At 39.9% G+C, this 72,089-nt stretch overlaps 1 protein-coding gene across 1 annotated transcript; it reads left to right on the forward strand.

The window, feature by feature from the left end:
- The first annotated feature begins 1,193 nt into the window (after nucleotides 1-1,193).
- Nucleotides 1,194-47,102, forward strand: LOC131725027 (izumo sperm-egg fusion protein 1). Its single transcript, XM_059018359.1, has 6 exons — nucleotides 1,194-1,211; nucleotides 1,475-1,564; nucleotides 31,534-31,646; nucleotides 31,815-31,971; nucleotides 46,139-46,328; nucleotides 47,021-47,102. The coding sequence occupies exons 2-6, from the start codon at nucleotides 1,480-1,482 to the stop codon at nucleotides 47,100-47,102; spliced, it is 627 nt and encodes a 208-aa protein (XP_058874342.1). The 5' UTR covers nucleotides 1,194-1,211; nucleotides 1,475-1,479.
- The last annotated feature ends 24,987 nt before the right edge of the window (nucleotides 47,103-72,089 follow it).

Here is a 72,089-nt window from a genome sequence, read left to right on the forward strand (position 1 = left end):
CTGTCGTTATACATCAGAATGTAATATAAAGAGTGTATGTAGATATGGTTTAAATGTTTAAACGCTGACACCTGCATAGCATTTAAATAATCATAAAAATGTACTGAAAGCATATCCCTGCAATCCAGCACACAGAGCAATGATTACATATCTCTTCTGTATAAAGCAGTGTGATCCAGCACACAGAGCAATGATTACAGCTCTCTTCTGTATAAAGCAGTGTGATCCAGCACACAGAGCAATGATTACAGCTCTCTTCTGTATAAAGCAGTGTGATCCAGCACACAGAGCAATGATTACAGCTCTCTTCTGTATAAAGCAGTGTGATCCAGCACACAGAGCAATGATTACAGCTCTCTTCTGTATAAAGCAGTGTGATCCAGCACACAGAGCAATGATTACAGCTCTCTTCTGTATAAAGCAGTGTGATCCAGCACACAGAGCAATGATTACAGCTCTCATGTATAAAGCAGTGTGATCCAGCACACAGAGCAATGATTACAGCTCTCTTCTGTATAAAGCAGTGTGATCCAGCACACAGAGCAATGATTACAGCTCTCTTCTGTATAAAGCAGTGTGATCCAGCACACAGAGCAATGATTACAGCTCTCATGTATAAAGCAGTGTGATCCAGCACACAGAGCAATGATTACAGCTCTCTTCTGTATAAAGCAGTGTGATCCAGCACACAGAGCAATGATTACAGCTCTCTTCTGTATAAAGCAGTGTGATCCAGCACACAGAGCAATGATTACAGCTCTCTTCTGTATAAAGCAGTGTGATCCAGCACACAGAGCAATGATTACAGCTCTCTTCTGTATAAAGCAGTGTGATCCAGCACACAGAGCAATGATTACAGCTCTCTTCTGTATAAAGCAGTGTGATCCAGCACACAGAGCAATGATTACAGCTCTCTTCTGTATAAAGCAGTGTGATCCAGCACACAGAGCAATGATTACAGCTCTCTTCTGTATAAAGCAGTGTGATCCAGCACACAGAGCAATGATTACAGCTCTCTTCTGTATAAAGCAGTGTGATCCAGCACACAGAGCAATGATTACAGCTCTCTTCTGTATAAAGCAGTGTGATCCAGCACACAGAGCAATGATTACAGCTCTCATGATTTTTTTTATTACTAGAAAAGATTAATCTGATTTCTGTTTTTTTTTTTTTTTTTTTTTTTTTTTTAGGAATATGTCCCAATAAGTGTGGTGAGTATTAAAAAAACAAAATTGTAAAACTCATTGTCTCGCTCTCTCACACATCCTCTCACTCTGTCCTCCTCTTAATTTCAAACAGTCTTGCATTGTTGCCAATGCAGCAAACGTACAGAAATATCGAACATTCCCATCTGTACTAGAACTCCCAGTCTAAACGGAGCAGATGTATTGAAGGCATCTACTCTGCTCTCTCTCTGTCTCTCTCTCTCTTGCTCAGTACAGAGCTGTATTCTATGATTCTCTCTGTCTCTCAGGTACGATGCATCAGCAGGTATTGAGCTGTGACTCGTGTGAGCTGGTGGTTTATCCGTGTCAAACTAAACACCCATTCGAACCCTGCAAAGGTAAGAGATACTTTTTAACTTAACCCTTTGCGGTCCTATGTCAGACCAGGTCCGACATTACAATTTTCCCTTTCCGGTCCATCAAAAAGACGTAACGCACAAGTCTCTAGTCGTTTTTTCTCCGGAAAAAGCAGAGAAAAGCTTTCAATGGCCGAATGAGACCGATAGGAGCCAAGAGAAGCTGGGTGGGGGGGGGGAAGGGGGTTGGATCTGAGCAATACGCATAGTCCCTTCACCACAGACATAATATGGACATAAACAAACAATATAGCTGCTTCCGCATCCAGCACTCAAAGAATATCACAGACATTTGCCAAGCTTTTTGAGAAGTTATACTAATAAAACTAGAGTTGCTAGCAACTTTACGACTTCCAAGCAGTTATCGTGAAATTGAAGCGCATTGGTTAGCGCATGTGACAGGATAGCGTGTGTGATGACGTCAGGCCAGAAGCAGGAACTGAAACAGATACTGCTGGTAGGGTGCAGTGGCTTTTGCGCAGTCTTTATTTTAAATACAAAAATAAAGTAAAAGATTTAAACAACAAAACACTGTGCTCGCAGAGTAAAATAAATACTTAAACAAAACACAAATCACAAACACAAAAATCAAACAGCCAATACAGGTCAGGCTGGGCAAATGCCTTCACTGATCCTATATGTCTGTTTAGTTTCGTTTTGTTTATTTTCCGCTTTCGCTCTCGCTCCTCCTCTGAACATCCAACCCCCCCTCTGAGCCGAGAGTGGGTCTTTTGTATTCGTGGCTGGAGCCTTAATTACCTATTAATAAATTACCTTATTAAGGCTCCAAACACATTCCCACGAGAGTTATAGGTGTGGTGTTTTAACCCCATCCCCACAACTACACATTACAAGACCGGCTCTCTCGCTGGTCTCAGACAGTAAATAATAAGACGGACGGTGCTCGACTGCCCGCACATAAACACAATAATGAATAGGATGGACGGCTTTGTTCGCCTGCCTACAAATACAATAATAATAATAAATAATAATAATAATACAAACATATATATATATATATACAAATAATAATTCAGGGCGGGGTGTACTCCGTCACAGCGCACTATGAACAAAATTTCTCACAGCTGTGCTATTTACCGTTCATGAGAAGACTTTTGAAAATTGCTCAAAATTTTCATTAAATCCAAGATGGCTGCCACACCATGTGACCAAAGGCCGCCATATTGACCACGACACAACATCCCATAGTCCTCTACATCCATGTCAAATTTTGTGCGTTTTGGTGCAGCCGATAAGAAGTCATAGGCAGTTTTATAGCCAGTTGCGTATGTTGATGATGTCATGCAGCGTGGACGCCATGATTTTCACAGCAGCAACTTCCCTTGAACAAGCGTAACAGATGACCATACTGAGATGTTTTATTCCAATTTTTGCTTCAATCGGATAAGCGGTTTCAGAGAAGATGATGTTTGAATTTTGATGATTTTATATTTTTATGGTAATTTTGTCATTAATCAATGTGGTTGCCAAACCACAGAACCAATCAGCTTCATATTAACAACAGTTAATCATGGACTATCTCTCAACATGTATAGCAATCTTCAGAGCTCTGCAGTAAGCGGTTTCCAATTACATAGGCGTTTTAACAAATTCCGCAAAATCCAATATGGCTGCCAAACCATGTGACTTGCGCAAGTTTGGACACCTGACCTGTTATCTGCACATAGCCACCAACCTACACACCCGATTTCATTAGCTTGCGATGAGGTCTCGGAAGAAAGAAATGATAATAAGAATAAGAATAATAATCCTAACAGAAACAATAGCCTTCCCCCTAGAGCTGCGAGCAACTTTACGGATTCCAAGCAGTTATCTTGAAATTTAAGCGCATTGGTTAGCGCACTATGTACAAAATTTTTCACAGCTGTGCTATTTATAATTCATCAGAAGAAGACTTTTGAAAATTGCTCAATTTTCATTAAATCCAAGATGGCTGGCACACCATGTGACCAAAGGCCGCCATATTGACCATGACACAGCATCCCATAGTCCTCTACATCCATGTCAAATTTCATACATTATAGTGCAGCCGATCAGAAGTTATAGGCAGTTTTATAGTCAGGTGCGTATGTTGATGTCATACATCACCGTTTGACCTTAAGGAGAGGTCAGAGGTCACCTGGCAATGACAGTTTTTCATAGAGCACATATGACTTCCTATACATGTTCCATTATAACTTTGACCCTGTCGGCACACCCTAGGAGTTAAAATTTCAACGTAAATTCCAATATGGCCGCCGCGCCGTGTGAGCAATTGGTTTCAATCTTCAGCAGTTATTACTTTCCAACGGTCTGTACAATTGTGTTGACACTGAAGAGCATAAGTGCAACAGTGTTCTTGTTATGGGTTGCAAAAGTTTTTTTTACAATTATCAATATGGCCGCCAAACCATGTGACCAAAATGTGTCATTTTCATATCACCAGTACTTCACGTGAGTCTCTATGGTCATATAAAGTTTCATGACTGTAGTGTATTGCACCTTGGATTTATGCAGGAATGTATGAAAATAGAGCCGTCGTGAAACGGTTATTTGCGCGCTGCGGCCATGTTTTTTAGTGAAAAACCATGGATTTTACTAACGGTAGAAAGGACCTGGTCATGAACATGCGTGCCAATTTAGGTGTCGATTGACGTTGCGGTTTAAGACAAGAAGATTGTTGAATATTTGGCGCCAATCCAGCGTAGCGGGCAAAGTAATTCTTCAATCGACCTCGATTGAACATATGTTTTTTATAGGCCATTGCTGCACTATCTGCTGCCATTGTCATAGTTCCTTCTTAAGTTGTTTTTAACTGCAAGAGTTTTGAAAAATTCCCAAAATTTCCACGAGATCCAATATGGCAGTCGAACCATGTGACTTTTTCATTTGGGGATGCCAGTCTGGTTGTCCAGCCATAGGCATCTACTTACGTATACGTTTTCATAACTCTGCGATGATGTTTGAGAAGAAAAATAATAATAACTAGAGTTGCGAGCAACTGTACGGCTTCCAAGCAGTTATCGTGAAATTTAAGCGCATTGGTTATTATAGATGAAGCGTTATTATCACAACTGTGCTAACTGTGTCGATTTTGGCACAGATATTGGAATTATTGGTTAGTAGGCAATTTAAATTTTATTTGGATGCACACAAAATCCTAAATAGTATGCAGTCATATATACTTTTAAAATAATGCATATAAGAGGCTAACATTGTTCTCAATTCTAAATCGCTCTCTGGTGGAGTTTGCGTGTGTGTGTGTGAGCGTGTGGTGCCCTATTCTTCATTTTGCAATATAAAATAGTCTACAGCATGTATTGGTTCTTGTATATTTTAATGTCACTATCATTTAATGTGCATTTTGTAAAGTAATAGAAAGTGATAATAGTGTAACGATTGGATATCAGGGGTGCAATTGGCTCAAATCCAAGACAAATTATTTCATAATAAATCACATCCAAAGTTATATTATAGCACTCAATAGTTAACCATCTGGCCCAAACATCATATCCAGCTGAATCAAAAACATCATATTGCACACTTGATAAACTCATTATAGTTTGCGCATAAATAGTAATTATTGCACATCAATAGTAGCCCAGTTATATTGCACATCTTAATCATGTATATTACACATAAGCTAGTTATATTGCACACCTTGGTTAATGGTTATATTGTGATCAGTGAAAAAAAAACCTCCATACGTCTTTTAAATAATGCACTGGGAGATTCGTTGCCATATATTCAGGATTGGCGACTGTCGTTTTGTTAGTTTGGTCTTAATTATAACTATCACTTGCTTTTGTAAATAGCTGCTACTCAAACAACAGTACGACAGAAAAGCTGCTGACGCAGCTCCATTTACTTAAATACTATAATACCCAACAATGATATACTTTTTATTATTAAAGCCAGCATAGTTATCTAAAGGGCTGTGTATAACTTTCTGTCCCTTTGCAGTTTCTGTATTAGTGTTCGTGTTATGAAACGTGCAAAATGTGGCGAAAACATCTCATAGTCCTCTACTATTATACAAAGCTTCATAAGTCTACTGCATTGTAACACTGACATATACTGCAATTTAAAAGTAGTATTACTAAACTGCTTTTATGTAACATTTACCAGGGGCAGTATATAACACCACATTAGTCGTGGCTTTTAAGAAATTACTACAGTTAAATGCTTTAGCTAGAAAGTATTCACAAATCAGTCACCATACATATAACACTCTACATACACTGACAATGCTTGTATGTTGAGTTTTGAAAATGCACGTTTTTCTAAAAGACCGTAGACATCATACAAAAGCGTGCAATTGAAAAAAGTCAAAATATTTAGTGGGGCTATAGCCCGACTTAGCCAATATGTTCCTACGCCTATGGTAAAAATAATTATATGACGATTTTTAAGCAAACTGTATTCGTGTGACTTGTAAAGTTCATGTATTAAACATTTGTTTTGATTGTGTTGTGGTTTAAAAATAATAGTGCAGTTATTTTATTTTATTTTATTTGGCTTCTGTTCACTTACAACAGCGTTCGTTTAAAAAAAAAAAAAAAATTACATAACATCTATGTACAGCCCGAGATCATGGATCAGCTGCTCAGCTACAAATATACTAAAATGTCCGCTTTTGGGGGTGATTCTCCATTAATATCTATGCGAACAGTTACAATGGTATTTTATAAAGCAAGCGATTCTGAAAAGTTCTGTCTATCCTATTCTTTATCTAAAATGAATAGTTAATGAAAGATACGCTTGCAAAGTTGCCCCCCCCCCCCCCCCCCCCCCCCCCATGCCTCTTTTTAAATGAGTTTCGTGTGCGGCGGATGCAGGATTTGTGACTGTTTGACCAGTTCAGTCGTAAAAATAATTATATGACGATTTTTAAGCAAACTGTATTCGTGTGACTTGTAAAGCTGATGTATTACACGTGTAATTGTTTCGATTGTGTTCTGCTTTAAGATGTTTTTTTCGAGTACCTTCTGTGCAGTCGTGTTCTAAAGAAAAAAAATCGGTTAACAACACTGTGACAGGGTGACTGAGTGGTCTGACGTCATGGCAGAAGCAGGAACAAAAACTGACACCAGGGACGTACTGCAGGTAAAGGCGCTCGCACCGTTTTTATTTACAAAAACAAAAATAAATAAAATATTTAAACAAAAACACACTTGCTCGTAGAGCAAAATAAAACAGGTAAACAAAACAAATCACGAACACAAATAAGGCGATCAGGCTGGGCTATAGCCGTCACTGATCACTTAGGTTTTCTTTTAGTTTCGTTTTCTTTTTTCCACTCGCCGTCTCTCTACTCGCTCTCTCCTCTCTAACACCCACCTGGAACATGGAGAGCTGCAGGCTTTTATAACAGGTGACCATCTCCCGATTAGCAACAAATTAAATCACCTAATTCGGGAGATGGCCACCTTCTGCACGAGTTTTAAAATACCATGTGGATGGGGCTTCCCATCCACGTTACTAAACAAAACAAATACAACAAAACAACCGGCACTTCGCCGTCATATAAGTACAACTAAATCATAATACTAATACAGCAGCGGACCCTCGGGAGGGGAGCCCCTGGCCATGGAGGCGGCAGCGGGAGCTCCACTTCTCCCTCGTATCCTGTACCCTGTGCGGAGCAACAGGCAGCCCCGGGCGATGCGGAGCAACAGGCAGCCCCGGGCGATGCAGAGCAACAGGCAGCCCCGGGCGATGCAGAGCAACAGGCAGCCCCGGGCGGTGGCGCACTGGCATCCCCAGGCAATGCATGACAGGGCGGCAGCGGACCCTCGGGAGGCGACGGCAGGAGGGGAGCCAGGACCAGCGGCGGTGCTTGGGTTGGCCCTCTTCTAAGCCGCTGCGCCCCAGCGGTTTTCCCCCTTGCTCGTCTTAGCAGCCTGTGCAAGGGCAGCTGCGGACCGCCAGCCTCCTGTCCCGGTCCATCCTGTCGTGAAGGGAGAGGTAGCTCCTGCTCCTCTCCCTCAGGTGGTGATGGTGGAGGCAGAGGCAGCTCCTGCTCCTCTCCCCCAGGTGGTGATGGTGGAGGCAGAGGCAGCTCCTGCTCCTCTGCTCCTGGCGAAGGCGGCAGGGGCTCCTCCCCTTCTGGCGGCGAAGGCGGCAGGGGCTCCTCCCCTTCTGGCGGCGAAGGCGGCAGGGGCTCCTCCCCTTCTGGCGGCGAAGGCGGCAGGGGCTCCTCCCCTTCTGGCGGCAGGGGCTCCTCCCCTTCTGGCTGCAGCCGTGAAACCAGCAGGCATGCTCCCTCTGCTGGTGGCGGGATGGAGGCGGAACCAGCAGGCATGCTCTCTCTGCTGGTGGCGGCGGGAGCGACACGTCATCCTCCCATGGAGGTGGAGGTGGCACCAGCAGGAACTCACCCTCTGCTGGCAGGTACCTGGGCTGTGGATGTTCGACCTTCCCCCTTTTGGGCTGTGGACGCTCAGTCTCCTCCCTCTTGGGCTGTTGACGCACCGACTCCCTCTCCAGGTCAGTGTCCCCTCTCTGCTTCCTTCTCACCTTTTCTCCCTTGGCCTGTGGAGGTGATGGGGTCTGCTGCTCCAGCAGCCAAAACCACCCTAATGCACAGGACACCCTCCCCATGGTGTAGGCTTCCCAGAAGCAGGGGTCTTCATAGGGGCAGTCCCCCTGGTCATGCCCAAACTCCCTGCAGATGACACACAGGGGGGCCCCTTCAGCTCTCCACTGCTCCTGTTCCGTGTCCCAGTAAGGGGGTCCCAGTTGGGTGGGGTCCCGTGACCACCATCTCCTCTCACCTCTCTCCTGCTGCTGCTTCTGGCAGCCCTTCCTCCTTCCTCTTCTTCCTCCCATCTTCACACTCCTTTTCTTCCTCCAAACACAATTAGAAAAAAAAAAAAAAAAAAAAAAAAAGCTGCAGTACCCTCTTCTGCCTGCGTCTAGGAGGCGCTGGTGATCCCACGCTGGACACCACATGTGACAGGGTGACTGAGTGGTCTGACGTCACGTACTGCAGGTAAAGGCGCTCGCGTCGTTTTTATTTACAAAAACAAAGATAAATAAAATATTTAAACAAAAACACACTTGCTCGTAGAGCAAAATAAAACAGGTAAACAAAACAAATCACGAACACAAATAAGGCGATCAGGCTGGGCTATAGCCGTCACTGATCACTTAAGTTTTCTTTTAGTTTCGTTTTCTTTTTTCCACTCGCCGTCTCTCTACTCGCTCTCTCCTCTCTAACACCCACCTGGAACATGGAGAGCTGCAGGCTTTTATAACAGGTGACCATCTCCCGATTAGAAACAAATTAAATCACCTAATTAATTCGGGAGATGGCCACCTTCTGCACGAGTTTTAAAATACCATGTGGATGGGGCTTTCCATCCACGTTACTAAACAAAACAAATACAACAAAACAACCGGCGCTTCGCCGTCATATAAATACAACTAAATCATAATACTAATACAAAATAACACAGGGGCGGAGGGGTACCCCGTTCTAAAAATAAATAAACAAATCAAATGTACAGGGCACCTCGCCCTGTTACAAACACATTCTTGTACTACCCGAGCTCAGTCATTTTTTGTAATACTTGGTGTGTGTGTGAGAGAGAATGTGTAGTTTTGTAACGCCAGCCTTTCCAGTGTAATTACTGTGTTTTAAGTTACATGAGTTAGTGAAACGGTTCTTGACAGACACCGCCAAAAAAAATGGCTGCTTTTAAGATTTTTTTTTGCTCAATTTCCATGGTAAGCTGTCCCCAGTGGTGGGTATGTGTCATTTCAGGGTATAATTTGGCATGTCACCCATATTGGCAGCCATGTTTGTTTATGTTGGAACTTTTCCTGACTAACTTTTTTAGAGGACAGTACAAAGATAACGTATACCCAAGATTCACGTAAATCAGCCAAAGGGCTCATGAGGAGTTGTTGTTTAAGTGTTTTACGGAAAATCCAACATCTGACCGATCCATTTTTCCTTAAGTATAATCAATCGTGGACATGAGCGCACTATGTACAAAATTTTTCACAGCTGTTCTATTTTACCGTTCATGAGAACAAGACTTTTGAAAATTGCACAAAAAATGTCATTAAATCTAAGATGGCTGCCACACCATGTGACCTAAGGCCGCCATATTGACCATGGCACAACATCTCATAGTCCTCTACATCTGTGTCAAATTTCGTGCATTTTGGTGCAGCATAGGCAGTTTTATAGCCAGTTGCGTATGTTGATGATGTCATGCAGCGTGGACGCCATGATTCTCACAGTAGCAACTTCCCTTGAACAAGCGTAACAGATGGCCATACTGAGATGTTTTATTCCAATTTTTGTTTCAATCGGATAAGCGGTTTCACAGAAGATGATGTTTGAATTTTGATAATTTCATATTTGTCATTAATCGACGTGGTTGCCAAACCACATAACCAATCAGCTTCATATTAACAGCAGTTAATCATGGACTATCCCTCAACATGTATAGCAATTTTCAGAGCTCTGCAGTAAGCGGTTTCCGATTACATAGGCGTTTTAACAAATTCTGCAAAATCCAATATGGCTGCCAAACCATGTGACTTGCGCAAGTTTGGACACCTGACCTCCTATCTGCACATAGCCACCTACCTACACACCCGATTTCATAAGCCTGCGATGAGGTTTCGGAAGAAAGAAAAATAATAATAATAATAACTAGAGTTGCGAACAACTTTACGGTTTCCAAGCAGTTATTGTGAAATCCATGTGATCAATCATCTTCATTCAACTGTGAGCATTACTTCACGTAGGGTTGTACAACTCTATGTAATTTGAAGTGTTTACGTGCAACAGTGTTCCTGTTATGAAACGCGAAAATGTGGCCAAAACATCAACTTTTCATAGTTCTGTACTATTATACAAAGCTTCATACTACTACGTTGTACCACTGACATATACTGCAATATGTGCAAAAAGATTAATGCTGAAATTTCATTGGTCCACAGCAGCCATGTTTTTTGCTGTAGCAACCTCCCTTGAACAAGAGTAAAAGATAATCATACTTAGATCATCTATGCTCATTTTGGCTTCAGTCAGAACTCTGCATGTTATATAACAACTATCTGCAGTCAATAAGAAATTATGGGAAGTTTTACAGCCAGCTTTAAATTTGACCTTTAGCAGAGCTTAACCATACTATATAAAACAAGCGATTTAAAAAATTAACATTAATCTTACAACATTAATCTTAGTTAATCTCGGTTTTAATCGCATATTAAATTGTTACAATTACTATGTCCATCTAGTTTAAATTTGTTTTATTACTGATGCTATTGTTTTTATTATCCTTAACTGTAAATAAAATTGTTTCAAATGTATTTATTTATGTATTTATTTAACCACCACCCAAATTTACAAGGGGCAATAATTCAGAAATTACAAGTACAACCAACACAATAAAGTGTGCGGTTCAAGCTTGATCAGCAGCATACAGAGATCAGAAAATATAATACATAAGATATACTGTATATTTTTAAATGTGATTGTGAACTGAAATAAAATAAAGTATTATACTTAGCTTGATAAGGGCTTGCAGCGATCCTGCATTTCTGTCGAGACTGGTGGGTTTAATTTGTTATTGTTAAAGAGCTGCTAGTGTATTTTGAGACATGAAGACGTTTTCAGCACGCAGCAGACTTGATGTACTCATGTTTGATACTGGAACTCACTTTGACAGTATCCAAGTAAGCGTCTTTCTGTCCAGTGAGCCGTCAAAAAAAAAAAAAAAAAAAAAAAAAAATCCTATTCATTTTTAGTGCTTTGCTCCATGAAGAGGTTCAGTGACTAACTTTCTATTTAAACAATAACTGCACTCAGACACTCAATACAATGTTGCTGCAGCCTGGATTGAAGTACAGTGTGCTGAAAGGCTCAATACACAGCAATGCGATTAACGCGTGTTAAAATAATTAATCTCTAAATACATTTACGCGTTAATCGCAGAAGTTAATTGTGATTAATTGACAGCCCTAATTATTATTATTATTAGTGTGTGTATTATGTTTTTTAGATTTATTATATTTATAAATGTGTACTTTGTTTTGTTGTGCAGCACATTTAATTATTATTATAATTTGTAGATTTTTTAAGTAGCTGCTACTCAAACAACATTGACAGAAAAGCTGCTGATGCAGCTTCATTTACTTTCCACCTCAGCATAATTATATGTGCCATTTAAAACGTTTGCAGCATCAAAATCTATAATACCCAACAATGGGAAACTTTATTATTATTATTAAAGCCAGCACAGTCATCCAAAAGGGCAGTATATAACTTTCTGTCCCTTTGCAGTTTGTATTTTCTCCTTCGTTTTTGTTATGCAAGAAATACAAAAAACATGTCTGCTTTTAGAAATATTTTTTCAAAGACTGCTCAGTTTAATGGCCACAGCTGACCCCAGTGATGGGAATGTGTTATTTCAGGCTGAGAAAAGAGCAAAACTGCCATTTCACCCATATTGATTGGCTCATGGCGGTCATGTTTGTTCAGTAGGAACTGTTCCTGACTAGCTTTTTTTAGAGGACAGTACAAAGATAACATATACCCAAGATTCACGTCAATCAGCCAAAGGGCTCATGAGGAGTTGTTATTTAAGTGTTTTATGCAAAATCCAACATAGCTGCCGCACCATGTGACCGATCCATTTTTCCTTAAGTAGAATCAACCGTGGACATGAGCGCACTATGTACAGAATTTTTCACAGCTGTACTAATTTCCGTTCATGAGAAGAAGACTTTTGAATATTGTCCAAACTTTTCATTAAATCCAAGATGGCTGCCACATCATGTGACCAAAGGCCGCCATATTGACCACGACACAACATCATAGTCCTCAACATCCGTGTCAAATATTGTGCGTTTTGGTGCAGCCGATAAGTTATAGGCAGTTTTATAGCCAGTTGCGTATGTTGATGATGTCATGCAGCGTGGACGCCATGATTTTCACAGTAGCAACTTCCCTTGAACAAGCGTAACAGATGACCATGCTGAGATGTTTTATTCCAATTTTTGTTTCAATCGGATAAGCGGTTTCAGAGAAGAAGATGTTTGAAGTTTGATTTTATATTTTAATGGTAATTTTATGACATTAATCAATTTTGTTGCCAAACCACAGAACCAATCAATCAGCTTCATATTAACAGCAGTTAATCATGGACTATTCCTCAACATGTATAGCAATTTTCAGAACTCTGCAATAAGCGGTTTCAGATGCATAGGCATTTCAACAAATTCCGCAAAATCCAATATGGCTACCAAACCATGTGACTTGCGCAAATTTGCTGAATATCACCGACTATCATCCATAGGCATCTACCAGTGTACAGAATTTTGTGAGTTTTTGAGCATGTTTTGGCAGAAAAGAAATAATAATAATAATCCTAACAAAAACAATAGGCTTCCCCAGCCTATGGCTTGGAAGCCCAATAAAAAGGGACTAGGAGCTCTTAAAATAAACAAATCCCTGGGCCGAATGAGATCCTCCCAATAGTACTCAAAGAAATGAAAAGTTATTTACAAACCGCTAACCAAGATCATGCAACAAGATTTCCATTACACGAGAGTAGATGTTAAAACTTCATGCTGATTTGAACTCGGCTCTCGCCAAGATAAGCACCAACTAAGACGTAGCTTTACAGTAAACTAATGTGATCCATATGTGTCTCCATCCATTTACGTTTCCTTCCGTATGATGATGTAGATATCCTTCTGTCTGGTGTTGATGGCTGAAGTGTAATGCTGGCTCCAGGGATCAGCTTATTTTGCCTCCCTGGCGCATCAGCACACACAACGGCTGCGATGCTAGCTCCGGGGATCAACCACAGTGCGGCCTCCCCAGCGCATCAGCATGACAACCGTCTGGATTGAGCTAAGTAGGGTACATCTCTGGGGTCTTCAAGTGGGCACCTTCCATCCTCAGTGTTTCGTCGACTAGCCCACGACACCTCAAGAGGGCTCGACGGTAATTCTGGCATCCCAGCATCACCCCCCTCCGGCCCCACACTCAACTCAGCCCAGCTTACTTACTTGTACATCGGCATTTCTTTCTTTCTATTGTGCTTGAGATCCAGCCAGAATCTTTCCGTCTCAACCACAGCCAGTTGCTGCTCCTTTCTGCTGCTTCAGATAAGTTCTTCACTGTGCGACGCAACTCTTGGCCACTGAATCCAACGTCTCTAAGAAACCAGGTTGTAGAGTGTGCCACAAATCCTCGACAACCCACTTCCACTGGGTAAACCCGGACTCTCCATCCTCGCTGTTCCGCTTCAGTGGCTAGTTGAGCATACCGCAGTTTCTTCCTCTCATACGCCTCATCTACAGCATCCTCCCATGGCACTGTTAACTCTACCAGGTGAATAAGGCGTGCTGATCCAGACCACAAGACAATATCTGGTCGAAGGTTAGTGGTGGCAATCTCAGGTGGAAAAATAAGCCGTTGACCAACATCTGCCAGCATTTTCCAGTCTCTATCAGCTTCCTTTTCTTGGTGGTTGCTCTCCTGGGCGGAGGAATGTTGTCTTTTGTGTGTAATGTTTTGATGGAACAGGTGGCAACTTATTGGTCATGTTACGCTTGTCTTCCAATGCTAAGGCCAAACATCGCAGCACCTGGTCATGGCGCCAAGTAAACCGTCCTTGGCTAAGAGCCACCTTGCATCCTGTCAAAATGTGCCTTAATGGGGGATCCTCTCCTACCCAGAGGTTTAGGTTCTGTGGTGATTGGAGAACATCATATGTTGACCTGATGAGGAAACTGATCCTGCTCTGTTCCATTGACCATAGGTCTTGCCAGCCAATCTTGCGTTGTTCCACACTCTCCCATCTCATCCATTCTCCCTGCTTGGCCTGGGAAATGGCCTTTATACACCTCATCCTCTCCTCCTGCTTTTGCATCTCATTGACTACCAGCTTCCTCCTTTGAGCTGGGGCTGCCTTGTGCCATGTAGGAGGAGCTGAACTGAGACCAAGACCCCCTCTTCCATGCTGAACTTGCCCCATGATATCACCAATTCGAAGGGCAGCCTTTGCATCTTCCACAGCTTTCTTTGCTGCCCACTTTCTTCCAGTTTTCAACACAGGTGCTGCCTCCCTTACGCATTTGTCGCGTGACTCTACAAATGTCATTTCCAGTCTGACCTTGGCGCACTTAAACTCCTCGGTTAGAGCGGAGACTGGTAGCTGCAGTATTCCTTTACCATAAAGTCCCACTCTGCTGAGGCAGCGTGGAACTCCCAACCATTTCCTGATGTATGACAACAGTCTCTTGACACAGGGGTTGTACCGACAGACTGGAAAATAGCAAACGTAATACCGATCCACAAAAAGGGAGACAAAACCGAACCACGTAACTACAGACCAATAAGCCTGACTTCTATTATATGTAATCTTATGGAAACTATAATAAGATCCAAAATGGAAAATTATCTATATGGTAACAATATCCTGGGAGACAGTCAGCATGGTTTTAGGAAAGGGAGATTGTGTCTAACTAACCTAAATTCTCAAACTGAACGCAGTAGGGATTCAAGGAAATGCATGCACATGGATTAGGGAGTGGTTAACATAAAGAAAACATTAAGTACTGATTAGAGGAGAAACCTCAAAATGGAGCGAGGTAACCAGTGGTGTACCACAGGGATCAGTAGTAGGTCTTCTGCTATTCCTAATCTACATTAATGATTTAGATTATGGTATATTAAGCAAACTTGTTAAATTTGCAGACAACACTGCAAAAACAGGAGGAGTGGCAAACACTGTTGCAGCAGCAAAGGTCATTCAAAATGATCTAGACAGCATTCAAAACTTTGCAGACACATGGCAAATGAAATTTAATAGAGAAAAATGTAAAGTATTGCATGCAGGCAATAAAAATGTGCATTATAAATATCATATGGGAGACACTGAAATTGAAGAAGGGAACTATAAAAAAGACTTAGGAGTTTATGTTGACTCAGAAATGTCTTCATCTAGACAATGTGGGGAAGCTATAAAAAAAAGGCCAACAAGATGCTCAGATATATTGTGAGAAGTGTTGAATTTAAATCAAGGGAAGTAATGTTAAAACTTTACAATGCATTAGTAAGACCTCACCTAGGATATTGTGTTCAGTTCTGGTCACCTTGTTACAAAAAAAAGAGATATTGCTGCTCTAGAAAGAGTGCAAAGAAGAGCAACCAGAATTATCCTGGGCTTAAAAGGCATGTCGTATGCAGACAGGCTAAAAGAATTGAATCTATTCAGTCTTGAACAAAGAAGACTACGCGGCGATCTGATTCAAACATTCAAAATCCTAATAGGTATAGACAATGTCGACCCAGGGGATTTCTTTTGACCTGAAAAAAGAAACAAGGACCAGGGGTCACAAATGGAGATTAGATAACGGGGCATTCAGAACAGAAAATAGGAGGCACTTTTTTACACAGAGAATTGTGAGGGTCTGGAACCAACTCCCCAGTAATGTTGTTGAAGCTGACACCCTGGGATCCTTCAAGAAGCTGCTTGATGAGATTCTGGGATCAATAAGCTACTAACAACCAAACGAGCAAGATGGGCTGAATGGCCTCCTCTCGTTTTGTAAACTTTCTTATGTTCTAATAACTAGAGTTGTTAGCAACTATAAAGGCTTCCAAGCAGTTATCGTGAAATTTATGCGCATTGGTTATTATAGATGAAACGTTATCATCACAACTGTGCTAACTGTGTCAATTTTGGCACAAATATGAAAAGACTTTTGAAAATTGCTCAATTTTCATTAAATCTAAGATGGCTGCCACACCATGTGACCAAAGGCCGCCATATTGACCACGGCACAACATCCCATAGTCCTCTTCATCCTTGTCAAATTTCGTGCATTTTGGTGCAGCCGATAAGAAGTTAGGCAGTTTTATAGCTAGTTGCATATGTTGATGATGTCATGCATCACGTTTGACCTTTAGGAGAGGTCAGAGGTCGTGGACGATGACATTTTTTCATAGAGCACATATGACTTCCTATACGTGTTCCATTATAACTATGACCCTGTCGGCACGCCCTATTTCAACGTAAATTCCAATATGGCCGCCGCGCCGTGTGAGCAATCGGTTTCAATCTTCAGCAGTTATTACTTTCCAACGGTCTGTACAATTGTGTTGCAACTGAAGAGTATAAGTGCAACGGTGTTCTTGTTATGGGTTGCAAAAGTTTTTTTACAATTATCAATATGGCCGCCAAACCATGTGACCAAAATGTGTAATTTTCATATCACCAGTACTTCACGTGAGTCTCTATGGTCATATAAAGTTTCACGACTGTAGTGTATTGCACCTTTGATTTATGCACGAATGTATGAAAATAGAGCCATCGTGAAACGGTTATTTGCACGCTGCGGCCATGTTTTTTAGCGATAAAGCGTGGATTTTACTAATGGTAGAAAGGACCTGGTCATGAACATGCGGGCCAATTTAGGTGTGGATTGACTTTGCGGTTTAAGACAAGAAGATTGTTGAATATTTGGCGCCAATCCAGCGTAGCGGGCAAAGTAAATGTTCAATCGACCTTGATTGAACATATGTTTTTTATAGGCCATTGCTGCACTATCTGCTGCCATTGTCACAGTTCCACCTTAAGTTGTTTTTAACTGCAAGAGTTTTGAAAAATTCCCCAAATTTCCACGCGATCCAGTATGGCGGTCGAACCATGTGACTTTTTCATTTGGGGATGCCAGTCTGGTTGTCCAGCCATAGGCATCTACTTACGTATACGTTTTCATAACTCTACGATGATGTTTGGGAAGAAAAATAATAATAACTAGAGTTGCGAGCAACTTTACGGCTTCCAAGCAGTTATCATGACATTTAAGCGCATTGGTTATTATAGATGAAGCGTTATCATCACAACTGTGCTAACTGTGTCGATTTTGGCACAGATATTGGAATTATTGGTTAGTAGGCAATTTAAATTTTATTTGGATGCACACAAAATCCTAAATAGTATGCAGTCATATATACTTTGAAAATAATGCATATAAGAGGCTAACATTGTTCTCAATTCTAGATCACTCTTTGTTTGAGTTTGTGTGCGTGTGTGTGAGCGTGTGGTGCCCTATTCTTAATTTTGCAATATAAAATAAAGTCTACAGCATGTATTGGTTCTTGTATATTTTAATGCCTCTATCATTTAATGTGCATTTTTTAAAGTAATAGAAAGTGATAATAGTGTAACGATTGGCTATCAGGGGTGCAATTGGCTCAAATCCAAGACAAATTATTTCATAATAAATCACATCCAAAGTTATATTATGGCACTCAATAGTTAACCATCTGGCCCAAACATCATATCCAGCTGAATCAAAAACATCATATTGCACACTTGATAAACTCATTATAGTTTGCGCATAAATAGTAATTATTGCACATCAATAGTTGCCCAGTTATATTGCACACCTTAATCATGTATATTACACATAAGCTAGTTATATTGCACACCTTGGTTAATGATTATATTGTGATCAGTGAAAAAAAAAACCTCCAGACGTCTTTTAAATAATGCACTGGGAGATTCGTTGCCATATATTCAGGATTGGCGACTGTTTTGTTAGTTTAGTCTTAATTATAACTATCACTTGCTTTTGTAAATAGCTGCTACTCAAACAGCAGTACGACAGAAAAGCTGCTGACGCAGCTCCATTTACTTAAATACTATAATACCCAACAATGATATACTTTTTATTATTAAAGCCAGCATAGTTATCTAAAGGGCTGTGTAACTTTCTGTCCCTTTTGCAGTTTCTGTATTAGTGTTCGTGTTATGAAACGCGCAAAATGTGGCAAACATCAACTTCTCATAGTCCTCTACTATTATACAAAGCTTCATAAGTCTACTGCATTGTAACACTGATATATACTGCAATTTAAAAGTAGTATTACTAAACTGCTTTTATGTAACGTTTACCAGGGACAGTATATAACACCACATTAGTCGTGGCTTTTAAGAAATTACTACAGTTAAATGCTTTAGCTAGAAAGCATTCACAAGTCAGTCACCATACATATAACACTCTACATACACTGACAATGCTTGTATGTTGAATTTTGAAAATGCACGTTTTTCTAAAAGACTGTAGACATCATAAAAAAAGCATGCAATTGAAAAAAGTCAAAATATTTAGTGGGGCTATAGCCTGACTTAGCCAATATGCTCAGCTACAAATTTACTAAAATGTCCGCTTTTGGGGGTGATTCTACGTTAATATCTATGCGATCTTCACAGTTACAATGGTATTTTATAAAGCAAGTGATTCTGAAAAGTTCTGTCTATCCTATTCTTTATCTAAAATGAATAGTTAATGAAAGATTCGCTTGCAAAGTCGCCCCCCCCCCCCCCATGCCTCTTTTTAAATGAGTTTCGTGCGCGGCAGATGCAGGATTTGTGACTGTTTGACCACAGTTCAGTCGTAAAAATAATTATATGACGATTTTTAAGCAAACTGTATTCGTGTGACTTGTAAAGCTCATGTATTAAACATGTAAGTGTTTCGATTGTGTTGTGGTTTAAAAAGAATAGTGCCGTTTTTATTTTTTTATTTTATTTGGCTTCTGTATACTTACAACAGGGTTTAAAAAAATGATTACCTAACATCTATGTACAGCCCGAGATCATGGTATTTTTTTTTTTAAATACTTACAATGTGTACAGGTCTGCCTGCATGTCCATGAGTTTACTTTTAGAAAACAAACATTACAGCAGAGAATTTGGTCAGCTACAGATATACTAAAATGTCAGTTTTTGGGGTGATTCTCCGTGAATAACTATGCGATCTTCACAGTTACAATGGTATTTTATAGAGCAAGGGAATCTGAATAGTTCTGTCTGTACTATTCTTTATCTAAAATGAATAGTTAATGAAAGATACGCTTTTAAATGTTATGTGCGCTGCGGTTGCAGGATTTGTGACTGTTTGACCACAGTTCAGTCGTAAAAATAATTGTATGATGATTTTTAAACAAACTTAAAAATCGACTTGTGACTTGTAAAGCTGATGTATTAAACATGTAATTGTTTCGATTGTGTTCTGCTTTAAGATGTTTTTTTCGAGTACCTTCTGTGCAGTCGTGTTCTAAAGAAAAAAAATCGGTTAACAACACATTCTTGTACTACCCGAGCTCAGTCATTTTTTGTAATACTTGGTGTGTGTGTGAGTGTGTAGTTTTGTAACGCCAGCCTTTCCAGTGTAATTACTGTGTTTTAAGTTACATGAGTTAGTGAAACAGTTCTTGACAGACACCACCAAAAGAATGGCTGCTTTTAAGATTTTTTTTGCTCAATTTCCATGGTAAGCTGTCCCCAATGGTGGGAATGTGTCATTTCAGGGTATAATTTGGCATGTCACCCATATTGATTGGCTCATGGCAGCCATGTTTGTTGATGTAGGAACTTTTCCTGACTAACTTTTTTAGAGGACAGTACAAAGATAACTTATACCCAAGATTAATGTCAATCAGCCAAAGGGCTCATGAGGAGTTGTTGTTTAAGCATTTTACACAAAATCGAACATAGCTGCCACACCATGTGACCGATCCATTTTTCCTTAAGTAGAATCATTCGTGGACATGAGCGCACTATGTACAACATTTTTCACAGCTGTTCTATTTTACCGTTCATGAGAACAAGACTTTTGAAAATTGCACAAAAAATGTAATTAAATCTAAGATGGCTGCCACACCATGTGACCAAAGGCCGCCATATTGACCATGACACAACATCACATAATCCTCAACATCCGTGTCAAATTTTGTGCATTTTGGTGAAGCATAGGCAGTTTTATAGCCAATTGCGTATGTTGATGATGTCATGCAGCGTGGACGCCATGATTTTCACAGTAGCAACTTCCCTTGAACAAGCGTAACAGATGACCATGCTGAGATGTTTTATTCCAATTTTTGTTTCAATCGGATAAGCGGTTTCAGAGAAGAAGATGTTTGAATTTTGATGATTTTATATTTTTATGGTAATTTTATGTCATTAATCAATGTGGTTGCCAAACCACAGAACCAATCAGCTTCATATTAACAACAGTTAATCATGGACTATCCCTCAACATGTATAGCAATTTTCAGAACTCTGCAGTAAGTGGTTTCCGATACATAGGCGTTTTAACAAATTCCACAAAATCCAATATGGCTGCCGATATGACTTGCGCCTTAACCCTTTGCGGTCCATTGTCGGACCTGGTCCAACATTGCAATTATTCCTATCCGGTCCATTGTCAGACCCTGTCCGACATCATCAAAAAAAGCACAAAAAACGGGTTTCTAGTCGTTTTTTCTCCGGAGAAAGCCGAGAAAACCATTCAATGGTCGAGTGGGAGCGACAGGAGCCGAGACAAGCTGATAAAAAAAAAACAAAAAAAACAAAAAAAGGCGTATCTCATGAATACTCATACTTGCCCCGGGGTTCAGATGGGGTGGCCATAAGGAAACAAGCTGGCTGTTACTGAATCAGCGCACAGAGAATATCACGGACATTTGCAGAGCTTTTTTGAGATGTTATATTAATAAAATAATGACTTGGATCGCATTATTGAGGAGTTTGGTGATTAAAACGAGTGATCAGGAGATGATTGATCGGTATGTACGACTATTATTATTATTATTATTATTATTATTATTATTATTATTATTTATTTATTAGCATATGTGAAAGCGATAGCGAACGAAAGGGTGGGGCGGGGCTGGAGATGCCTAGTGAGTGCTTCGTTGATATGCCGGGCCTTTTAAACCCGTTTGACTGTGGGGAAAAAAAATACTTTTAAACAGCGCGTCTAAAATTAACTGCGCATGTGAAAATAAATTGGACCCGACGCGCCTGACACGCACTTAATGAATGGACTGCAAAGGGTTAATCGATGTGGTTGCCAAACCACATAACCAATCAGCTTCGTATTAACAACAGTTAATCATGGACTATCCCTCAACATGTATAGCAATTTTCAGAGCTCTGCAGTAAGCGGTTTCCGATACATAGGCGTTTTAACAAATTCCACAAAATCCAATATGGCTGCCGAACCATGTCACTTGCGCAAGTTTGGACACCTGACCTGTTATCTGCACATAGCCACCAACCTACACACTCGATTTCATAAGCCTGCGATGAGGTCTCGGAAGAAAGAAGAAAAATAATAATAATAACTAGAGTTGCTAGCAACTATAAAGGCTTCCAAGCAGTTATCGTGAAATTTAAGCGCATTGGTTATTATAGATGAAACGTTATCATCACAACTGTACTAACTGTGTAAATTTTGGCACAAATATGAGACTTTTGAAAATTCCCCGAAATTGTCATTAAATCTAAGATGGCTGCCACACCATGTGACCAAAGGCTGCCATATTGACCACTATACGTGTTCCATTATAACTTTGACCCTGTCGGCACACCCTAGGAGTTAAAATTTCAACGTAAATTCCAATATGGCCGCCGCGCCGTGTGAGCAATTGGTTTCAATCTTCAGCAGTTATTACTTTCCAACGGTCTGTACAATTGTGTTGACACTGAAGAGCATAAGTGCAACAGTGTTCTTGTTATGGGTTGCAAAAGTTTTTTTACAATTATCAATATGGCCGCCAAACCATGTGACCAAAATGTGTCATTTTCATATCACCAGTACTTCACGTGAGTCTCTATGGTCATATAAAGTTTCATGACTGTAGTGTATTGCACCTTGGATTTATGCACAAATGTATGAAAATAGAGCTGTCGTGAAACGGTTATTTGTGTGCCGCGGCCATGTTTTGTAACGAAAAAGCGTGTATTTTACAAACAGTACAAAGGACCTAGTCATGAACATGCGTGCCAATTTACGTGTCAATTGACATTGCGGTTTAAGACAAGAAGATTGTTGAATATTTGGCGCCAATCCAGCGTAGCGGGCAAAGTAATTGTTCAATCGATCTCGATTGAACATATGTTTTTTATAGGCCATTGCTGCACTATCTGCTGCCATTGTCACAGTTCCACCGTAAGTTGTTTTTAAAGGCAAGAGTTTTGAAAAATTCCCAAAATTTCCACAAGATCCAATATGGCGGTCGAACCATGTGACTTTTTCTTTCGGAGACGCCAGTCTTGTTGTCCACCCATAGGCATCTACATACGTATGCGTTTTCATAACTCTGCGATGATGTTTGGGAATAATAATAATAATAATAACAATATTAATAATAATAATAATAATAATAATAAACACAGCAATAACAATAGGCTTCCCCAGCCTACGGCTTGGAAGCCTAATAATCACTTGGATCGCATTATTGAGGAGTTTGGTGATTTAAAACGAGTGATCAGGAGATGATTTATCAGTATGCATGACTATGAAGAGGTATGTGATAAATATAGTGAACAAGGGGTGGGGCGGGGCTGGAGATGCAGTACTGAGTGTCCTGTTGATATGCAGTGCCTTTTAAACCTGTTTTACTGTGAAAAAAAAATACTTTTAAACAGCGCGTCTAAAATAAACTGCGCATGTGAAAATAAATTGGACCTGATGCGCACTTAATAAATGGACCGCAAAGGGTTAACAGTTCTTTATTGCAATGGTAAAGGCACTTGGGATCCCAGTGACTCTGGGATCAACTGAAGCCTACCCAGCAACCACAGTAAAATAACTAAAAACAGTACTTTTACTAAACAATACAAAACCAAAGCAAAAAAAAAAATTAAAAATTTCTAGAAATTAAAAAGCAGACAATAAAATTGATTTAATAATTCAGGGTGAGGATTTTTAAAAGAGCCCGGTAAGCTCTCCCTCCGCACTCACAGAGCACAGTATGTCTCCCACACACACCAGCTCTCCTGAAAGCCTTCTGCATTATTAACCAAGTTAAAGTAGGCCAAGTTCACCTTTAACCTACTCGCCACGAGCACTCTGAACACCCTGCGTTCTCGAGGTTTCGAGTTGGTACGGGGAGTGGTGGCACTTTGTGGTCAACTGCCCCCTTGAGGAGGAGGAATCCTAGCCGGAGGGCAGCTAGGATGCCTACTCGAGTGGGTTCCCCGTCTGCAGGAAGGGGGGGGGGGGCACTTCCCGGTCAACTGTCCCCTCCTCCAGGAGAAGGAACAACTGTGGGAGGGCCCAGCGCTAAGGCCAGCATTGCCACTGACCGCGCCACCACAGCCAGAGTATGCTACGCGACCACCACTGCTGTAGGGCACCGCACTGAAGCCAGCATTGCTGCTGCCAGCGCTAAGGGAGAAGCTCCACTATCAGCATCAGCTCCTCTACTGGCTGCACGTCCGGAGCTGCCAGCATTTCCGCTGTCAGCATTGCCACTGACAGCATAGCCAGGGCTGCAGTGCGCCGCACTGCTGTCAGCATTGCCGCTTGTAGTGTTGCCGTTGCTGGCTGGGGGTCTGGAGGAGGCAGTATTTAGAACATAAGAGAGGTTACAAACAAGAGGAGGCCATTCAGCCCATCTTGCTTGTTTGGTTGTTAGTAGCTTATTGATCCCAGAATCTCATCAAGCAGCTTCAAGGATCCCAGGGTGTCGGCTTCAACATTTACTGGGGAGTTGGTTCCAGACTCCCACAATTCTTTGTGTAAAAAAAGTACCTCCTATTTTCTGTTCTGAATGCCCCTTTATCTAATCTCCATTTGTGACCCCTGGTCCTTGTTTCTTTTTTCAGGTCGAAAATGTCCCCTGGGTCGACATTATCTATACCTTTTTAGGATTTTGAATGCTTGAATCAGATCGACGCGTAGTCTTCTTTTTTTCAAGATTGAATAGATTCATTTCTTTTAGCCTGTCTGCATACGACATGCCTTTTAAACTCGGAATAATTCTGGTTGCTCTTCTTTGAACTCTCTCTAGAGCAGCAATATCCTTTATGTAGCGAGTTGACCAGAACTGAACATAATATTCTAGATGAGGTGTTACTAATGCATTGTAAAGTTTTAACGTTACTTCCCTTGATTTAAATTCAACACCTTTGACAATATATCCAAGCATTTTGTTGGCTTTTTTTTTTATAGCTTCCCCACATTGTCTAGATGAAGAAATCTGAGTCAACATAAACTCCTAGGTCTTTTTCATAGATTCCTTCTTCAATGTCCGTATCTCCCATATGGTATTTATAATGCACATTATTGCCTGCGTGCAGTACCTTTTCTCTATTAAATGTAATTTGCTATGTGTCTGCCCAGTTCTGAATGCTGTCTAGATCATTTTGAATGACCTTTGCTGCTGCAACAGTGTTTGCCACGCTGCCTATTTTTGTGTCGTCTGCAAATTTAACAAGTTTGCTTACTATACCAGAATCTAAATCATTAATAAAGAATCTAAATCTTTAATCAGTACTTTCTGTTTTCTACATGTTCACTCCTTAATCCATGTGTATGCATATCCTTGAATCCCTACTGCGTTCAGTTTGAGAATTAATCTTTTATGTGGGACTTTGTCAAAAGATTTCTGGAAATCTAAATAAACCATGTCGTATGCTTTGCAATTATCCATTGTCGGTGTCGCATCCTCAAAGCCGTCAGGCTTATTGGTCTGTAGTTACCTCGTTCGTTTTTGTCTCCCTTTTTGTGGATCGGTATTATGTTTGCAATTCTCCAGTCTGTCGGTACAACCCCTGTGTCAACCCCTTTCGGGTGAGACAGTGTTATAAGTGACTCTGCAACTGATGCATAGTTCACACACCCTAGTCTCTGGAAGTCACCTTGGATAAAGGCATGTGCTAAATAAACAAATACATAATTTAAATAACAGACTTAAATAACAGTATACACATAATAATAATAATAATAATAATAATAATAATAATAATAATATAAAAGCAGAAATTTTAGTTACATTAAAATCCACTAAGAAAGCCATTTTATAAAAGTGTGTTTTTAGTCTTGACTTGAAAACGGTCCCAGCTTCCCTGACAAACAAAGGCAGAGCATTCCATAATTTCGGAGCACTACAAGAAAAAGCCCTTCCTCCCGTGTTGCTTTTGTTGACCCTCGGAATAACCAGCAGCCCCGCATCCTGTGATCTCAGAGTTTGGTTTGGAAGATATGGGGTCAGTAACACCTGCAAATAACTAGGTGCTAGTCCATTCAGGGCCTTTGTAAGTTAACAGCAACATCTTAATCAGTTCTGTACTGGACAGGGAACCAGTGTAAAGAGGCCAAAAACAGGGGTAATATGTTCACTTTTCCTGGTTTTAGTCAGAATTCTTGCAACGATTTATTCTGAACAAATGCAAGCGGGATACCACACGTTTTGGGACACCAGAGAGACGTGCATCACAATAATTAATAGATGAAACAAAGGCATGCATTAGTCTCTCTGCATCAGAAACGGAAATAATTGGTCTAGATTTGGCTATTTTTCTCAAATGGTAAAAATATACTTTATTAACTTCCCTAATATGAGTCTCAAATGATAGATCAGGATCAAAGATGATCCCCAAAGGGTCGAGCTCATGTAATCCCACATTTCCTTTTAGTTGGTTCTGTGGGCCCACTAGCATAACCTTTGTTTTATCTGAATTCAACATTAGAAAGTTCTGGAACATCCCATGCTTGATCTCTGTAAGGCGCAAAATAATTGTATCCCAAAAGTAGATAAATCAAAATCTAAACAAAATGGTTTAATTGATTAATTAAAAAAAATCAGTTAAAACAAATATTCAGGAGAAAAAGGGCACTTTACAGAGCTTTTAAAAGGGACCAAGAACAAAGTACACAGAAAGAGTACTTGGAACTGCAAACACAAGTCAAAAAGGAAGTTAGAAAGGCCAAAAGAGAGATAGAAATGAGCATTGCTAAGGGGGCTAAAAACAATTACAAGTTTTTTTTCCAATATTATAACATCAAGAAAATGTTCAAAGAGGAGGTAAAATGTTTAAGAGATACAAATGGCAAAATCATAGACAAAGAAAAAAAAAATAGCAAATATATTAAATGATTACTTTTAACAAGTTTTTACAAAGGAGGACACGGACAACATGCCCCACATGTCGACCTGTTCCTATCCAGTTTAAAATAACTTTAGCATAACAAAGGCAGAAGTGTTAAAGGGACTAGGAGCTCTTAAAATAAACAAATCCCCTGGGCCGGATGAGATCCTCCCAATAGTACTCAAAGAAATGAAAGAAGTTATTTACAAGCCGCTAACCAAGATCATGCAACAGTCCCTTGACACGGGTTGTACCGACAGACTGGAAAATTGCACACATAATACCGATCCACAAAAAGGGAGACAAAACCGAACCAGGTAACTACAGACCAATAAGCCTGACTTCTATTATATGTAAACTTATGGAAACTATAATAAGATCCAAAATGGAAAATTACCGATATGGTAACAATATCCTGGGAGACAGCCAGCATGGTTTTAGGAAAGGGAGATCGTGTCTAACTAACCTACTTGACTTTTTTGAGGATGCAACTTTGAAAATGGATAACTGCAAAGCATACGACATGGTTTATTTAGATTTCCAGAAAGCTTTCGACAAAGTCCCGCATAAAAGATTAATTCTCAAACTGAACGCAGTAGGGATTCAAGGAAATGCATGCATATGGATTCTCTTCTAATCAAAGTACTGATTAGAGGGGAAACCTCAAAATGGAACGAGGTAACCAGTGGTGTACCACAGGGATCAGTATTAGGTCCTCTGCTATTCCTAATCTACATGGAAACATTGTTGCAGCAGCAAAGGTTATTCAAAATTATCTAGACAGCATTCAGAACTGGGCAGACACATGGCAAATTACATTTAATAGAGAAGAGTGTAAAGTATTGCATGCAGGCAATAAAAATGTGCATTATAAATATCATATGGGAGATTAATGAAATTGAAGAAGGAATCTATGAAAAAGACCTAGGCGTTTATGTGGACTCAGAAATGTCTTCATCTAGACAATGTGGGGAAGCTATAAAAAAGGCCAACAAGATGCTTGGATATATTGTGAGAAGTGTTGAATTGAAATCAAGGGAAGTAATGTTAAAACTTTACAATGCATTAGTAAGACCTCCCCTAGAATATTGTGTTCAGTTCTGGTCACTTTGTTACAAATAGGATATTGTTGCTCTAGAAAGAGTGCAAAGAAGAGCGACCAGAATTATCCTAATTATCCCGGGTTTAAAAGGCATGTCGTATGCAGACAGGCTAAAAGAATTGAATCTATTCAGTCTTGAACAAAGAAGACTAAGCAGCGATCTGATTCAGACATTCAAAATCCTAAAAGGTATCGACAATGTTGACCCAGGGGACTTTTTTGACCTCAAAAATGAAACAAGGACCAGGGGTCACAAATGGAGATTAGATAAAGGGGCATTCAGAACAGAAAATAGGAGGCACTTTTTTACACAGAGAATTGTGGGAGTCTGGAACCAACTCCCCAGTAATGTTGTTGAAGCTGACACCCTGGGGGGCTCCCGAGTGGCGCATCTAGTAAAGGCGCTCCCCGCGGAGTGCAGGATGTGCCTTATAGCCTGGAGATCGCAGGTTCGAATCCAGGCTATGTCACAGCCGACCGTGACCGGGAGTTCCTAGGGGGCAGCGCACAATTGGCTGAGCGCTGCCCGGGTACGGAGGGCTTAGGTCGACAGAGGAATCCACGGCTCACCGCGCATCAGCGACCCCTGTGGCCGATAGGGCGCCTGTGGTTCTGCAGTGGAGCCGCCAGATCTGTGTTGTCCTCCGGCACTATAGGTCTGGCGGCATTGCTGTGGATCTGCAGTGCGAAAAATGACGGCTTGGCAGGAGCACGTTTCGGAGGACGCGTGTTTCCCGAGTCGGCGGGGGGGTTGCGAGTGGTGAGTCGAGGATACAGATAATAATTGGGCATACTAAATTGGGGAGAAAACCGGGGTAAAAAAAAATTGGCGACGACTACATTTAAAAAAAAAATGAAGCTGACACCCTGGGATCCTTCAAGAAGCTGCTTGATGAGATTCTGGGATCAATAAGCTACTAACAACCAAACAAGCAAGATGGGCTGAATGGCCTCCTCTCGTTTTGCAAACTTTATGTTCTTCTGATGTTCTTAAATGCAGAAGCAGTTAATACATTCAGGACGGGGTAAAATTTGTGCCATGGCACTAAACTCAGCAGAGACGAAGACGAGCACTCCCGTCCTCAGTGCAAGCCCACCGTGAAGCCATCACAGAACTGCAGTGTTGGAGGACCACGCAGGTCTGAATTGCAGGCTCTGCCAGCCACAGGGGTCGCTGGTGCGTGGTGAGCCAAGGATTCCCCAGCCGACCTAACCCTCCCTGCCCGGGCAGCGCTTGGCCAATGGTGCGCCGCCCCCTGGGAACTCCCGGCCACAGTCAGCAGTGGCATAGCCTGTACTCGAACTGACACGCTTCAAGCTATAGCCCGCATCCTGCACTCCGGACAGAGTGCCTTTACTGGATGCATCACTCAGGAGCCCTAAAGGTTCATTTAACAATAAAAACCAGGAACCTAAAAAAAACGTAAATCAATAAAAGATGAACATGATCAAGCTCTTCAGCAACGTCACCTACTGTACAACATTAATGCAAAATGACTACAGGAAAGCAAAAGCGAGTTACAATTGAAAAAAAGTTGGACATACTTTCACTTCTGGAAAAGGTAATTACCAGGGATAAAATAGCACAAGATTTTGGAATTGGAAAGAGCACTGTGACTGATATTAAAGTCTGCCTCAGAGATTAAAAAGTTTGCGGTCTGATAGTAGGGGTGGGATTTTCAAGAAATATATTGCTTGAGTTCTTGAGCTACAATTTCCTGAGTACTCAAATATAACGCCCCTCTCCTCTATATACTAATGTACGTAAACCTCCTAAACATTGAACACGTCAGAAAAACCGCTTGTCAATAACCCTCACCATGTGGACTGGATCCCAGACCACGCCTACTACAGCATGAACACAGAGTGCACCAATGAAGCTCCAGATCGACTGAGAATAAAACCTGCCCCAGTGTCAATCTTTCTGTTGCACCAATTAGAAAAACTACTTGGAGGCAATTGCCAAACCCCTTCCTTTTTAGAATATCCGCCCTTACTGTGACAGCACAGCAGCCGGATACGCGACGGACTGCTGTATATGATGAGAAGTTACTAAAATGAATACATGAAGAAATATGCGTTTGGTGAAATTTGTCACATGACCGGTTACATGTCTAGCATATTCAACGTTTAACCATTTCTTTACAAACCATAATAATGGCTGCTGACTTTGTGTTTGAGAATCAGGGACAGTTCTGCTCCTGTCACAATGCTCCTTGTTCAGTACATAATGAATGGGTTTGTGTTTGAGAATCAGGGACAGTTCGTTTCACTGTAGCCTTCAGGATGAAATTGTTAGGTGGCTATTTTATTTAATATTATTATTATTATTATTATTATTGAATTTATTTTTTTAATTAGCAGTGGGAGAAAACCGCTTCAGCAAGTACAGTAGAATCTGCCAGAACTGACGGACGCTGTATCTACTAGATTTAGCTACAAATGAGAGCATAACAAATACAAAAGAAAAACGAGGAAAACGCAGATCATTTCAAGAAAACTGGGAGACTTTGTATTAATGGATTTTATATTTTTAAACGCTGCAATAACAGTTCTGTTGTGAAGCATCCACACTGTAATTTGACAGAACAGGTGATTTATTTGTACTGTGCGGGACCTTATTTTCCCCCATTGGTGCTTGAGCCCCGGAGCGCTGACGGAGCACCGCCTGTGCACCTGTTATCAGTGATTAAAGCCTGATTTTCAAACGAACGGATTATCGCTCACCAGTACTGCATTGGTATAATAAAAGTGTGTTTTAAAAAAGTAATTTCAGCTTCCAAACACTTAAAATATGCTGACGATAATGTAAACACCAAGCTACAGACAGCGAGTCCCAAGCTTTAAACGTGTTACTGTTTTTATCAACTTTATTATGAATATATTGTGTTCTTATGTTTTAAATAACATTCTGCGATAATGTTCATGATAGTAATTGTTTGTTTATTAGTTTTAAAATGTTTAGTAAATCGTGGCCTATTGTTTGACCTCGTTAGTACAACCGGGTCTTAACCCAGTATAAATCAACATGTTAATGTAAAATTACTTTACACTTACTTCAGAAGATGCAGCGTGTTTCAGTAAATTCAAATGATAAACTTAGCATCCCGCACAGAGGGAGAACACAAACGTAAAACGTCATTCAGTGAGGTTGCAGGAGAGATGAAGGGAGGTTTCAGTTCCGAGTGGTTTCAGTTCTAATCATTATTTGTGAATGCTTATTCACCATTGCTACATCCTGTTAGAAAATTGCCTGCATTTTTAATGCAAGACTGAACATTATTATTATTTGCTTATTTAATAATTTATCCAAGGCGACTTACAGAGACTAGCGTGTGTGAACTATGCATCAGCTGCAGAGTCACTTACAATTATGTCTCACCCGAAAGACGGAGCACAAGGAGGTTAAGTGACTTGCTCAGGGTCACACAATGAGTCAGTGGCTGAGGTGGGATTTGAACCGGGGACCTCCTGGTTACAAGCCCTTTTCTTTAACCACTGGACCACACAGCCTCACCCAGAGGACTACTGAGACACAGACCTCAACTAGTCCTCATCAGATTTAATTCGCCTCGGGCGAGCGGGAGTTTCTAACCCTGCACTGAGCTAGACAGAGACACAATGACATACGCACCGAGACACACTGAGATACTGATACACACTGAGACACACTGACATACACTGAAATACATATTGAGATAGACACTGACATGCACTGAAATACATATTGAAATAGACACAAAGATACTGATACACACTGAGATACAATGAGATACATATTGAGATACACACACACTGAGACACTGATGTACACTGAAATACAGTGAGCCACTGCGACACACCGAGGCACTCCTCACTCTCTTATCTTCTCTCCTCTCCACTCCTCTCTCCTCTCCCTTCTCTTCTCTCTCCTCTCTCAGATGTGTCTGTCATAGCAGTCGAAGGAGAGCAGGCGGTTCTCGATTGCTACCTGCCCTGGCACAGTCTGGCAATAGGGATTAAGGACTATGAGTTCGCGAAGGCTCCTAATCTGGTGAGTCAAGCAGTTAGTGTCACTTTTATGTTAGGGTTAGTTTTAGGGTTTGTGTTTGGGTTTGGGTTAGTCAGTCAGTCAGTCTGAAATCAGCACGGGAGCTATTAAATGAGTGACTTCAGTCTTCAGTCTCTCCCTCTCTCTCTCTCTCTCTCTCTCTCTCTCCAGTTCTCTAGCAACGATATGGATTTCCGCACGCTTGCTGTCTCTAAGCTGCCTCAGCTGGTTCTCAATCAGATTTCTCTGGCTGATCAGCGAGCGTATCGCTGTGCGCTCGTCTCTGTGAGCGGAGTCGTCCTCACCACCATCTACTTCCGGCTCATAGGTCAGTGTGTGTGTGTGTGTGTGCATGTACAGTGCCTATAGAAAGTCTACATCCCCTTTCAAAATGTTCACCTTTTCTTGCCTTTAAAATGCATTACTACACATCCTACCCCACAACTTCCAAGTGAAAAAAATATTCTAGAAATTTGTAGAAAATTAATTAAAAATAAAAACTGAAATAGCTTGGTTGGATAAGTGTCCACCCTGTTGTAATAGCAATCCTCAATTAGCTCAGGTGTAACTAATCGCCTTCAAAATCACACACGAAGTTAAGTGGCCTCCACCTGTGTTAAATTGTAGTGATTCACCTGATTTCAGGATAAATTCAGCAGTTCCTGTAGGTTCCCTCTGCTGGGTAGTGCATTTTAAAGCAAAGACTCAACCATGAGAACCAAGGCACTTTCAAAAGAACTCCGGGACAAAGTTGTTGAAAAGATCAGGGGATGGGTATAAAAAAATATCAAAGGCCTTGAATATCCCTTGAGCACGGTCAAGATGATTATTAAGAAGTGGAAGGTGTATGGCACCACCAAGACCCTGCCTAGATCAGGCCAGCCCTCCAAACTGGATGACCGAGCAAGAAGGAGACTGATCAGAGAGGCTACCAAGAGGCCAATGGCAACTTTGCAAGAGCTACAGGCTTTTATGGCCAAGAGTGGTCAAAGTGTGCATGTGACAACAATATCCCAAGCACTCCACAAATCTGGCCTGCAAGAAGGAAGCCATTGCTCAAGAAAGCCCACCTTGAATCCCGTTTTGAAGTATGCAAAAAAACACTCAGGAGATTACAATTTAGTCAGACGAAACTAAAATGGAACTTTTTGGCCTAAATGCAAAGCGTTATGTTTGGTGCAAACTCAACACGGCGCATCACCCAAAGAACACCATCCCTACTGTGAAGCATGGTGGTGGCAGCATCATGTTATGGGGATGTTTCTCATCGGCAGGGACTGGGACACTTGTCAGGGTAGAAGGGAAAATTAATGGAGCAAAGTACAGAGAAGTCCTTGAGGAAAACCTGCTGCCCTCTGCAAGAAAGCTAAAACTGAGACGGAAGTTCACCTTTCAGCATGACAACGACCCAAAGCATACAGCCAAAGCTACACTGGAGAGGCTAAGGAACAAAAAGGTAAATGTCCTTGAGTGGCCCAGTCAGAGCCCCGACCTAAATCCAATCGAAAATTTGTGGCATGACTTGAAGATTGCTGTCCATCAAAACTCCCCAAGGAACTTGACAGAGCTTGAACAGTTTTGTAAAGAAGAATGGTCAAATATTGCCAAATCTAGGTGTGCAAAGTTGGTAGAGACCTATCCCAACAGACTCACAGCTGTAATTGCTGACAAAGGTGCATCCACCAAGTATTAACTCAGGTGGGTGGAGACTTATTCAATTATGATCGTTTCAGTTTTGTATTTAATATATAATTTTTTTTCTCAATAAAAACTTTTTTTTTTTCCTTAAGTGTGGAGTATGGTGTGTAGATAAGAGGAAAAAAATCCTCATTTAAATGCATGAAACTCTGAGGCACTGACACAACAAAATGTGAAAAAAGTTCAAGGGGGTGTAGACTTTCTATTGGCACTGTATGTCACAGTGGGTGCGTGTGTGCATTCGTCTCAGTATGTGTTAGTGTGTGTGTGTCTGAGACACCGTTCAGGAAAAAAAAATCACTCGTTATATCCACAACTCCATTGGACTGCTGGCATATGTATTGGAATTTTATTACAACTCTATTGGTTAGCGGTCGTGTGTATTGAATTATGTACAACTCTATTGGTTAGCGGTCGTGTGTATTGGTATCCATGACAACTGTAGTGACGTACTGGGGCATGCACCGGTTTGTTGCCACGTGTATTGGGTTGAGTGAAAATGTAGTGGGGTCAGTGAAAACGTATTGGAAATAAGCAGGTAGGATTTAGACAGCCTCAGGTCCTTCAGTTATCGACACAATTATCGTGAAAATATTACATATATACAAATATATAGTTCTTGAAAAAGTCTTCACACCCTTGAGCTGGTAGACACGTATCCAAAACGACTCATGGCTGTTATTGCTGCAAAAGGGGCTTGCACCAAGTATTGACTCAAGGGGTGTGAAGACTTATGCAATCAAGACTTTTTGGTTTTTTATTTTTTAATTACTTTTTGAATATTTCTATAATTGTTCTTTCACGTTGAAAGTGTAGATGATGTTGTGTAGATCAGTGAAACAAACTCCTACTTTAATGCATTTTGAATTTGTATTTTTTAGGCAGCAGAATGTGAAAAATGTTCAAGGGTGTGAAGACTTTTTCAAGGCACTGTGTGTGTGTATATACAGTGCCTTGCAAAAGTATCCAGACCCCTGACTAATTCTCTCATATTACTGAATTACAAATGGTACATTAAAATTTCGTTCTGTTTGATATTTTATTTTAAAACACTGAAACTCAAAATCAATTATTGTAAGGTGACATTGGTTTTATGTTGGGAAATATTTTTAAGAAAAATAAAAAACTGAAATATCTTGTTTGCATAAGTATTCAACCCCTGTGCTGTGGAAGCTCCCAGTTTACACCGATGAAAGAAATTGCCCTAACGAGGACACAATTACCTTACCATTGGCCTCCACCTGTGAACCATTAAAGTTGCTGTCACATTTTCTGGATAAAAACCCCACTTTTGAGCGATCATTTGTCAGGCTGTGAATCTGAAGGAAAATGAAGACCAAAGAGCATTCTACAGAAGTTAGAGATAAAGTAATACAAATGCATATCAAGAGCTCTGCATAACACTGGCCTGTATGGGAGGGTGGCAAGAAAGAAGCAGTTACTCAAAAAGTACCATTTGAAAGCACGTCTGGAGTTTGCCAGAAAGCATGAGAGTGACCCAGCTGCGATGTGGGAAAAGGTTTTGTGGTCAGATGAGACCAAGATAGAGCTTTTTGGCCAAAAATCAAAGTGCTTTGTGTGGCGCAAACCTAACACTGCCCATGCCTCAAGACACACCATCCCTACAGTGAAGTATGGTGGCGGCAGCATCATGCTGTGGGGATGCTTCTCATCAGCAGGGACTGGGCATCTTGTTAAAATTGAAGGAAGAATGGATGGAGCAAAATACAGGGAAATACTGCAAGAGAACCTGCTTCAGTCCGCTAAAAAACTGAAGCTTGGGAGGAAATTCACCTTTCAGCAGGATAATGATCCCAAGCACAAGGCCAAAGCAACATTGGAGTGGCTCAAGAACAAAAAGGTGAATGTCCTACAGTGGCCCAGTCAAAGTCCTGATCTCAATCCCATTGAGAATCTGTGGCACTATTTGAAAATTGCGGTCCACAAGCGTCGTCCAACCAACCTGAGCAACCTGGAGCAAATCTGCCAAGAAGAATGGGCCAAAATCACTCCGACACTGTGTTCAAAGCTGGTACATACTTACACCAAAAGACTTAAAGCTGTGAAAGGTGGCTCTACCAAATATTAATGTGTGGGGGTTGAATACTTATGCAAGCAAGATATTTCAGCTTTTTATTTTTCTTAAAAATATTTCCCAACGTAAAACCAATGTCACCTTACAATAATTGATTGAGTTTCAGCGTTTTAAAATAAAATATCAAACGAGCAAGATGGGCTGAATGGCCTCCTCTCGTTTGTAAACTTTCTAATGTTCTAATACATAACATAAGAAAGTTTACAAACGAGAGGAGGCCATTCAGTCCATCTTGCTCGTTTGGTTGTTAGTAGCTTATTGATCCCAGAATCTCATCAAGCAGCTTATTGAAGGATCCCAGGGTGTCAGCTTCAACAACATTACTGGGGAGTTGGTTCCAGACCCTCACAATTCTCTGTGTAAAAAAGTGCCTCCTCTTTTCTGTTCTGAATGCCCCTTTATCTAATCTCCATTTATGACCCCTGGTCCTTTTTTCTTTTTTCAAGTCAAAGAAGTCCCCTGGGTTGACATTGTCTATACCTTTTAGGATTTTGAATGTTTGAATCAGATCGCCGCGTAGTCTTCTTTGTTCAAGACTGAATAGATTCAATTCTTTTAGCCTGTCTGCATACGACATGCCTTTTAAACCCGGGATAATTCTGGTTGCTCTTCTTTGCACTCTTTCTAGAGCAGCAATATCCTTTTTGTAACGAGGTGACCAGAAATGAACACAATATTCTAGGTGAGGTCTTACTAATGCATTGTAGAGTTTTAACATTACTTCCCTTGATTTAAATTCAACACTTCTCACAATATATCCAAGCATCTTGTTAGCCTTTTTTATAGCTTCCCCACATTGTCTAGATGAAGACATTTCTGAGTCAACATAAACTCCTAGGTCTTTTTCATAGTTCCCTTCTTCAATTTCACTATCTCCCATATGATATTTATAATGCACATTTTTATTTCCTGCATGCAATACTTTACACTTTAATCTATTAAATTTCATTTGCCATGTGTCTGCCCAATTTTGAATGCTGTCTAGATCATTTTGAATGACCTTTGCTGCTGCAACAGTGTTTGCCACTCCTATTTTTGTGTCGTCTGCAAATTTAACGAGTTTGCTTACTATATCAGAGTCTAAATCATTAATGTAGATTAGGAATAGCAGAGGACCTAATACTGATCCCTGTGGTACACCACTGGTTACCTCACTCCATTTTGAGGTTTCTCCTCTAATCAGTACTTTCTGTTTTCTACCTGTTAACCACTCCCTAATCCATGTGCATGCATTTCCTTGAATCCCTACTGCGTTCAGTTTGAGAATTAATCTTTTATGCGGGACTTTGTCAAAGCTTTCTGGAAATCTAAATAAACCATGTCGTATGCTTTGCAATTATCCATTTTCAATGTTGCATCCTCAAAAAAGTCAAGTAGGTTAGTTAGACACGATCTCCCTTTCCTAAAACCATGCTGGCTGTCTCCCAGGATATTGTTACCATATAGGTAATTTTCCATTTTGGATCTTATTATAGTTTCCATAAGTTTAAATGTAATAGAAGTCAGGCTTATTGGTCTGTAGTTACCTGGTTCGGTTTTGTCTCCCTTTTTGTGGATCGGTATTACGTTTGCTATTTTCCAGTCTGTCGGTACAACCCCTGTGTCAAGAGACTGTTGCATGATCTCGGTTAGCGGTTTGTAAATAACTTCTTTCATTTCTTTGAGTACTATTGGGAGGATCTCATCTGGCCCAGGGGATTTGTTTATTTTAAGAGCTCCTAGTCCCTTTAACACTTCTGCCTCTGTTATGCTAAAGTTATTTAAAATTGGATAGGAACAGGTCGACATGTGGGGCATGTTGTCTGTGTCCTCCTTTGTAAAAACCTGTGAAAAGTAATCATTTAATATATTTGCTATTTTTTTTTCTTCATCTATGATTTTGCCATTTGTGTCTCTTAGACATTTAACCTCCTCTTTGAATGTTCTCTTGCTGTTATAATATTGGAAAAACATTTTGGAATTGGTTTTAGCCCCCTTAGCAATATTGATTTCTATCTCTCTCTTGGCCTTTCTAACTTCCTTTTTGACTTGTGTTTGCAGTTCCAAGTACTCTTTCTGTGTACTTTGTTTTTGGTCCCTTTTAAACGCTCTGTAAAGTGCCTTTTTTCGCTGAATATTTTTTTTAATTGATCTATTAAACCATTTGGGCCATTTTGTTTTAGATTTAGATTTGTCTACTTTTGGGATGTAATTGTTTTGTGCCTCTAGTACTACATTTTTAAAAAACAGCCACCCTTTTTCTGTGGATGTTTTCTCTATTTTACTCCAATCTACTTCTGTTACTCTGTTTCATACCTTCATAGTTTGCTTTTCTAAAATTGTAAACCTTAGCTTTAGTCATTACTTTTGGGGTTTTAAAAAATATTTCAAATGAGACCATGTTGTGGTCTGAGTTTGCCAATGGCTCTCTGACCTCTGTTTTAGTTATTCTGTCTTTATTATTTGAAAAGACTAAATCAAGGCATGCCTCCCCTCTAGTCGGTGCCTTGACAAATTGCGTTAGGAAGCAGTCATTTGTCATTTCCACCATTTCAATTTCGTCCGTCGTGCCCCCCATTGGGTTTTCCCATTTTATACAGGGGAAGTTGAAATCCCCCGTTAGTATGGCTTCTCCTTTTCTACACGCATTTCGAATGTCATTGTACAACAGATTATTTTGCTCAGCGTCTGAATTTGGCGGTCTATAGCATGCTCCTATTATTATGCCCTTTGAATTTGTGTCCATTATTCTGACCCATATTGATTCTGCATTGTTTTCTTTGTCCTGATTTAACACCTGGGCTTCAAGACTATTTCTTATGGATAGTGCTACCCCTCCGCCTCTTCTGTCCTGCCTGTCTTTCCTATACAGTGTGTACCCACTAATATTATATTCGTCTCCATCACTCAGAGAACCAAGTTTCTGTAACACCTATCACATCGTAGTTACTTGTTAGTGCAGTAGCTTCAAGTTCTAACATTTTGTTTCTGAGACTTCTAGCATTAAGATAAATACATTTAATAGTGGTCTTACCTGAGTTGTTGCCCTTGTTTTGATGTAGTCTCCCTTCTGTTTTTTTGTTTTCTACCCCCTTCCTTTCTAGTTTAAATGCTTCTGTACCGCCTGAAGGATCCTTTCTCCGAGTAGATTGGTTCCCTTTCTGTTTAAGTGCAGTCCGTCCCACTTGTATAGATAGTCCTTGTTGTAGAAAGTGCTTCAATGTTCAAGAAAGGTGAAGCCTTCCTGTGTGCGGCCTTTGGTCACATGGTGTGGCAGCCATCTTGGATTTAATGAAAAGTTTGGACAATATTAAAAAATCTTCTTCTCATGAACGGTAAATAGTACAGCTCTGAAAAATTTTGTACACAGTGCGCTCATGTCCACGACTGGTTCTACTTAAGGAAAAATGGATCGGTCACATGGTGTGGCAGCTATGTTGGATTTTGCGTGAAACGCTTAAACAACAACTCCTCATGAGCCCTTTGGCCGATTGATGTGAATCTTGGTTATACGTTATCTTTGTACTGTCCTCTAAAAAAAATAGTCAGGAAAAAGTTCCTACATCAACAAACATGACCACCATGAGCCAATCAATATGGGTGACATGCCAGTTTTGACCAAATTTTACCCTGAAATGACACATTCCCACCACTGGGGACAGCTGTTAACATGGTACAGTCAACAAGCTAGAGAAAAAATCTTTCTTAAAACGGACATTTTTTTTGCTGGTGTTTAACTAACTCATGTAACTTAACAGTGGAAAGGATGATATTAATTCACACGTACGGACAGTATACAGTATATAAAGACACATACTGTAAACTACTGTTGCAGCTGCATCCACGCAAAAAAATAAAAATAAAAAAATAACTTGCACTATGCTTTTTAAACCAGAAGACAATCGAAACAAACAAAAAAAAAATACATAATACATGAGCTTTACAAGCCACATGAATACAGTTTGCTTAAAAATCATTATATAATTATTTTTACGACTGAACTGTGGTCAAACACAGTCACAGATCCTGAATCTGTTCCAACAAACCCGCGCGTGTAACCCATTTAAAAGATGCGGGGCGGGGCGGGGCGGGGCGGGGCGGGGCGGGGCGGGGGGGGGGGGGGCACATTGGGGCCGTATCTTTAATTAAACCAGTTATTTTTGGTAAGAAATGTATACACAAAACTGTTCAGAATTGTTTGCTGTATGAAATAGCATTGTAACCGTAAAGATTGCGTAGTTTTTCAAGGAGAATAAAAAGCACACCTTTTTTTTTTTTAAAGCAGCTACAGGATCTACTCTTAGGTAGGCTGACAGACTACTCATATCAATATATAAATGATGTTTAATATGATATTCGTTTGGTTATTTGTATGTTTTAAAGTGTTTCTAGTATAAACCTACCGCCACAATGTGTTGACAAGTCAATGGGAAAATTCAAAGTCTCGAAATAAAAGTTATGCGTAGTTTGTAAAACTTATGAACAAATTTGTTTTATTAAAGCTACCATGAGTATAATTTCTGCAGAATGTTAACATATGACAGGCGTCAGTTACGTTCTAACTTTTCTTTTAATTATATTAAGTTGTATTTATAGGGCTGTGTTTACAAATAAATAGTCTCTGATTCAGTAGTATCTACGTATGGAATTCAAGTGAATGGGTATACTGTACTGATACGCCGTCTATGTTATTTTTTTTATTTCATAACTACATTCATAGTTAAAATTAAGACTAAACTGATAAAAACCACAATCGCAAATCCTCAATAGGTGGCAACGAAGCAGCCAGTGTATTTAAAAGTTCTTTTTTTTTTTCACTGATCACAATATACATGATTAACCAAGGTGTGCAATATAAATAACTTGTGTAATATACATGGTTAAGGTGTGCAATATAACTGGGCTACTATTGATGTGCAATAATTACTATTTATGTGCAAACTATAATGAGTTTATCGAGTGTGCAATATGATGTTTTTCATTCAGCCGGATATAATGTTTGTTGGACCAGATGGTTAACTATTGAGTGCTATCATATAACTTTGGATGTGATTTATTTTGAAATAATTTGTTCCATATTTGAACCAACTCTCCAAAAGGTCTATTACCTGCAGAGCACAATAACTGCTCAATTTGTACTGTCTCTCTGGGTTCTGTTCCAGCTTCTTCTCTCCTCTGTCCTGTTTATAATTCCTCGGCATAGGAGTCGAGTGGTGTTACTCATAAATCGTGCACATGTTATGTTCTAGTAGCGGTTTGGTCACAATTAAATATGATGAATTGTGTATTTGCCAGACACCCCCGATAGCCAATCGTTACACTATTATCACTTTCTATTGCTTTAAAAAAAATGCACATTAAATGATAGTGGCATTAAAATATACAAAAAGCAATACATGCTGTAGACTTTATTTTATATTGCAAAATGAAGAATAGGGCACCACACGCTCACACACACGCACACAAACTCAAGATCTAGAATTTAGAACAATGTTAGCCTCTTATATGCATTATTTTCAAAGTCTATATGACTGCATACTATTTAGAATTTTGTGTGCATCCAAATACAATTTAAATAGACTACTAAGCAATAATTCCAATATGTGGGCCAAAATTGACACAGTTAGCACAGTTGTGATGATAACGCTTCATTTATAATAACCAATGCACTTAAATTTCACGATAACTGCTTGGAAGCCGTAAAGTTGCTCACAACTCTAGTTTATTATTATTATTATTATTATTATTAGTAGTAGTATTATTATTAGGCTTCCAAGCGAAAGGCTGGGAAGCCTATTGTTATTGCTGTGTTTATTATTATTATTATTATTATTATTATTATTATTTTTCTTCCCAAACAACATCACAGAGTTATGAAAACGCATACGTAAGTAGATGCCTATGGCTGGACAACCAGACTGGCGTCCCTGAATGAAAAAGTCACATGGTTTGACCGCCATCTTGGATCTCGTGGAAATTTTGGGGGATTAAAAACAACTTAAGGTGGAACTATGACAATGGCAGCAGATAGTGCAGCAATGGCCTATAAAAAACATATGTTCAATCGAGGTCGATTGAACAATTACTTTGCCCGCTAAGCTGGATTGGCGCCAAATATTCAACAATCTTCTTGTCTTAAACCACAAAGTCAATCGACACCTAAATTGGCCCGCATGTTCATGACCAGGTCCTTTCTACCGTTTGTAAAATCCACGCTTTTTTGTTACAAAACATGGCCGCGGCACGCAAATAACCGTTTCACGATGGCTCTATTTTCATACATTCGTGCATAAATCCAAGGTGCAATACACTACAGTCATGAAACTTTATATGGCCATAGAGACTCACGTGAAGTACTGGTGATATGAAAATGACACAATTTGGTCACATCATCTTCTCTGAAACCGCTTATCCGATTGAAACAAAAACTGGAATAAAACATCTCAGTATGGTCATCTCTTACGCTTGTTGAAGGGAAGTAGCTGCTGTGAAAATCATGGCGTCCACGCTGCATGACATCATCAACATACACAACTGGCTATAAAACTGCCTCTGCTGCACCAAAATGCACGAACTTTGACACGAATGTAGAGGACTATGGGATGTTGTGTCATGGTCAATATGGCGGCCTTTGGTCACATGGTGTGGCAGCCATCTTGGATTTAATGAAAAGTTTGGACAATTTTCAAAAGTCTTGTTCTCATGAACGGTAAATAGCACAGCTGTGAAAAATGTTGTACATAGTGCGCTCATGTTGATTCTACTCGGTTGATTCTACTTCAGGAAAAATGGATCAGTCATATGGTGTGGCAGCTATGTTGGATTTTACGAAAAACGCTTAAACAACAACTCCTCATGAACCCTTTGGCCGATTTACGTGAATCTTGGGTATACGTTACAGTTGTGATGTTTCATTTATAATAACCAATGCGCTTAAATTTCACAATAAGTTATTATTATTATTATTATTATTATTTCTGCCAGAACATGCTCAAAAACTCACGAAATTCTGTACACTGGTAGATGCCTATGGATGATAGTCGGTGATATTCAGCAAATTTGCGCAAGTCACATGGTTTGGTAGCCATATTGGATTTTGCGGAATTTGTTAAAACGCCTATGTATCTGAAACCGCTTACTGCAGAGCTCTGAAAATTGCTATACATGTTGAGGGATAGTCCATGATTAACTGTTGTTAATATGAAGCTGATTGGTTCTGTGGTTTGGCAACTACATTGATTAATGTCATAAAATTACCATAAAAATATAAAATCATCAAAATTCAAACATCTTTTTCTCTGAAACCGCTTATCCGATTGAAACAAAAATTGGAATAAAACATCTCAGTATGGCCATCTGTTACGCTTGTTCAAGGGAAGTTGCTACTGTGAAAATCATGGCGTCCACGCTGCATGACATCATCAACATACGCAACTGGCTATAAAACTGCGTATAACTTCTTATCGGCTGCACCAAAACGCACAAAATTTGACACGGATGTTGAGGAATATGGGATGTTGTGTCGTGGTCAATAAGGCGGCCTTTGGTCACATGGTGTGGCAGCCATCTTGGATTTAATGAAAATTTTGAGCAATTTTCAAAAGTCTTCTCATGAACGGTAAATAGCACAGCTGTGAGAAATTTTGTTCATAGTGCGCTAACCAGTGCACTTAAATTTCACGATAAGTGCTTGGAAGCCGTAAAGTTGCTCGCAACTCTAGTTCTGGTTGCACTTCTTTGCAGGTCTTACTAATGCATTGTAAAGTTTTAACATTACTTCCCTTGATTTAAATTCAACACTTCTCACAATATATCCGAGCATCTTGTTGGCCTTTTTTATAGCAGCCCACATTGTCTAGATGAAGACATTTCTGAGTCAACATAAACTCCTAGGTCTTTTTCATAGTTCCCTTCTTCAATTTCAGTATCTCCCATATGATATTTATAATGTACATTTTTATTGCCTGCATGCAATACTTTACACTTTTCTCTATTAAATGTCATTTGCCATGTGTCTGCCCAGTTCTGAATGCTGTCTGGATCATTTTGAATGACCTTTGCTGCTGCAACAGTGTTTGCCACTCCTCCTATTTTTGTGTCGTCTGCAAATTTAACAAGTTTGCTTGCTGTACTAGAATCTAAATCATTAATGTAGATTAGGAATGGCAGAGGACCTAATACTGATCCCTGTGGTACACCACTTTGAGGTTTCTCCATTTTGAGGTTTCTCCTCTAATCAGTACTTTCTGTTTTCTACAACCACTCCCTAATCCATGTTAACCACTCCCTAATCCATGTGCATGCATTTCCTTGAATCCCTACTGCGTTCAGATCATTTAATATATTTGCTATTTTTTTTCTTTGTCTATGATTTTGCCATTTGTGTCTCTTAGACATTTAACCGCCTCCTTTGAATGTTCTCTTGCTGTTATAATATTGGAAAAACATTTTGGAATTGGTTTTAGCCCCCTTAGCAATATTGATTTCTATCACTCTCTTGGCCTTTCTAACTTTCTTTTTGACTTGTGTTTGCAGTTGCAAGTACTCTTTCTGTGTACTTTGTTTTTGGTCCCTTTTAAACGCTCTGTGAAGTGCCTTTTTTCGCTGAATATTTTTTTTTAATTGATCTATTAAACCATTTTGGCCATTTTGTTTTAGATTTAGATTTGTCTACTTTTAGTACACCAAAAGTACCAATGTTCTGTATAATAAATACATTGCAATTACATTTTCTCAAATATTAAAAAAAAAAAAAAAAAGACCACCCAAAATTGCCGGTGTAAAACAGAATCGCCCTAGTAGTACCTTAATATTTTCGCATGCCATAAGAAGAAACTATCAGTTTCTTATTCTCTAGGTGTCTTGATGTAACTTTGAATTGAGTCAAGTCCAAAGAGTGCACATTACCTCATGAAACACACCTATCTAAATCTAAAAAATAATCACACATCAAACTCTTTCAATTGTGAAAGCGTAGCATCCTTTAAAAAAGGATGCCCTCTGTTACATGCCAGTCTTTGCTAATAATGTTCTTTCACATGTTACACATGTTATCAGGTCAGATTTAAAAAAAATAGGTAATTTTGATTTTAATTGTACTGTTTTACGCCCACTATTTTCAGTGGTCGTTTTATGCCTGAAGTAAAGATTGTCTTCTTATACATAGCTAGGCTAGGGCTTCTGTTTTTCTACTGTCCTTTGAAATGCAATTGATACCTGTAAGCCTGCATCTCAATCATAACTGAGAAACATGTTAATAGTAGCACTCATTTAATATGTGTGTTTTTTCTGGGAAATAACAAAATGGGCTTTTAAATCATAAGTCTTACTTTTCAATTAAAAGCAGAAGCAACTAATCTTTATTAATGTATATACAGTTATGCATTACGATTGTAATAAACTGTCCAGCATAAAATACCTTATTTTGTCATTATAGCTTTAATAATTGGTTAGTGGTCATGTGTATTGGTATCGGAAACAAAAACACATTGGAAATGTGAAAAAACGCCAAGTTATCAAAAGTGCCCAGCCATTTAAAGTAGAGATATCAAAAACACAAGCCAAGTTTCAAGAAACCATTGGGGCAACCTTGCCCAGCACAAAGCAAATAGGCACAACTGTAAAACCGATGGGGGCCAAGGTTGCATCAATTGTTTCAAAAACACAAGCTAAGTTAGAAGAAACAATATATATATATATATATATGTAATATTTTCAATTGTGTCGATAACTGAAGGACCCGAGGCTGTCTAAATCCTACCTGCTTATTTCCAATACGTTTTCACTGACCCCACTACATTTTCACTCAACCCAATACACGTGGCAACAAACCGGTGCATGCCCCAGTACGTCACTACAGTTGTCATGGATACCAATACACACGACCGCTAACCAATAGAATTGTACATAAATCAATACACACGACCCCTAACCAATAGAGTTGTACATAAATCAATACACACAGCGCGCAACCAATAGAGTTGTACATAAATCAATAGACACGGCCAAAGAAGACTACGCGGTGATCTGATTCAAACATTCAAAATCCTAAAAGGTATAGACAATGTCGACCCAGGGGACTTTTTTGACCTGAAAAACGAAACCAGGACCAGGGGTCACAAATGGAGATTAGGTAAAGGGGCATTCAGAACAGAAAATAGGAGGCAATTTTTTACACAGAGAATTGTGAGGGTCTGGAACCAACTCCCCAGTAATGTTGTTGAAGCTGACACCCTGGGATCCTTCAAGAAGCTGCTTGATGAGATTCTGGGATCAATAAGCTACTAACAACCAAATGAGCAAGATGGGCTAAATGGCCTCCTCTTGTTTGTAAACTGTCTTATGTTCTAATACAACTGTAATACAATTCCAATACATATGCAAGAAAACCAATATAGTTGTAATATAATTCCAATTCATATGCCAATATTCCAATGTAGTTTTGGATACAACGAGTAATTTGTTTCCTGAACGGCGCCTCATATGTGTCTGATGGACGGTCTGTGTATTATTGCTGTTCTGCTCAGTTTAGTTTCAATAACACTGATGAAGGCACTAGAGCCCAAATGCATGTCTGTTTGACTTAGTTTCTTCTAGTTTCAATAACACCCTCCCTCTCTCTCCTCAATCAGTTTGAAATGACAAATCATGCAAATTAATGCAGCCGATTATACCAGCTGTCACTAGTTATGTATTTATCTCTCTCTCTCCCTCTTTCTCCCAGTCACCCCCTCTCCTCCCACCAGCCCAAAGGCACAGAGTAATCAGACAGTCTCCCCCCCTCCCCCCCCTCAAAACGCTTCTCTCTCTTCCCCGTCCCCCGTCGCGCTCAACCTGAGAAAAGCCAAGAACTTCGTGATCGGGGCCACAACTCTGTCACTGCTGAGCTGCGTGGTGACACTGACCTGCTTCATGTGAGGAGCGCTTTACACTGTGCTCTATACTCTCCTCTAAACTCCTCTACACTATCCTTTAAATTCCTTTATACAATTCTCTACACACTCCTCTAAACTAATCTATACTCTCCTCTTCACTCTACACTCTCCTCTACACTCTTCTCTGCTCTCCACTACTGTACACTGTCCTCTATACTCTCCTCTCTACACTCTACACTCTCCTCTCCACTCTCCTCTACACTCTATGCTCTCCTCACTCTCCTCTGCACTCTCCTCTGTGCTCTCCTCTACACTCTACTGTCCTCTACACTCTTCTCTACACTCTACACTGTCCTCTGCACTCTTCTCTCCTCTATACTGTCCTCTACACTCTACTCTCCTCTACACTGTATACTGTCCTCTACACACTCCTCTACACTGTCCTCTATACTCTCCTCTACACTCTCCTCTACAATCAATACTCACCTCTACACTCTACACTCTACACTCTCCTCTACAATTTATACTCTACACGCTCCTCTACTTTTCTCTACACTCTCCTCTACTCTCCTCTATACTCTCCTCTACACTCTCCTCTCCTCTGCACTCTCCTCTACACTCTACACTCTCCTCTACACTCCTCTCCATTCTCCTCTCTCCTCTACACTCTCCTCTACACTACCCTCTATAATCTCCTCTATACTCTCATCTCCTCCTCCTCTTTCTCTCAGAGTGTGTCTGAACAAACAGAGGGATGTCTGGAGAGAGGAGAGGGAGGAGAATATGAAAGACATGATGGAACAGGTGGAGTAGAGAAGGAAGAGCGATTCCAAAATAACACCTGCTGGTCATTTTATTTCATCTACAGAAATAAATGTATCTATTAATAAACAAATATGAACAGTATGGCTAGATAACCTTTGGTAGCCTTTGATAACCCTTGGTAACCTTTGGTAACTCTTGGTAGCCCCTGGTAACCTTGGTAACTCTTGGTAACCTTTTTTTTTATTATTTATTTATTTTTTTTATTTAGTAGTCGCCAATTGTTTTTATCATTTTCTCCCCAGTTTGGAATAGCCCATTTTTTTTAGGTTCAGATCAAAATAATAGAATGTTAGGCTATATTGCAAACTGCGTGGAATACAAGTCTAGAGAGGTTATGCAACTGAGCTAATCCCAGGACTTAATGACATGAGTTTGAGGACATTAGTTTGTTTAATAATTAATTTAAACAATTCATTAATTTCACTAATTTAAATAGCTTACATTTTCATACATTAACATGAATGAATTCTATATGACCATTATCATATTAGATCGACTAAATAAAGACAATCTATTAATAACATAAGAAAATTTACAAAACAAGAGGAGGCCATTCAGCCCATCTTGCTCGTTTGGTTGTTAGTAGCTTATTGATCCCAGAATCTCATCAAGCAGCTTCTTGAAGGATCCCAGGGTTTCAGCTTCAACAACATTACTGGGGAGTTGGTTCCAGACCCTCACAATTCTCTGTGTAAAAAAGTGCCTCCTATTTTCTGTTTTGAATGCCCCTTTATCTAATCTCCATTTGTGACCCCTGGTCCTTGTTTCTTTTTTCAGGTTGAAAAAAGTTCCTTGAGTCGACATTGTCTATACCTTTTAGAATTTTGAATGCTTGAATCAGATTGCCGCGTAGTCTACTTTGTACAAGACTGAACAGATTCAGTTCTTTTAGCCTGTATGTATTGTAGCACTAGCTACATGAATGCAGCATAAGTAATTTGCTGCCTGCTGCTCTTAATTGAGTATCAGAATACCTGGCCAGGTTAAGTTAATTCTCTATTAAATTGCTAAATAAGTAATTTTGTCCTCGTTTTTCTAAAAGTGGGCTTTTCAGATTAATAAGGTAAAACTTAGGTGAAGCTATATCAATTTACTGTCAGTTTTTGGTAAGGGGTTTATCTCTGCACTGGTCTCTTGTTTTAACTGAATGATCTTTTCCTAAATTTCCACATGGAAGTTCTAATTAGAGTCAGGTGTTGCTAATTGCCTTGGCAAAGGGCTTATTGAGCTTGATTTATCATTGTCTAAGTATCTTAATTGGGAACCCTTTAAATATGGCTATTACTTCCTGGGAAGGGGGTGGTTCCTTTTCTGGGGTGATTCTTTTTCGGGTGTGGATTTGTGTGGATGCAGAGTGTTTGGAGGAAAGAGCAGGGTTTTTTGAAGAAGGTTACTGTCTATAAAAGAGAGATTGGGAAGCAATGATTGGTTGGTTGTTAGAAACAGTGTATTTTTTACTAATCTGCCATTTTCCAGTTGGAAAGTAACCAGTTATCAAATCTCCTGCCCAATGGAAGCTATTTACATCATTCAAATTGTTTATTTTTTTATCCTAAGAGCAACAACGGTGACTAATACATTTATTACCCAAATCATCACTTTTTGTCTCCTTACCTGGTTGGAAACTCCAAGCTCGACAGGACCAAGGAAGAACTGGGTGAGATCCCCTAATGGGGAGGAATCTTATTTTTTTCGCTGCTGGATTATCTGTTTTGTTCTGACTGTTTGGGATTATTATCATTTTGTTTATTTATCGGGGTTTAACGAGCACCTCGCATAGAAGTCTCATTTCTGAGTCAACATAAACTCCTAGATCTTTTTCATAGATTCCTTCTTCAATTTCAGTATCTCCCATATGATATTTATAATGCACATTTTTATTGCCTCTGTGCAGTACCTTAAATTCTCTATTAAATGTCATTTGCCATGTGTCTGCCCAGTTCTGAATGCTGTCTAGATCATTTTGAATGACCTTTGCTGTTGCAACAGTGTTTGCCACTCCTCCTATTTTTGTGTCGTCTGCAAATTTAACAAGTTTGCTTACTATACCAGAATCCAAGTCATTAATGTATATTAGGAAAAGCAGAGGACCTAATACTGATCCCTGTGGTACTCCACTGGTTACCTCGCTCCATTTTGAGGTTTCTCCTCTAATCAGTACTTTCTGTTTTCTACATGTTAACCACTCCCTAATCCATGTGCATGCATTTCCTTGAATCGCTACTGCGTTCAGTTTGAGAATTAATCTTTTATGCGGGACTTTGTCAAAAGCTTTCTGGAAATCTAAATAAACCATGTCGTATGCTTTGCAATTATCCATTGTCGATGTTGCATCCTCAAAATCAAGCAGGTTAAGACACAATCTCCCTTTCCTAAAACCATGCTGACTGCCTCCCAGGATACTGTTACTATATAGGTCATTTTCCATTTTGGATCTTATTATAGTTTCCATAAGTTTACATATAATAGAAGTCAGGCTTATTGGTCTGTAGTTACGTGGTTCGGTTTTGTCTCCCTTTTTTGTGGATTGGTATTACGTTTGCAATTTTCCAGTCTGTCGGTACAACCCCTGTGTCAAGAGACTGTTGCATGATCTTGGTTAGCGGTTTGTAAATAACTTCTTTCATTTCTTTGAGTACTATTGGGAGGATCTCATCTGGCCCAGGGGATTTGTTTATTTTAAGAGCTCCTAGTTCCTTTAACACTTCTGCCTCTGTTATGCTAAAGTTATTTTAAACCGGATAGGAACAGGTCGACATGTGGGGCATGTTGTCCGTATCCTTTGTAAAAACTTTTGAAAAGTAATCATTTAGTATATTTGCTATTTTTTTTGTTCGTCTGTGATTTTGCCATTTGTATCTCTTAGACATTTTACCCCCTCTTTGAATGTTCTCTTGATGTTATAATATTGGAAAACTTTTTGGAATTGGTGTTAGCCCCCTTAGCAATGCTCATTTCTATCTCTCTCTTGGCCTTTCTAATTTCCTTTTTGACTTGTGTTTGCAGTTCCAGGTACTCTTTCTGTGTACTTTGTTCTTGGTCCCTTTTAAATGCTCTGTAAAGTGCTTTTTTTCTCTCTGAATGGTTTAATTGATTAAAAAAAATATTGAGACCATTTCGTTTAGATTTTGATTTGTCTACTTTGGGATGCAATTGTTTTGCGTAAGGATGGCTGTTTTGAAAAATAGCCATCTGTTTTCTGTGGATGTTTTCTCTATTTTACTCCAATCTACTTCTGTTAGTGTCTGTTTCATACCTTCATAGTTTGCCTTTTTAAAATTGTAAACCTTAGCTTTAGTCCTTACTTTTTGGGGTTTTAAAAAACAATTCAAATGAGATCATGTTGTGGTCTGAGTTTGCCAATGGCTCTCTGACCTCTGTTTTAGTTATTCTGTCTTTGTTATTTGAAAAGACTAAATCAAGGCATGCCTCCCCTCTAGTCGGTGCCTTGACAAATTCCGTTAGGAAGCAGTCATTTCTAGTATTTCAATTTCGTCCGTCGTGCTCCCAACCAGGTTTTCCCATTTTATATGGGGGAAGTTTAAATCCCCCATTAATATGGCTTCTCCTTTGCTGCACACATTTCAAATGTCCTTGTATAACAGATTGTTTGGCGGTCTATAGCATGCCCCTATTATGCCATTTGAATTTTTGTCCATTATTCTGACCCATATTGATTCAGTGTTGTTTTCTTCGTCCAGATTTAACATTTGGGCTTCAAGACTATTTCTTATGTATAGCGCTACCCCTCCGCCTCTTCTGTCCTGCCTGTCTTTCCTATACAGTGTATGCCCACTAATATTATATTCGTCTCCATCACTCTCGGACAACCAAGTTTCTGTAACACCTATCACATCGTAGTTACTTGTTAGTGCAGTAGCTTCAAGTTCTAACATTTTGTTTCTGAGACTTCTACCATTTAGATAAATACATTTAATGGCTGTCTTACCTGAGTTGTTACCCTTGTTTTGATGTGGTCTCCCTTCTGTTTTTTTGTGTTTTTGAAGCCTTCCTGTGTGCACCACGATTTCAGCCATGCATTTAGATTATTTATTTCCAGCTGTCTGTATGGTCCTTTTTGCAAGGTGCCGGCAGCATCCCAGAATATACTACAGTTTTGGTATTTTCTTTTAATTTCCTTCCTAGCTCTCTGAATTTGTTTTGCAGGGATTTTGACCTATTTCTTCCAATGTTGTACAGATGTGGACGACTACTACAGGGCCGTCTCTTGTTCGTTTAGGAGCCTGTCCACGTTCTCAGTGATGTGCGTGACAGAGGCTCCTGGAAGGCAGCACTCTGTTGTAGTAAGGGGGTCCAAACTGCGAACTGAACTTGCTGTGTTTCTCAAAATGGGGTAGTGGTTAGGGCTCTGGACTCTTGACCGGAGGGTCATGGGTTCAATCCCAGGTGGGGGACACTGCTGCTGTACCCTTGAGCAAGGTACTTTACCTAGATTACTCCAGTAAAAACCCAACTGTATAAATGGGGAATTGTATGTAAAAATAATGTGATATCTTGTAACAATTGTAAGTCACCCTGGATAAGGGCATCTGCTAAGAAATAAATAAATAAATAAATAATAATAGTAATAATAATAATAATAATAAAAATAATAATAATAATAATAATAATAATAATATGGAGTCCCCAACAATCATGACCTCACTTCTTTTTGCTGCCTGGCCAGAGAGAAATAGAATTGCATTGCTAAGGGGGCTAAAACCAATTCCAGAAAGTTTTTTCCAATATTAGAACAGCAAAAGAACATTAAAAAGAGGAGGTAAATGTAAAAAGCATGGCTATCTTTCAAAAATGTAGTAGTAGAGGTGCAAAACAATTGCATCCCAAAAGTAGACAAATCAAAATCTAAACAAAATGGCCAAAATGGTTTAATTGATCAATTTAAAAAAAATATTCAGTGAAAAAAGGCACTTTACAGAGCATTTAAAAGGGACCAAAAACAAAGTACACAGAAAGAGTACTTGGAACTGCAAACGCAAGTCAAAAAGGAAATTATAAAGGCCAAGAGAGAGATAGAAATTAACATTGCCAAGGGGGCTAAAACCAATTCCAAAAACTTTTTCCAATATTACAATAGCAAAGTAACATTCAAGGAGTAAAATGTCTCAGAGATACAAATGGCAAAATCATAGTCGAAGAGAAAAAAATAACAAATATATTAAATGATTACTTTTCACAAGTTTTTACAAAGGAGGATACGGACAACATGCCCCACATGTGGACTTGTTCCTCTCCAATTTTAAATAACTTTAGCATAGCAGAGGCAGAAGTGTTAAAAGGGACTAGGACGCAAGTAAGTCAAATGAAAACCCACTTACAGTACCATGCCGTACGTGCGTACGTCAAGTTTCTCATTCTATTCTATGAGCGGTTTCTCAGTCTAGCATTTCAGATTTCATTCTCTAAGGCAGTGCTAGTACTGTGGAATGTGCAATGAAAGTCAGGGGAGGGTCATGTGACATTTGTATCCAATGGATTCAAGGAAATGCATGCATATGGATTAGGGAGTGGTTCTTGAGAGAGCTGTTAATAGGCATTGCCCTGCAGCTGGTTCTTGAGAGAGCTGTTAATGAGCGCTGCCCCGCAGCTGGGTACTTGATAGCTGTTAATAGGCATTGCCCTGCAGCTGGGTACTTGATAGCTGTTAATAGGCATTGCCCTGCAGCTGGGTACTTGATAGCTGTTAATAGGCATTGCCCTGCAGCTGGGTACTTGATAGCTGTTAATAGGCATTGCCCTGCAGCTGGGTACTTGATAGCTGTTAATAGGCATTGCCCCGCAGCTGGGTACTTGATAGCTGTTAATAGGCATTGCCCTGCAGCTGGGTACTTGATAGCTGTTAATAGGCATTGCCCTGCAGCTGGGTACTTGATAGCTGTTAATAGGCATTGCCCTGCAGCTGGGTACTTGATAGCTGTTAATAGGCATTGCCCTGCAGCTGGGTACTTGATAGCTGTTAATAGGCATTGCCCTGCAGCTGGGTACTTGATAGCTGTTAATAGGCGTTGCCCCGCAGCTGGGTACTTGATAGCTGTTAATAGGCATTGCCCTGCAGCTGGGTACTTGATAGCTGTTAATAGGCATTGCCCTGCAGCTGGGTACTTGATAGCTGTTAATAGGCATTGCCCTGCAGCTGGGTACTTGATAGCTGTTAATAGGCATTGCCCTGCAGCTGGGTACTTGATAGCTGTTAATAGGCATTGCCCCGAAGCTGGGTACTCGAGAGAGCTGTTAATGCCCTGCAGCTGGATTTCCCTCAGAGGATGGAATGGTTTCAGAACCTTGAAAGAAAACAGTCTGAAAATATAGAAGACTGTTAGTTGAGGGACTCGAGCACTGAGGTAAGAGGGCCACGTCCCAGGAGGATAGAGAGAGCCTTCTCGTCTTGAGGCAAGATATAGCACATGAGCTGTGAAATAGTTTGGCCGGTGGTCCCCTCTGACCATTCGAAGAACGTATTACCGACTGCTGGCCGGGGAAGTGAGATTCACTGTCTCCCCAGAAGAAGGACCACCGGCTCCCCACAGAACCTGCACCTGTGAAGACAAACAAAGACCACATAAAACAAGGAAGAAGAGACAAACAGAAACAGAAAGACTGGTTATGGGGAAAAGCTATGTGTAGGCCATCTGCTCGGCGGAGAGGAAAAACCCCCTCTATTAGGGGGAAACCTCTGGTAGTCGTGGCGGAGAGGGTGCCCCCACTCCGGGCATGCTAGCGATACTGTTGTGCTGCTGCGATGTCAGAAGGGAAAGATCGGGTGTATGAATTAACTGCTGAGGAGGACCAGCAACCCATAGACTTAATTAGGTTTTGATTAATGTTTGCGTGAGCTGTTGAGGAGGTTGTGCCAGTGCCTGGTGATGATATTTCTGGAGCAGAAACTGGATAGTGATGGTCCTGTGAGTTCTGCACTTCTTATAAATCCAAAGAAAGCTGACAGGCACATAGCTTCCATTTACCAGGTCGTCAAATGGATTAAAACGTCCTGAGCGCAAAATTGAAATTAATTGGGAAAGGACATCTGTAGATATGTGTAGCCGGGATGGAGATGAAGGTGGAAGGCTCTTGGAAATTCCTCCGAGTGGGAGGTGCACAGTAGCATAGGAGGACCTGAAGAGGGTTTGGAGCTGCTGAATGAGCCAGACTGCAAAACTTAGTGATCTTCAGTTATTTGGCAGTGTAATTGAGGTGAAAGAGCGTGGTGGCGGATAGCTGCTGCAGACTGAGTTGAAGCTGAAGCAAGGTTGAATTCTGGAATATTTATGGTTGGAATTGAAATTGAAACAGTGGCTGGCTGGGTTGCTATGATGGGGGGTAGACTTCAATGCTTGAGGAGAACGGAGGGTGGATGCAGAAGAAGCTGCAGTGGAAGCTGATGTTCCTCCTGAAGCGAATCGGCCATCTATGCCGTCCAGACGGGTGTTAACTTGGAAGATGGAGAGCCTGGATGATGAAATTACGATGAGCTGCTGGAACTTCATTTGTTGATTGTTCTAGTGTTGCAGCAAGGTGTACCACAGTGATATGAGAAATACAAAATTAAGTGAGCTTAGAAAATAACCCTTAACATTGCACAAATCAGAGAAACCATATGTGGTCGCTGTACTTGATTTCTGACTACAGGCGCTTGCTGTGGACCATTGAGGGCGGCTGATGTCCTGGTTGTACATGGGAACTTCAATTGTGGGGACTGGAAGTGCTGAACCCAAAGACAGTGGCCATGATTGAAGTGGTGAATACTGGACTTAAAGCAAAGGTACAATTATTATTGAACAACGCTATACGCTCGCTTCCAGCCGACATGTTGATATTGTTGATGTGCAGGGTTTTTAAGAGTTTGGCGAGTGGCCAAACCTTATAGCTGCTCAGGAGGCAGGGGGGTTTCATCTCTGTAGTGCCAGGGGAGCAGGTCTGGTTGCTGGGTAGAGGTCTGCATTAGTACTGAGCTTCCATCGAAACTGATGAGATATTTTGAGGAGAATCCGGCAGGGATGTAGAACGGGTCGCAGTGTATGCAAAAAAAGCAAACACAACAGAGAGAGCATAGGCTGTGAGGGGTTTAAATAATGAGTCTAGATTGTCTGATAGGAGAAGGTGGAGCCCTGGTTACCATCCCCCAAATTACACCCAAGGGTTAACATTTAATAGAATGAAGTGTACGGTACTGCACGCAGGCAATAAAAATGTGCATTATAAATATCATAGGGAAGGTACTGAAATTGAAGACGGAATCTATAAAAAAAAAAAAGACCTAGGAGTTTATGTTGACTCACAAATGTCTTCATCTAGACAATGTGGGGAAGCTATAAAAAAAGGCCAACAAGATGTTCGGATATATTGTGAGAAGTGTTGAATTTAAATCAAGGGAAGTAATGTTAAAACTTTACAATGCATTAGTAAGACCTCACCTACAATATTGTGTTCAGTTCTGGTCACCTCGTAACAAAAAGGATATTGCTGCTCTAGAAAGAGTGCAAAGAAGAGCAACCAGAATTATCCCGGGTTTAAAAGGCATGTCGTATGCAGACAGGCTAAAAGAATTGAATCTATTCAGTCTTGAACAAAGAAGACTACGCGGTGATCTGATTCAAACATTCAAAATCCTAAAAGGTATAGACAATGTCGACCCAGGGGACACTTTTGACCTGAAAAAAGAAACAAGGACCAGGGGTCACAAATGGAGATTAGATAAAGGGGCATTCAGAACAAAAAATAGGAGGGACTTTTTTACACAGAGAATTGTGAGGGTCTGGAACCAACTCCCCAGTAATGTTGTTGAAGCTGACACCCTGGGATCCTTCAAGAAGCTGCTTGATGAGATTCTGGGATCAATAAGCTACTAACAACCAAACGAGCAAGATGGGCTGAAGAGCCTCCTCTCGTTTGTAAACTTTCTTATGTTCTTATCCAACCAAGCTATTTCAGTTTTTATTTTTAATGAGTTTTCTACAAATTTCTAGAATTTTTTTTTTCACTTGGAAGTTGTGGGGTAGGATGTGTAGATAAATGAAAAAAAATATATTTTAATGCATTTTAATTCCAGGCTATAAGGCAACAAAAGGTCGGCCAGGCTGTATATATACATGCACATTTTGAAAAAGATGCACGGACGGCAAATAAAGTAAATTAAAAAAAGCTTAACAAAGATGTTACTTACCTTTAGATCTCATCTATTCTAGATAAGGGTTAGAACATAACGGTAAGGAAGAGACATATGTTTGTTATTTTGGAAGTATGTATATTCTCAGCACAGCACAATTGCGTTTGTGAGAGCAGTGTCTGGGAGGCGCCATGTTGTGGGGCATTAGGTAAAGGTACTCAGACGCCATTTTGGTGAGGGGCATAATATGACCTTGTACATTACCATAAGCCTGGTAAATGTTGTTGTTGTTGTTATTATTATAATTATTATTATTGCAATGTCAATATTTTGGACGTTTTAAATAACCCACACCAATTAGCAATTATGGTTATTATTGATAATAATTTTTTTTTCTTCATGGCTTTGTTGTTTGGATTATACCCAGCTACCCACTTTCTCTTGGTGGTTTATCGGTTCAATCACTAGATCATGCTTTTTTGTGACAGCTCTGATATTAGCATGATATTAGTACTGTCCATTAAAACCTGTTTGACTCTTCCTACAGGTACCTCTCCGCTGTAGATCACTTCCCTGCAAGGAGCTCTGACCTGTGGTGCCGTGACGGGGTGCATCTAAGTGATGACCATGGAATGCTCATCTTTGCCCAACTGATCTGGTGTGCAGCTTACTTTCAGCTGAACGTTCCACAGGGGATCAAGACCACCCTGCTGCACCCAGACGTGCATTCCACAGAGTGACCCCACGGCTGGTGGTGAGAGGGACACCAGCTGCACCACCACAGAGACGAGATCCTTACTCATGGGCTGAGGTGGCAAGAGGACACAGTAAGAAGATGTCGAATAGTAATTGCAGACGGTTCCACTCTGTAAGTATAACATACATTTTTTTAAATTCTTTGCACTAAGATATTGTATTAACAAAGATTTATGTCAGTTGAAATGTCGTTAATTATAATTAATCATTTTAACCCATACCACATGCTAAAATAAATTAATTGATTGGATTACTATATATTTTTTATAATAAAAACATTAATGTTAACTTGTGTTTTTGTGATACAAAAGTTAAACTGCACACATTCGTTTCATCGGAAAAAAAATCCAATACTTAACAATAACAGGAAATATATTTTATCATCCTTTAATTCTACAGCTTGTACATTTGTTGTGCTATTTGTTTTTCTTGTTATGTTTTTCATGGTAAATGCCATCAATAAAAATGCTTATCAGTAATATATTTTTATTGTCTTTTTTTAATTAAAAGTGTGTCTGATATAAATCTCACTTTATTTAAAGTGTGTTATAGCTATTTTTTGTTTTTACCATCGAGAGTTCTGATTTTCATCCACTTTCAGGATGTGAATGGTGGCAATGTTTGCCGCATCCTTGACGTAGATGTCGTGTGCTACCCTAAGGCATACAGGCCAGGTCAGAGAGAGGTGCCAGAGCAGGAGAGAGGGGAGAGGAAGGGAAAGAAGGGAAATCAGCAAAAGAGAAAGGAGAACAAGATAAGTGTGACAGTTCAGAGAAAGGCAGGTAGATGTGAAGGGATAGTAGCAGGTAACATGGCAAGGAGAGGCGAGTCAGGATGGACAGGAGGTGAGGCAGGAGACAGAGAAGGTGAGGCAGGATGGAGAGAAGGTGAGGCAGGATGCAGAGGAAGTGCGGTAGGAAGGAGAGGTGAGGCAGGATGGAGAGGAAGTGAGGTAGGAAGGAGAGGTGTGGCAGGATGCAGAGGTGAGGCAGGACGGAGAGGTGAGGCAGCACAGAGAGGAGGTGGGGCAGGAGACAGAGAAGGTGAGGCAGGATGGAGAGAAGGTGAGGCAGGATGCAGAGGAAGTGCGGTAGGAAGGAGAGGTGAGGCAGGATGGAGAGGAAGTGAGGTAGGAAGGAGAGGTGTGGCAGGATGCAGAGGTGAGGCAGGACGGAGAGGTGAGGCAGCACAGAGAGGAGGTGGGGCAGGAGGCAGAGAAGGTGAGGCAGGATGGAGAGGAAGTGAGGTAGGGAGAGGTGGGGCAGGATGCAGAGGTGAGGCAGGACGGAGAGGTGAGGCAGCACAGAGAGGAGGTGGGGCAGGAGGCAGAAAAGGTGAGGCAGGATGGAGAGGAAGTGAGGTAGGAAGGAGAGGTGAGGCAGGATGGAGAGGAAGTGAGGTAGGAAGGAGAGGTGAGGCAGGACGGAGAGGTGAGGCAGCACAGAGAGGAGGTGGGGCAGGAGGCAGAGGTGAGGCAGGACGGAGAGGTGAGGCAGCACAGAGAGGAGGTGGGGCAGGAGGCAGAGAAGGTGAGGCAGGATGGAGAGGAAGTGAGGTAGGAAGGAGAGGTGGGGCAGGATGCAGAGGTGAGGGAGCACAGAGAGGAGGTGTGGCAGGACAGAGAGAAGGTGAGTTAGGAAGGAGAGGCGAGGCAGGACAAAGAGGAGGTGATGCAGGAGAGAGAGAAAGTGAGGCAAGATGTGATGGTAAAACAAACTATAATTCTATTAATAATCCAGATTTTTGTTCTAGACTTTGTCTGAAACTAAAAGGAGGCAGTGGTATTAAACATAAGAAATGTAAAGGGAAGAAAAATAATTTGGATTACAAACAAATAGCAAATGCAATACATTACGTAAAGGAAACTACTGATAGAGGCACAAATAACAAGGAATTTTGGCAATCATTAGCAAAATCTATGAATTGGCCACACACACAACCTGCAGCTTGCAGAAGGAGTCAGGTACTGCTGTCTAGAATATGGGAAGAAAACAGAAACAACATACACACACTTGTAGAGGAGGTGTGAATATTTTAAAATCAGAAAATAATGTAGACAATGTTAGTACACTAGTACATGTAGAAATTGATACAAAAGTTTTATTTTATGAAGAAACTGAAGAGAAATGTCAAAGAAACCAAAAAGGTAAAAGAAAAATTTATAAAAAAAAGACTTTGATAGTGATGAGTGGGTCCCAGAACCAGTGTCACAGGAAAACAAAGAGTATCCTTTAAAACTGACAGCACATAAGAAAAGGAATATTCACGATTGCACTCAAATTAAACAGAGTCACAATCTAGTTAAAGAATTAAGCTCTTCAAAAATAAGTAGAGGTGTACAAACAGAGGTAGAAGATAAAATAGAAAAATCGCTTTCCGGGGCATTTGATGTTGTTGAGTTAAACTCTTTTATAGCTGTACCAAGTTTTAAAAACAGTACAGCAACACAGGAATCAACCGATATGATCGCACTGACACTGATCTGGACAGCGAGCATAATGCTGTTGACTCTGAATTCGATTTTTCAGATGCAGATGAAAATGACCCAGATAATGCATTAATCAGTAAGGATACTTTCAATTGCATTTTATCAAATAAAGCAACATTTTCTGATTTTAAATGTTCGATTCCAGAAACTGCACATTTTACATTGCCAGCAGAAGTGTGGTTGAATTTAAAAAATAATAATAAAAAAGGAAGGTATTTCAAAAAATATACATGGGAAGGTTTATTTGAGAATAAAATCAAAGAGTCAAACCCCTACTGTGTCTTAATATTAAAAAAACACAGTTTCAGTACTGCACATAAGAGAAGGACAAATAAACCTTATCTTCACATAAATGGATATTGCAAGCATAGATCGTGTAAAATGAACTTCACCATAACACTATCGCATCCTAAAACACTGCGTTTTAACGTGCGGTACAGGGGCACAGTATTGCACACTTCAGATGCCTTGAAAGCGAGACCATTCAGGGGTCCCGAGAGAAAAAACCTGGCTGTCACTTTACAATATGTAAAGTCTTACAAATTATATAACGAGCTGCTAGGAAACGCAGACCCAAACGCCTTAGCAGCATTAAATAGAACAGGGATTGGTTCAGATACCGCTGTCTTAAGAAAAATTAAATCAGAGTATCGTAGCAACACATTAACTGATAACGATGAAATAATAGCACTTACAATGCTAAAAAAAAAAAAAAAAAAGAGGATAGTGATGTAAGTAGCATGTGTTTTAAAGACTTTGTACAAATTATACAAGCGGTCCCACTTAGTTATATGTTTTACTGAAGGGGGTATACGGTTATTGCATGAATTAACACGCAGTAGTCCTGCTTTCTGGGATGCCACAGGTGGCATTTTTAAATCAAAATTTACGAACAGCGACAGGTCAATTGTACTGCTTCAGGCATCAATTAAAGTGTTCAATAATGAAAATATGGAAAGTTACCTTCGTCACTGTTGGAAAAATCGTAAATGGAACAGCAAATGAGACCGATCTTAAATTTACTGTCATTAGGTCTTGCAAAAGGCATTTAATGCGACAAGCAAGTGGATTATGCAAGAAACAGAAGAGCGGTAAAGATGGGCGTTATGAAGCAGGAATGTATATATTTAGCATTTTGTCTAATTCCAGTAGTCTCTGAGATCTCTGCTGTTGTTTATGAAATCTGTATCTCCTGGGAAGTAGGTACAATAACCCGCTAGTCACAGAAAGTCTATTAAAGCTGAAAGATACAGTAAAAAACATAAACAGACAAGAACATGTGATTGATTCTAATAGAAGCATTCTAGATGAGGATTTAGAATGTAATTCACAAATTAAATCTCCATTTCTTGAACATTTTGAAAACATTAAATTGAAAGCGCAACGCAATTTAGAAACGTGTGAATGTGGCGAATGAAGTGCGTATTTCAGAACAATTCTTTTAGAGAAACTTTTCGGTCTTTTCCTTCCCGTTAGTTATTTGGTCAGACATGCTGATTAGAACTTTAAACAGATATTTTTGTTACAAAACACAAGTTTATCAAAATAAAACAACTGCCATTTCTGAGGTAACTTTCAAAAACACAAAAGTATTGTATTTAAATAACGAAAAGTTGAGAATTGACGAATGTGTTGATAAACTTTCAGTTCTATATAAGGCTAGAGAAAGGGACTTTTGTGATAAAGTGCGATTAAAATTAGGTAAAAGAAAACGTGTATCAAAAGAAGCAGAAGAGGAGTGGAATAAAAAGAAACCTATTCCAAAAAAACTTAAACGCTCCTTTCAAAACCCACCTTCTCAGAATCCGAACATATTTAACCTTAATGAAAGGGGTACACAAAACAGTAACAATGCGTTAGATGCGCAATGTAAGCGGGACGCGTCCTCACGAGGAGGACCAACGCAAATTAAAAGAGTTCGGCAATTTTCTAATACATTTCATAAGCAAACAACCTGCTCTAAAGAGGAAACAAAATTAACAGAATGTAGGTCAATTAACGTATGAAACTCCCAGCGCATACCTGATGTTTAGAAATTTCAAAATCAATTTCTTAATTGTTGGTTTAATTCAGCTATACAATGTTTTCTAAACATTGAGAAAATACGAAAAAAACTGGAAAAATATGCTGAGTCGTACGTCACTGGTACCACACAGTTAACAAGTAATCTAGCATATTTATTACAATTTGCAACATTAAATCCAGGGTGTACCTTCTCCAGCAGCGTGCTACACAATGTGTTAACAGGAGTAAGCGCGTCTATTTCATCTTTAACATTTAAAAAAGAAAACGATCCCTTGGATTTAATTTTTCCATTAATGTAATAGTCAAACACACTGCAACTAAAAACCAATGTTACTGTAAAATACATTGATAAATGTGTAACATGTAGTTATTCAAAACTATGCACGGAAAGCGTTTTTTTAATTCCCTAGTAAGGGTCACATTAGGTGACGTACCTACTTCTCTATATAGATTATTCCAACAGGAAATGGAGAACGAGGAAGCACCACAAACATGCATGAACTGCAATGGGAAATTAAAAAGGGAAACTGTGTGGAATACTTCTCCCGACATTATTGTGGTATATGTCCCTCGAGCTCAGCCTGAAAATGTACTGCGCACCCGGGGTCTAGCTTCTGGTATTATTCATATAGTTTTAAGTGATGGAAAGAGAGAACATTATAATCTCAATTCAGTAGTAGTGTTTCTGGTAACGGAGATGTTAATAAAGTAGCCGATGTTGACGCTGAATTACCGGGCATGCATAACATTAGAGAAGATGAATACGTGCCTTTGCTAAAGTGTCTTAATTCTACAACAGCTTTTAAAGAATCTTAGCGCGGTTTATTAATAAACCGCAAACAAAACATTTGCATCTCATCATTTCAAAAATGCAATTTCTAAATTAGAAAAAAATAATGCTCAACATTTTTCAAAATCATCCTTGAACTATGTCCCCTGTGATGAAATAGTAGATTTCATAGAATGTTTTGTAAATAACACCCTTTTGGCTAACTTTTTAGCTAGTGACTTGCTTCACATAAACATTTTGCTTGTGTATAATTGCAAGAAAAGTAAAGGGCAGCCCATTGCGCATGTTAAATATAAATCTTTACTTTTAATACAACCAAAAGAAATATCCGAAGACGGGATTAAAATACATATATATTATCCCATATATCTGAACAAGAACATGGTGCCTGCCAAAAATGTGGGAATGTAAATGCTGATCTTAAAACATTCCATGTATTGCATCTCCCAAAAACATTAATAATAACTCTAAATACAACCACTTCCAGACTACCTGCAAATATTTCTTTGTCTTCTATTTTCAAAAAACAAACATATTATATTTCAACTATTATGTCACGCTCTGATAAATATCCATTTGTTACAATATTTAAAACAGACCAGAAACAGGAATGGTACTGTAATAATACTGATAATGTTTCCTATTCTTTTGAAATAGTGAAAAAAATGATTTCAAAATCCACATTTCTAATAGTTGCATATGATTTCATGTCATCTGAAGAAATACAGAAGTATTGCCCAACAGAAGTTATGCGTTATTGGTGGTGCTTCAAAATGGTTCTTGTTCCTGTTAATATAAAGTCATCCCACTGGATACTTATTGCAATCGATATGAAGCATGATGCAAACAAGGCGAAATGTACGGCATTGAAAATATATATAATGGACTCATTAAAGACGTATGAAAGGGAAATTCAAAATATACTTCCCTCATTACAAAGATACGACACCATGCAATACTTGGCGCTATATGGTGTTGTTCCTAACATAACATTTTCTTTAGAATTTTGTCATAGGTGTTTCTGTTTTCAAAAGCAGTCTGACAGTAGTAGTTGTGGAGTATATGTATGTTTGTTTGCAAAAACATTGCCATTTGGTGGTAATCACACTGCACTGTGTTGCAATAGAATGAGGGAACTTTTAATATATGAGTTAGCCCTCTAAGGAATTATTCCTGTATAAATACATTTAAAATTAATCAAAAGTTATGTTCCTCTGTGTTCCATATCTCAAAATTAATATTTCAAGTGCTTAGTTTTTTCTAGTTCTCATAGTGTTTTGTTTTTTAGGACATCGTGGATCTGATCTTCTTCAGTGTTATGCTTGATCCTGTGCAAATATTTTTTTATATATATATTTTTAGAATGCCCTGAAGGGTGCTGTTGAGAGCCGAGGACTTCTGCAGATTTCCTCAAATTAGAAATGAGGTTTTTTCTCCCCCCAGTGCTGTTAACAGTGTCTAGTGAGCTTAAAATTCACTTTACAAATTAAAGCACAGGTAATTCAATGTCAAAGTGTGGCGTCATCTTTATTTTCTGTACCCCCAGTGTGTCTACATTACATTTCATTCCACTTTCAAAGATGCACAATCTTTAGTTTTGTCAGGAGTGGGTCTTGAGTGTGCCCAGCACCCGAAAATGAAGGGAAAACGGCTGTTTTAACTAGACACCTGACATAAAAAGTGGTGTTACTATTACAGTGACGTAAATCTTAAGTAAGTAACTTTATTTTCTGTACCCCCAGTGTGTCTACATTACATCGCACCCCACTTTCTATATGTATATAAACTGTATTTTTGTGCTGGATACGGGACTTTTATTTTGATACCTTGCCTGCGCTGAGCCGTTTTGAAAACCGGAAGTAATCATCTTATTGTTGTTTATTGTTGCTAGCTTCACGGAACTCCAGATCTCCGTGAAGCTGGCAACAATTTCAGTTACAGCGTAACTTCCGGTGAATGCTACTGCCGCATCTCAATGTCGGAATCGCCTTTTTTTTTTCAAGTTAAAAGTCCCTCCATCCTGTCACTCTCCTATAACGGTTGGAATAGACAGTAAAAGCAGCAGCATGAAGGTACATTAATAAATTGCTTGTTAATTTTATTATTAATATTATTTTTAATATTATTAATCACCAAGGTCTAGTTACTTTATACCACGTAGTTATTTTAAAAACGTTCTCCTGTATTAATATATTATTGTTGTTTTTGCATGTACTGTAAATTACTGTAACCTATAAATGCAAGACGATAAATGATTATTTATTAGGCTTAATATACACTACCGGTCAAAAGTTTTAGAACACCTCCATTTTTCCAGTTTTTATTGAAATTTACGCAGTTTAATGTCTCAATGTACTCTGAAATTAAAGCATAGAACAAATAAACAATTGGAGATAAAAAAGAAATCATGGAATCGTTTTGTTTAACAAAATTTAATCTAAATTTTTGACTCATCAAAGTAGCCACCTTTTGTAGATATAACAGCCGAACACACTCGTGGCATTCTTTCTACAATGGAAATCAAATATTGTTCGGAAAGTTCTTCCCAACACTGTTGCAGAAGTTCCCACAAATGTGTTGCACTTGTAGGTTGCTTTGCTTTCACTCTTCTGTCCAGTTCACCCCAAACCAGCTCGATGGGGTTTAAGTCTGGAGACTGTGCTGGCCATTCCATGATTTGAAGCCTACCGTCTTGTTCTTTTCTTCTAAGGTAGTTCGACATAGCCTGGAGGTATGTTTTGGGTCATTATCTTGCTGTAGGATGAACCCCTGACCAACTAGGCGTATACCAGAGGGTATTGCATGGCGCTGCAAAATGCTGTGGTAGCAGTTTTGGTTCAGGGTGCCAGTCACTCTGTGCAAGTCGCCGACTCTGGATCCAGCAAAAGAGCCCCAGACCATCACGTTTCCTCCTCCATGTTTGACAGTTGGTGTCACACACTGAGGAACCATCCTTTCGCCTACTCGACGGCGTACAAAAAACCTGCATGATAAACCGAAGATTTCAAATTTTGATTAATCGGTCCATAAGACCTTCTTCCAGTCTTCAGTAGTCCACTGGCGGTGCTTCATGGCCCAGGCAAGCCTCTTTTTCTTATTTTGCCATCTTAGCAATGGCTTTCTTACTGCCACTCGAACTGTCAAACCTGCAGCTCGAAGTCTTCTCTTCACAGCTGAAACTGAGACTTGCTTACTTCGACCAGTGTTAAGCTGTGCTTGAAGCTGTTGTCCTGTGAGCCGCCTATCACGCAAGCTGTTGACTCTCAGAAACTTGTCTTCTGATTCTATTGTGGCTTTGGGTCTGCCAGACCTCTTCCTGTCAGAGTTTCCTCCAGTTTCCAAGTGCCTTTTGATGGTGTAGGAAACTGTACTCACTGACACCTTGGCTTTCTTTGCAATTTCTCTAAAGGAAAGACCTACACTTTTAAGGGTTATAATGGTCTGTCTGTCTTCCTTTGTTAATTGCCTTTGTCTTGCCATTATGAGAGCAATATACTACTTCCTGCAGTACAATACTGTCCAAATAATGCTTAAGAGGGTGTAGTAACACAGTCTGTTCCAACACTGCTTTTACACAGGTTTTTAAGTAATCAACAAAAGTTGGGACACCTGTAGGAATTGTTAGCATCAACTTTCAAGGCTTAATTTTCTTCCATTGCTGCAGAACAGCTGTAAGTTGTTAACCCATTACTTGTTCCCTGAAAAAGGCCTTTTTGTATAACTCTGAAATGTACATTATTTTTCAGTTTTTGGTAACCTAAACTTTTTTTTTTTTTTTAACCTCTGGCAGTTTACTGCTTACCTTTGTACCATTTCAGGTTATTCACTGGACTTGAACTGCTTAAATTTCAATAAAAACTGGAAAAATGGGGGTGTTCTAAAACTTTTGACCGGTAGTGTATATTAACAGAGACCAAGACTTTCACTTCAAAGCCAGGTAATTTTATTATTTATTAATTGATTTTGCTCTGTAGGAAGGAGATAGGCTACTTCTGAAATAAGAATAATTTGGGAATCACTGCCTTAAACAATGTAATAATAATCTTTATTTGTATAGTGCAATCAATGTGTAATACAGTGGCTCAAAGCGCTTACAAGCAGAATACGGCAGAGTAAAATACAGAAACAAAAAGTACAATTATTAAAAGCACCCGAAAGCACTTTACAAGCAGAATACAGAATAGAAAAAAGAGAAATACAGAAATAGAAAAAAAGTTATAACATTTTTGATGGGTCCTTTGTTATTAAAAGTGCATTCAGAAAATAATGTAGTAACTCATTGTACTGTTGTGCAGCAATGGATTCTGCATTATACGGCAGTGGTTCACGCCACAGACCAAGAAAGTGCTCCACATCATGCACTGGGTACCAGCACAAAACTATTTTTGCTGGTGATGCTGGAGCAAATAAAAAGGTAATCTTTTTTTAGTATTGATGTTTTTTTTAAACCATCTCATTCAAGTTTGTACCTTTTAATGACTGCTGGTGTAGACCCCCATACTAATGGAAATAAGTTGTGTCTTATAGGATTCTGTTAACACATACTAAGGTATCCCTCCTCCTCCCCCTCCTCTGATCTCTCTATCTCTGTTCCTCTGGAATCTACCACACTCTCTCCCTCTTCCTCTGCTAAGAACCTCGAGTCACCCTGGACCCCTGCCTCACTTATTCCCAGCACATCTCCACTCTGGCACGTACTTGCCGATTCTTCCTGAGCAACATCCGAAGAATCCGACCCTTCCTCACCAACTACGCCACCCAGCTCCTGGTCCAGGCCTTGACTCTCCCGCCTAGACTACTGCAACTCCCTCCTGGCTGGCCTCCCTGCGTCCGCCACCCGTCCGCTCCAGCTCATCCAGAACTCCGCTGCCCGCCTGGTGTTCTCTCTGCCTCGCTTCTCCCACGCAACTCCACTACTCCACTCACTCCAGTGGCTCCCGATCACCGCTCGCATCCAGTTCAAGACTCTTGTACTAGCCTACAGATGCCTTGACCAGACTGCACCGAGCTACCTCCAGACCCTCCTCTCTCCCTACACCCCCACTCGACCTCTCCGCTCCGCCTGCACTAGAAGACTGGCTCTACCTCCTCTACGCTCCCCTGCCTCCAGACCCGCTCCTTCTCCACCCTTGCTCCGCAGTGGAATGACCTTCCTACAGATGTCAGGACCGCCCAGTCCCTGACCACATTCCGGCGCCTCCTTAAGACTCACCTCTTCAGACAGCACCTGTAGAACTCCTCTGTTTTTCCCCTGGGACACTATCACCCTTCCTTAAATGCGCTTTATTTGCTCTTATCTGCACCCTATTTTACTGCATTTAATCCTGTACTTCAGAGTACTGTAATCTGCCAAGTGTTTAATCTGTAGTATTTTGTAGTTAATCATATCCTGATGTAACTATCACTGTTATCTGCTGTATTATTGAATTGTATTTTGTCACACTTGTACTTGCTTGAACCAAAGTCATTGTATTTATCTTGCTCTTATTGAATTATTACTTGTACTGTAACACTTGAAATGTATTTGCTTACGATTGTATGTCGCCCTGGATAAGGGCGTCTGCTAAGAAATAAATAATAATAATAATAATAATAATAATAATAATGTTGTGAATGAGTACAAACATACAGTATAGCTGTTCAAATGAAAACACAAAAATAATCTATGTGACTTACATACCTTCAGAAATATATTGCAATAATGTATTATCTATGTGTATATATCTCTTTTTAGTTTGTGATGGTATTTGGCGACTCACATCTCAGAAGTCTGGCCGATGGTTTTGTGACAGTGCCACTCGGCAACCTGAGATTTTGTTTCAGTTCCATTCCTGGTGCCTGTGCAGCAATATTGAGGAAGAACATTCTGAGAGAAACCTTACCTGAAGAACCAGATTTAGTGGTTATTTTAGCCCCTGGTAATAACCTCACCAAGATCAACACCATTGAGCAAGCTGGCAAGGAATTTGCTACCCTTATCCACTCGGCACAGCATAGGTGGAATAAGGTAATGTAAAGTAACAACTGCAATTGTTGCTGGGGGTTTTAGAATATAGGGTTGGATGTGTCAGATTTACGTCACTGCTATTGTTGCTGGGGTTTCAGTAGTGCCCGGGCGCTGAAAACATGACATTTTGGCTGTTCGGTTGTGTATTTCAGCAAGTCCTGAAAAAATTAAGGATTGTAACTCAGTAAAAGGGGGTGAAATGTATTTGTCACTCAAAAAAAAAAAAAAAGAATAACGATTGTAACTGAAAACAATAGGGATTTTTTATTCCTTTTATGTTATTGTAATCCTGTTTAAGCTCCTTGTTGGTAGGTGGTAGTATTAGATTTTCCGACCCGGCTTACCGTTGACCTTGGCCTTCAAGATCTGTTTCGTCAGGAATACCATCGCTGTGCAGCCCGAATGAAGGTCCGATACCTCTCAATATCCGATCACTTCCCCATCACATGCTCAGATCTGTGGTGTACTGATGGTGTACATCTTAGTGGCATGCCTCTCCTTGCACAGCTCATGTGGTGTGCAGCTTACCAGCAACTGTTTGCTGCACAAGAGACCAAACCAGCAACAACAGTTTTGCAGAGCAAGAAACCTGGCCTCAGTCCACGTCTGGTTGTGAGAGGGATAGCACCAGTAATCAGCAGCGCTGATCCTTACAGTGGGCAGAGGTGAAGCACGGTACCACCAAGAAGGCAGCGGAGGAGCTATTCTTGGGAGATGACTCTGTAAGTATTAAAACTTAATTTGTGTTGTTTTAATGTGGCAGCTGTGGAGTAGTGGTTAGGGCTCTGGACTCCTGACCAGAGGGTCGTGGGTTTCAATCCCAGGTGGGGGACACTGCTGCTGTACCCTTGAGCAAGGTATGTTACCTAGATTGCGCCAGCAAAAACCCAACTGTATAAATGGGTAATTGTATGTAAAAAAAATAAATAAATGTGATATATGTATAATGTGATATCTTGTAACCATTATAAGTCGCCCTGGATAAGGGTGTCTGCTAAGAAATAAATAATAGAAATTTGATGTTCTTTGGCATTAGACAATAAAAAATGCAAAACAATCTGAGTGATCGTCAGTTCGGTGCTATTATCTGTATTACATTTCCTCAATGTTACGTTTATGTGGATTGTATAATATAAAAAAAACCTGTCATTTAATTTTAGGGCTTGAGTGGTGGTAGTGTGTACCACGTCCATGAGTCTTCGGTGCTGTGCTACCCAAAGGCGTATGGAGTGGTTTGGAGTGAGAGGCTGTGAGGGTCAGGAGCTGTTACTGAGAAGGCAGGGAAGTGAAAGGGGAAAACATTAAAGCTAAGTAGGTCACATATCAGTGAGGCAGTAACAGCTAGGCAGCAAGACCAGAGTGCAGGTGAGGTGAGGGTGAGGAAAGGTCCTAAAACAGCAGAGATGTCAGTGAGACAGCAAGGTGAGGTAAGGGTGAAATGTCTTAGAAAAGAAGAGGTGTCTAATAAGGAAGCAGGGATGATTACAGGTAAGGTGATGGAGAAGGAGGTCGGTAGGACTACAGCTCAGGTGAAGGAGGGAGGTAAGACTACAGGTGTGAAGCACAGAAGTAAGACTACAGGTGTGGTGAAGGAGGGAGGGAGGACTACAGGTGTGAAGGAGGGAGGTAGGACTACAGGTGTAGGGAAAGAGGGAGGTAATACTCCAGGAGTGGTGAAGGAGGGAGGTAGGACTACAGGTGTGAAGGAGGGAGGTAGGACTACAGGTGTGAAGGAGGGAGGTAGGACTACAGGTGTAGGGAAGGAGGGAGGTAATACTCCAGGTGTGAAGGAGGGAGGTAATACTCCAGGTGTGAAGGAGGGAGGTAATACTCCAGGTGTAGGGAAGGAGGGAGGTAGGACTACAGGTGTGATGAATACACTAAATATTACACTGAATATTACTAAACTTAAGGGAGGAAGTCCAACCCCAACCAAACACAAAAAACATAAAGAAAAAAAATCAAATCCATTAGATTATACAGTAATTGCAAATGCCATTCATGATGTTAAACAAAGCAATAAAAAAAAAACACATTTCAATTTTGGGGGGGAGGTTGCTAAGTTACTTAATTGGCCTCACACACACCCCAATGCAGCCAAAAGAAGTAATTTACTTCTTTATAATATTTGGAAACAAAACAGGAACAACATACACCAACTGGTAGAACAAACTGATTATTTAAAAACGGGATTAACAAATTCAAACACAGAGACACTAGTACATTGTACAACAGAATATAGTGAAGAACCAGGTAAGTCATTTGGGGGAGTAAAAAGGAAACGAATAGAAAGTGTTAAATATGATAAACAACAGTGGGTCACAGAACATTATTCTAAGAAAACAAAAACTTACTGTATTTGTAAATCCCCAAATAAAAGGAAAAGGCCTATGCTAGCCTGCGATATCTGCCATTAATGATATCATTTGGCATTCCCAATCATAGTGGTGCAGATATTGACTCCATGGGCTTTGTCTGTAACTCAGACACATGCCAGCTAAAGGTACTACCAGTACAAAAAGGTTTTACATTTACAGGTAAAAAACCAGACTACCCTGTCCAACACTACTAAATACAACTGTTAATGTATGTTCTTCATTTACACAAGCAACACAAACAGACAATCTGTGTATTTCACTTGACTGTTTTAAAAACATAAGTGAAACAAATGTTGCCTTTTGTGATACTACGAATACAACGGTTAATGTATGTTCTTGTAACAAAGGAACACAAACAGATCTGTGTATTGCACTTGATTTCTTTAAAAACATAAGTGAAACAAATTTAAATGTGGATACACAACACATGACACCAACATGTGAGCAATATACTGTGCAATCTGTGGAGGATTCTTCAACTGAAGAAAATGTTTTTAGTCAAGATACTTTCCATTGTATTTCATCACAAAAGGCAACATTTGGTGATTTTCCATGTTCAGTTCTGCCATCAGCTACATTCCATCTATCAGTGGCAGATTGATCTCGGCTCCTTGAGTTAAAATGTGGGAGATATTTCCATAAATATTCATGGGAAAGCACATTGACAAATAAAATGAAAGATTACAATCCTTACTGTGTAATATCATTTAAAAAACATTGTTTGAGTACATCTGTAAAAAAAACATTCAAAAAAAACATTTTTAAAAATAAATGGATATTGTGCTCATGAAACTTGCGCACTCACATTTGAAATTACTTTAGAGAAGCGCGACAGCATTGATTTTAACGTGTCATATGCTGGTCAAATACTCCATTCAGGTAAATCTTTGAAAGCCAGACCATTCAGAGGGCCTGAGAGGGAGCAATTGGCTGGAGAATTAATGTATGTTAAACCCTATAAATTATATAATGAAATATTGGGTAATAAAGATCCCAAGTCATTAGAACAGGGGTTGGCTCCAGCACTTCTGTTTTTAGAAAAATTAAATCTGAGCACCATATCAATACATTTATAGATGAAGATGAAATTATAGCACTCCAGATGCTTAAACAATTACTTGAAGACCAGGATAATAACAGCACATGCTTGAAAGGGTTTATCCGTATTATACAGACAGTTCCCCTGAAAGTGATGCGTTTCACAGAAGGAGGAATACGGCTTTGGCATGATCTGACACATTGCAGTCCTGCTTTTTGGGATGCCACAGGAGGTTTTATAAAATCCCAATACACTAGAAAAAGAATTCTATATTATGAAATTTCTGTGTGTGGTCCAACACCACCTCTAGTGTCAGCTGGTGTGGCTTTTATGATCAGTGAAGAGCACACGCAGAGTGCAGTTGAGCA

This window comes from Acipenser ruthenus, chromosome 59 (assembly GCF_902713425.1).
Source record: "Acipenser ruthenus chromosome 59, fAciRut3.2 maternal haplotype, whole genome shotgun sequence".
In the NCBI taxonomy this organism is placed as follows: domain Eukaryota; kingdom Metazoa; phylum Chordata; class Actinopteri; order Acipenseriformes; family Acipenseridae; genus Acipenser; species Acipenser ruthenus.

What these genes read in the sequence shown, in the direction of transcription:
- LOC131725027 (XM_059018359.1), top strand. Translation starts at nt 1,480, where the DNA reads ATGCATCAGCAGGTATTGAGCTGTGACTCGTGTGAGCTGGTGGTTTAT. An exon ending in CATCTACTTCCGGCTCATAG is followed by an intron (nt 31,972 to 46,138) that starts GTCAGTGTGTGT and finishes TCTTTCTCCCAG; the next exon opens with TCACCCCCTCTCCTCCCACC. An exon ending in GTGACACTGACCTGCTTCAT is followed by an intron (nt 46,329 to 47,020) that starts GTGAGGAGCGCT and finishes TCTTTCTCTCAG; the next exon opens with AGTGTGTCTGAACAAACAGA.